Here is a 70,724-nt window from a genome sequence, read left to right on the forward strand (position 1 = left end):
ATGTTGAAGTTTTGAAATTTTTTTTAAACTATTAAGTAAAGAAATAAACAGGAAACCTTGAGAATCTGTTGTATGTGACTCCTCTTGGGATAGGAAGGCACCAGAAAGGACTCATTCAGGCAATGGAAATGGGAATTAAGTTTAAAAAAAAATATCAAGGATTACTGATTAATGTAATAAAGGAAAAGAGATTATACTCTGAGAAACACAGACTGCTGGGAGGGTAAATTACACAAATGCCATGAAACATTGCTTGGAGTTTTTTACTCCCACAAGGATTTTGAATTCATATGATCAGCATCACTTTCAAGGACTTTTTCCAATCAAAAACATGAAGAGGAGTAACTAGGATTAAAAAATACGAATTACCATTCACAACAAATTATTTTCAAATACAAATCATGAGCCTCTGATACACAATTTTAACAGGAGTGTGGCTGTTGGTAAGGCCAACACACAGGCTAACAACTAGTTTCGTGCTTAAAGCTACTTTTAAATCATAGAACCACAGAATGGTTTGGGTTGGAAGGGATGTTAAAACTCGTTCCAATCGCCTGCCGTGCACAGGGACACCTTCGATCAAGTTGCTCCAAGACCTTTCCCACCTGGCCTCGAATACTTCTAAGAATGGATATGAAGTGGCTCTAAGCAGAAACAGCCAGAGTCCTGCTGACAATTTGTACAAGCAAGAAAATCTGACCTGAAGAAGAACTATCAAGCCATAATGATGCTTTAAATCACTCTCATACAGACAGATGTTGGGAAAAAAAACAAGCATTCAAGGGTCATTATCAGGACTCTCAGATAAACACAGATCTCTGCTAAATATTGGGAGGGTGGCAGATGGAAAACATGAATGTTCATTCAAAATGGGACACAAAGATCAGTAGTTTACCCAGCCAGTCTGTGATAACAAAGGAAGGAAACTGAGAGTGGGTGACAAAGTAGAGCCTAAACTGAATAGTCAAAAAAAGAAATAAAGAAGTGATAAGGATTTGGGGTGGAAAAATACTGGAAAAAAATATCAAGGAAAGTATCAGGGAGGGGCAAGATAAAGTGATAGGAGAGATGACACTGAATTAATGAACCTGTTTGACCTCCCATTGAATAATGTGTGGTCTTTGTTAGAGCTCACTGTAGGGTTTCAGCGCTAAGCTGAAGAATGGGCACATTGGCAATACTGTATTTCAGCTGGATGTTGAGGCTTGCTTCCACAGCAGGGTTCAGCTGCTGTCAGTCCGGGTAATTTCTCTGCCAGAAGTAGAATTTCAATTAGTTTTTGGAAATTACCTAAAATAGAATTGAAAAATTCTTCCTGAGCAACTTGTTCTACGGAATGTGTCCCTGTAAGTGGGGGCTGGAATAAGTTGATCTTTGAGGTCCTACCCAATCTAAGTCATTCTGTGATTCTATGATTCTATCAAAGACAAAATCAGAAATTTATCGGCCCACTTTAGGTCGTTGAAGTTAAAGCTGGCTGGGTCCTTTGTAGACTGCAGAATCATGTTTGCTTTGCTCAAAGAAAGCACCATGTGAAAAGGTGCACGAGCAGCTGAGAGAACATGGGGCAGTGTGAACCATGGACCTCTTTAGCAAATGTTCTCATTCCAGCATGTTGGGGAATAACATCTATGACGAAGGGGTGCAAAATTAGTTCCTGACACAGTTCTGAATCCTGAGAGCTGCTCTGCATGTGAACACTTTCCATTAGGAGCAATTCAAATGCATATAGTTTTATTCATAGTAAAACTGCCTCTACGTCACACAGTGTAGTGTATTCTGAAATACAGTCTCATTTGGAATAAACACACCCACAAATTTATACCAATTTGGCTAATTTTGTTTTACTTGGGTTAAGTTTTAGATGAGTCATCAGTTCCATGAGGAGTGATCTGGGCTGAGCATTCAAAATGCCATGAAGAGAAAGTGCCTCAGAGCCAGCAGTTTCCTGTCTGCTTTTGAAATGAATACTCTGATAGAGGGGATTTCTGTGTTTTGATCATTTTGATCATCTATTGCCTCTGCCAGCAAATTACTTTGAACCTCTGATGCTTTGCTGCACAGCAGATGCCGTTCACAGCAGGGTGCAGTTCAGAATCCACCTAGGGAATGGAGCTCCAGTGAATGGCAGTTCTAAATGTTTCACTCTACAGAGCTGTGGCTTTGTTTTTTTATCTTTTTTTTTTTTTCATGTCGTGATTTATTGTTTCTACTTTCCAGTAAACTTAGTGCCTTTCATAGAAAGAATCTTTTCTTTTCCCTCCTAAGAGAAAGGAGATGCCGATGCTGACACACTGCATTTGTGTGCATTTTAACTCTGTCCTTCAGAGAATCCTCTTCACCGCTGAACAGTGAGAGCAGGAGGGTGGGACGTCAACCAGTCCTCCAGTTCTCTGCGAGAGGAATTGTGCTGTTTGGCTGGGTGGATTTTGTTACACAAGCAAAGAAACTTCACAGGAGCCTACTCCCAGGCTTCTGCAAACTGAGTGATATCACGCAGGAATAAGGAGATGAATCTGGTGATTCATCACCCAGACAAAAGTCAGCCTGTTTAACCTCTGTTGGTGAAGGCAAATGCTTGTGAGGAAGAAAGAGTAAGGGAAAGCTCCGCTGGTATTGGCTGCAGCTGGACCTCTTCTGCATACACCTTTCTAGCAAAGCAAACCAAGTTTACTGTGTTTCAGGTTTGTAACACAGTATGTAGACTGTACTCATGCTGCTATATCCCAAAGCTGCAGGACAGCTCAGAAGCCTATTTTAAAGTCACAGCTCTGACCCCTGTCCCAGATCAAAGCCAAGTAAATGGGCACAGCAAAGAGCCAGTCACACAAACCTTCCCATGTCATGAGCAAAGAGCCTTTGCAGCAAATGGCACATAAATCAAATTTGCAGAAACCAGGCAGCGCAAAGGTGCTCAACAAAACGGGACTTTTTAAACAATGAATCCTTTGTTAGGTCATTTTTTTCAACTGGGATATTCCGGTCCAGCCCTTTCCAGAAAGAGAAGGAAATTTTACAGACATTTTGATATTTTTTCTCAGCTTCTGAGGGACACGCTGAGCAACTCTGCTGACCACCCACCACACCTCCAACCCATCACTCTGTACCTGCAAACCATCTAATTAAACACTCACTGGCAGCATGGACATCTCCATGGTGCTCCAACAGTCACTGATCCAGCTGTACCATCAGGAAACAGATCCTCTGGGTGCTGCTCCAGAGACCCCTGCAAGGACACAGAAATGTTGGGGTATAATAGCCATGAAGATGCTCTGAGGTCTGGACCATCTCTGCTGTGGTGACAGACTGAGACACCTGGGAACGTTCAGCCTGGAGAAGGCTCTGAGAACAATTAAGAGCTTCTTCCAGGGCCTAAAGGGGCTCCAATAGAGCTGTAGAGGGACTTGGAGCATGGACCTGGACAGACAGAACAAAAGGGGAATGCTTTAAACATACAGAAGGCAGAGGTAGATTAGATATTAGGAAGAAATTCCTCCCTGTGTTGGTAGTGAGGCACTGGCACAGGTTGCCCAAAGAATCTAAGACTGTTCCATCCTGGAAGTGTTCGAGGCCAGGTTGGATGGGGCTTGGGGCAACCTGGGACAGTGGAAGATGTCTGTGCCTCTGGCAGGGGGTTGGATTGAGATGACATTTCAGGTTCATCCCAAATGAAACCATTCTGTGATTCTGTAACTATTTTCTTGGAAGTTTATCTTTTGCCCAAGTGATGACCGTGAAAGATTCACAAAATGCTTTAAACCAAATCTGATTATTTTCTTGAACTTTTTTCCTCATTCAGGAGACTTATTGTAATGAATAAAACATAACCAACGTTTACTGACCTGTTGCATCATTTTCCTTCCACTGCAGAGGATGAAACTGCAGTGAGGAGGACTTTGAGCACATCAAACGTATGCTTTACTACTAGTAAAGTACTGTAACTTTATCACTTAAAATAGGATTCAGGGGAAAATCCGCGCTAAAGCTCCCCCAAGAGCCGGGACCGGTCTATCCTTCCTTCCCGACACGCCCTGCGGGCGGGGCGTGCAGGGAGGCGGGATCAGTCCGTTTAGGAGTTGTTTAGGAGTTGCGGCTGGTGATCGGGAGTGGGAGTTGTAGTAGTCCGTGGGCAGGCAGAGCCCCAGCGCCGTTATGTCCCATTCGGTCGTCCTGCGTGGCCCTTCACCATGGGGTTTTCGTTTGGTAGGCGGTAAAGATTTCAGCGCCCCGCTGACCATCTCCAGGGTGAGCTCGGAAGGGGAGGGGGAGGGGAGCGGAGCGGAGCGGGGACCCGCCTCAGGTGATGGGCGGTGTGGCGGGTGGTACCCGGAGTCGGGCGGGCTTTACCCGGGCCGAGAGGGTAGCAGCGCCTGGGCTGTTTTGAACTCCAGATTATTCTGTATCCACTCAGTGCATTCAAATAAGTGCTTCCCTCTAAGCTTTGCACTGTTTCAGCTGCTTTTCCCAGTGTTACAGCATTCTCCATGCTTTATTTTTTTGGATGTTAGTTCATAAGTATCTGCTTTCAAAGTTTTTAGTGTTCACAGGGTTTGGATTCGTGCCCTTGACTGAGTTCACAGGCTGTTGGGATTTTAAATAAGGCATGAGTTAAGTCAGCAAGAAGTTTCTCCATGCAGGCTGCAGTGTTCTGGGGTCTCTGTGGGCTGGTAATAATTACTGTATAAGTGTACTCGCACTTGTGTTTGACCTTACAAATATACATTCTGGAAAATTCTTCGCTAAGGTGTTGCAGATAGCTTGAAATAGGCTTTGTGCGTAGATAAATGTGCAAACAAACCATCCCCCGTGCAGAAAGGATCGCGGCGAGGTGGTGTGATGGGTGAGGGTGCCGTATGTGAGCTGGGCACACTCCCGTGGGCACTAATGTTTCCATCGCCGTCTGGCTGCCCCGGGAAAGGGCTGGGTACCCTAAGCTGCTTTGCCTTCCCGGCATTTCGGGGTGTGTAGGATTGCCGAGCTCCTCTGGGCTGCTGAATTTCTGGAACAAACACTAAGTGCACTTGAAAGAAGCTGTAACCTAAAAATACTGTTGTAATGCACACAAGCTGTTTGCCGTGACAGAAAAGAGAAAACAGGTATTCTTAGTGTCAAAGAAATAATTATGGAAGAGAGCATATTTTAAGGAGATTTAGTTTGTCTTTGAATTCAAACATGTCTATTCCATGGCTTTGTTTTTACTTTGGACTGTCCCTTTCCAAGTGCTCCAGTGAGGGCTGTTTTGGAGGAGTAACAGGAGAGGGAAGGCCAGGGTGGTGCTGGCTGTGCAGTATGGGGGGCAGATGTCCACACGCAGCTGGGGGGCTGTGCTGTGAGAGGCAGCACTTTGCTTTTGGGGTTCAGCCTGAACCTCTTGGACATGGAGAGTTCTAGTTCTTCCTTGGTAACAGGGGATATATCAAAAATCACTTCCTGGCAATTGTAGAAATGTTCTTGTGGAAATGAACATCTGAACTTAGTGAAGGTAGCTAGTTTTCCTGTTACTTTGAAAAAAACACGGTTTAATATGAAACAAGAAAAACCTAAGTCTTTTTCTGATTCAGCAAACTTGGGAGGTGTGAGGAGGATAATTCTCCTCAGGCCAGTCTTGCTGTGGATCACTAGGAATTGCAACTCAAGAAGGAAATGTGGGGTGTTATTCCATTTGGCAGCCTTTTAAATTGGATCCTTTTAAAATTCTGCTCCCGCTGAAGAGTGGGCTGATGCTCTGATGTGCTGTACTAGGATGTAAATATAGATGTAGGTTGCTCTGCTTGGGCTCTAGTCTCTAAACACAAGAAAAGATCCCGCTTCCTTTGCAAATAGTACCTGAAAATGTTAAAGCTGGGGAAGAATTATCTTCTGGTACAGCTTCTCACCATGGAGAAGCAGGAAGCAGCTGCTGAAGAGCTCCCTACAGAGCCTGGGCTTTGCTTGGTGGTGAGTCTGTGCAACCCTGCTACTGTGCAGATCATGGCTGCTATATTCCATTTTATTCTATAATTGTCCAGGAAATCTTTTCTTTCTGGCTTGAAATGTGGGCAAGGGGGCTGGGGGCTTCTTGTCTCTAGGAATGAGAAGCCTCCATCCACTTTGCCCGCCCTGGCTCACAGCAAGGGGGAGATTCTTGCTAATTGTGGAGGCTTTTGGTTGATTTCTGCTTCCTTCAAGCTGCCTTTCTTCTTTAATTTCAATTTTATTTGTTTTATACTAAAATGCCATTAAATCACAGACATCTTTAGAAAAGGAGAAATTCTGCCTGGAGGAATGACCACACTTTTGGAATCCCACATCCAGCTGTGGGCCCAAGATGCCTACATTTCTGGGTGTGCTAGGCTGCCAGAGGGATGTGGGTTTGCTTTGTCCCACTGCTTGGCCCAAAGAGGGCTGAGGATCAGTGTGTCACAAGGTGTTTGGGCTGTATGGTTCTGCAAGCATCCTACCTGGACTGCTTATGTTGGGAAATCAGGTTGAGTTTGGGATTTGAGGCATCCAAGGCTATCCACGTTCAGTTCTGGGTGCTGGAGGCTGGAAATAATGAAATGAACTGCCAGGGTGAGCTGAGGAAGAGGCACAGTGGTGCAGGACAGAGAGGTATTGGGCAGGGAGCCAAGCTGAAGGTGGTCCACAAAAGTGTCTTATGGTAATATTGTCAAGAGATAAATGATAATATATGGATTTGATAGCATGGAATGTGACAACGACCCTATCCTGCTTTGGGATGGAACTTGCCTTGCTCACAAGGGTTTAGTTTGGCATTAGCCCCTGTGAGGTGGCTGTGTCTGTGCAGGTGCTGATGGTATTTTAGTCTGTCTCTTCCAGCTGTCTCAAATAGGCTCATTACATTAAGCAATGATCTTTTTTTCTTGGAAACAAGTCACTTCCCTCTGTGATTTGATAAGTCTTAAGTGACAAGGGGTAAAGATCTGATTGCTCTGCTGAGCAGCTGGTGCTAAGCTCTTCCCTTGAGAAGCCAGTGCTCCAGGTGGGGTGTCGAGTTCTCTAGTATTAAAGATAAATGCAAATCCAGAAGGGCATGCTTAGGACATCTTTCATGCAGTCACATGAAAAGTTAGGTGTGTTATATCCACTGTTTCTTCTTGTATATTCAGGAAGACCCATATTAGCAAGGCTGGAGTTTGCTGGGCTGGTTTTGGGGCACGCAGCCCCTGGACAGTGATACTGATGTGTTGTCAGCACAGTGCTGGGGAGGTATTTGTAGCCCCAGGCTACGCTCTGGCGGGGGGGAAACACAGTTTGTTTTATACCCACTGTTAGAGTGATCTAACACTAGGTGTAGGACATCACATCATTAATGGTTACACCTTCTTCTAGGGATATTTATAGGGGTAGGAAATTATCCAAAAGATCTGCTTTGAGTTGGCCTTAATGACTTGATAGAAAGTGGTTTTAAGACTTAATTCAATTTCTGGTAGCTGACAGCTGCTTTTCCTTCGTTGAGCAGACTAATACTGGGTGCTGTGTTTTCCCTCTGTGGGAAAGGGGGTTCCCTGTGGCTCTTACTCCAGTGACAACATTCCTTTTGACCAGCAGCCATGACTCAGGAACAGGAATGGAATAACTCACTTGGCTGTTTTCAATGTTGTACTTGTAACCACATCAGTGAGTGCTGTGGCTCTGTGTGGGATCACAGTTGACCTACCCCTTGCCTAGGATTAAAAGATAATCAGTCATTAGCATAACTAGAGGAGCTGAATGCATTTAATCACTTGAACGTGCTTGTCCTGCTCCTGCAGCAGCCGATGTTGTAATCTGCCCAATTCTGCCAGCGTTATTCCATGCACTTGCTGTTTTTGAAATCATGAATTACTTGGCTAAACAGATAATTGACAAATTGACCAATTTCAGTGGTTTTTGAATGAGATTTTAATGCAATTTTTCCTTTATCTGCTGGTCTCTAGTGGAGCAGCAACAATGCAATTTTCAGCTTTGGCTTGGAACTGTAACACAAGAAGGATGAGAAATAATTTGTCTGCAATCCGTTATCCAGGTATTGTTTGAGTTAAGATTGACTTTTAAACTTAAGCAGCATTTGCATTTGAACAGAGACGTGTCCTGTTAAAGGTTAGGATACTCAAGAAAGAATTCTGCTGAGGAAGGAATTCCATAAAAGTAATTTTGTTGACTCTGTCAGGGCAACTGGCGAATGCCCAAGTCTATGCTGTGATCCTGTGTGAATGCAGAGAGAACCCACTTGGTATAATATCTGGGGAGGCCTGTGAGGTTTGTTCTTGTGTGGGTGGGCATGGCTGAGTAGAAGGGGTTCCCCAGAGCTAGGGCTGGGAGTAACAGGTTTGGTTACCCCAGGAACTCCACATATGTTGGTGCAGAAGGCAAGAATCAGAGACAGCAGCAAAAGGAACAGGAATTTTATCTCCATTTGAGGCAAGTTAGGAGGACTTCGATTTCCCTAAGGTTTTTTTTTGTTTGTTTGTTTGTTTCACATAATTCTTAGGTATTTGATAGTTTATTAGATGGAAATGATGCACTTTCTGTTCAGAGCTCCCAAATGGACTGAAGAAGCCACTCTGTATTGCTGAATCCCAGAACTATGACCCCACCTGATTTCTGCTGACTTTTGGTGGTTTTGCTGCCTGTGTAGAGCTGAGTGATGAAAGCTGTCCCTCAGTTGGTTGCATAGTAATGTTATAGAATTTCAAGTGGGATGATTTTTTTTCAAGTGGAAGGAAATACTTTAGATAGTCAGTTTTTGTTGTTCTCATCATCCCTATAAACTTGGGGGCAAGTGGTCTGGATGGTTAAATGTGAAGCTGTGCTGGTACAGAACATTTAATCTGAGCTACAGGTAAGAACTAGCAGAAATATGTCACAAATATATTTGCTGCTGAAGTGTTTCTGTCGCTGAGGCTTTGTTTAATAACTGAAAGAGAAGAATAAATGCTTGTGCTGGTTCAGGAGACAGTAATGGTGGAATGAAAACTTAATTCTAATTACCGTAATTAAGCACACTGATAATCCCGAGTGAGAAAGCAAAGTGGAAAGAATGATTCACGTAGATCCGTTTAGGCAAAGTTTGACCTTGGGGCAAGTTAACAAAATAAATCTAGCACACCCATGAAAACACACCAGGCCTCTGCCAGGCTGAACAAAGCAGTATAAATTCAGTGTCCCAGGGTATTTGGGATTAGGAATTTGTGAGTTTGAAGTTTTTCTTCCTTCCCTCTTCTTTTTGTTTTAAATGGTAATGATGCCAGTTTTCCTTGAAGATTGAAAGATTGCCTGTTGGGACAGGTATTCAAAATTATTTTGTACAAGTGTGCACTTTAACCCACTTGATAAAGTGGGATTTAAGAGAATGGTTAGATAACAGGTTTACTAGAACAGCACTGTTGGTGTAAGAAGCATACAGGGGGAAATATGTGCAATTATTCTTTTTTTTCCTAAACTTTTTTTGCTGTGTAACACAACTGATGGTTATAATCCTGGTCCTCCTACAACTGGTTAAGTCTTTGAATTTTAATACAAGTATGCTGTTATGAATAGTGTGGAATTAATGCAGACCAATGCAATTTAATTTCATTTTTGGTAGTATGGGGATGAAATACATGTCATAGAAATACTGTATTGTTCCTTCTAGGATTTCCTGACTGAATTTGTTGTATGATTTCTGAGCTCTCAAAATGCCTTGACTTGTGCTTTTCAGATACCCAAACAGTTGGTAAAAGCATCTTTATTTTCTAAATCATCTGTAACCACAGGTGCTAAAGTGAAAGAAAACAATAGCTCTCTCAAGATCTAACAGTGTTGATCGAAAAGGTTGCAACAAACAGAAAAATACTCTTCTTGATTTGTTATTAGTGCCAGATATGTGCCAGAGCAAACCTCTTATCTCACAGAGCTTGTTCATGTAGTGGGCTTGTACACAAGGCCACTTGCCCCAGGCCCTGGTAGGTAAGGTTGTGTTTGCCCAGTTGTAAAGCTGGCTTGAGCAGAGCTGTTTCCCCGTAGAGCCATCCCTGTGATGGCAGAGGATGCAGGCAGTAGGCATGGGGACTTTGCCCTTTTTTGAATGCTATCCCAGCCTTCTGTGGCCAAGCTCCAGAACAGAAGGTAGAACACTGTGTTTCAAGAGAAAACTTCTCTTGGCACATATAATCTTGCTTACTAAATTAGACTGCACAGCTACAACACTAACCAACTTAGGTTAAGCAGTTGTCTCAGTGTACTTTATTTTAATGGCCTGCCATTGTCTGATATCAGCACTCAGTAAATCCTAGCGATGCTCCAGTGGCCAGATAAGAGATCTGCTGCTGGCTTTGGGATTATCCCAATCTGTTTCATAGCATCATAGTATCCAGTTGGCTGGGGAAGGAAGTTGCTGGAGGCTAACTGCCTTATAAGAGAGTGGAGAAGTGGATGGTAATCCTGGAAAAAGTAGTGGGGAATGTGGTTGGAAAAACGAATTTTTACAAGGTGATTGTATTTATTGAGATAGAATACCCTGGTGGGTGATTTAGCAAAAGGCATAGTGTGGAGGTGATACTTACAGTGCTGTCACTGAATCTTCTGTGGTGACTGAAGAGGCACTGAAAGGAGGGCTGTTCACTGGGCACTCTTTCTTTAAATTTGGCTTTTTCTTACTGGAACAATAGAGGGAGGCACCAGTATTGGACCTCTGGTATTTTTAAAAGGACAGTGCTGTATGGGGAGCTTAGAAAGATATCACAAATGAGACATATCCTAAGGCGATTAGGAAGAATAATATTCTTATTAGAAAAAGGGGGGAAGAGTACATTCTGGCTTCCAAGGGGAGCAAATCCCTGAAGGACACACCCTCCACAGGCATGCTGTGTGGGGAGGGGCTGCTCTCTGGGATCTTGAGAGCCTGGAGCTTCTCACCTGAGGCACGCGCTCTGCAAACACGCCCTTGTGCTCTGCTCTAGAATATCATTGCTGGGCAAGTGGTTTGTTTCTTTAAGTCCTTTCTGTTTATAAGCATTCTCAAGCGTCTTCATTTTTTGAGAGAGAGAAGCGAGGAAACAGCTGCTTCTTTTTGCAGAGGGGATAGACTCAGAGCATTGTTTTTTCTTTATTTAATTTTAGGAGAGCAGTAGATCTGGCAGGCATGCATGCTGCATTCTCAGAGCAGTGGCTGTGCTGTGTGTGCACAGCTGCCTTGGGCAGAGAACACCAGTGCTTCTGTCAGCATAAAAGGAGCTGTGAAAACACAAGTTCCAGTGACCTCCCCAGCACATGAACTGATTCTGCACATATTTCATGCTTAGTTCCTTCCTGCTGAAAATATGGCAGTGCTTAGGTGGTGGGTAGCACTGTGGGCTCTGCTTAACCATCTCATGAAAGTGCTCCTCACCAGCTTACTCCAGCCCTGCCATGGTCCCTGATGGCAGGTCCACTGCACTGGACCCATTCCTCTGAGTTGCTTTGATTGACTCACAGAAAACTTGGGGAAATGGCCTTAAGCTCAAGTAAGAAAGATTTAGATTAGAAATGAGGAAGCAATTATTTCTGTGAGGGTGGTGAGACATTGGTATGGAGAAGCTGTGGCTGCTCTATCCCTGGAAGTGTTCAAGACCAGGTGGGAGGGGGCTTGGAGCACACTGGTCTAGTGGAAGGTGTGTCTGGCCATGGCAGGGTGTTGGAGCAAGATTATCTTTAGGATCCCTTCCAACCAAAACCATCAGCTCTTCTGGATTGCATCCCAGGCCATGCCTCAGAACCTGCTGAGCACCAGGGATGGCACAAAGGAAGAGGCTGGATGGTGCTCCTGGAACAGGAAGATGCAGAGAGATGGCCCTCTCCCCTTTCTGCGGGACTGGCTTGTCTGTGTTGGGCAACTTCACCCCAAGTCTCCATTAGTTGGCTTTGGATTTATGTTGTTGGAAGATACTTTTGCATGCTGGGCAGCAGTAATCAGGAGTGTGAGTTAGCTGATGGCTGGAGGTTCACCTCAGTGCTGCTTTTGTGTTTCATAAAGTTATGTCTTTGGGAACTTGGAGCTTCCCGCAGGAGGTGGGGTTTTTGTCTGATTGAAAAATAAAAACCTTGAGGGGAATTATAATAAAAATACTTGTTTCTTTAAGCCTCGGTGGTTTTGGCTCTTGGTGCTTGTCCTGGGGTACAATGCAAAAATGTGTATTCTATCACCATCTGTTGAAATGTGGGAGGGGTGGTGATCCTTATCTCTGTGGGAGATATCCTCTACTGATGTGCCATCTGATAAAATCAGGGGGATGATCATCATTATCTTTTCACGACCCATCCTTCCTCCAGAAGATATATTCTCTTAATGGGCCATTAAGTCCTATTATGTGACTGATAAGATTACATCATCCCATTGGGAGATGCTCCAGCCAGGGGCAGGAGTCAAGCCTTTCCTACCTAAATAAAAAACTGGGGTTTGGGACGCGAAGACAGTCCTTTCCACTGGATCCCAGAGGAAAGTCGGACCTTTTCCACATCATTGGTGGACCTTCGGAGGAAAACTGCACCCTTCTACAGGAGCACTGCTTCAACAGAACCACATTTGTCATCCAGGAGGACTGCAGCCACCGTTTATACGGACTGCTACCAACACCCTGACTGACAAGGTGTCAGGTTGTATTCTGACTTTGTCGGTGGTTTTTCTTTTGTATTATTGCATGTATTTTATCTTTTCTCTTTTCTCCTATTAAATTGTACTACTGACTTGGAGTCTCGCACTGGTTTTGCTTTCAAACCAACACAGTGCTGTACATTTGACTGCTCTGAAAGTACATTGAGGTTGCTCTCACCCCATGACACAAGAAGAGGTCTTTGGGAGCTACATGGCCTCACAAGGAGCAAGACCCCACTGAGCTGCTGATGGCATGAGGACTTAGACCACCCCATCCACCCACAGAACTCCTCACCTGAAACACCAATGCTTGCGTGGGGCCCTGCTGTCCTGGTGGTTAGCAGGGTGTGAGGGACTGGGCTGACTACTTGCTGGTGTCTAATTGCCCTGCCCGAGCTCTTCGCAGGAGAAAAGGACACAAGCAGCCCAAATCCTGGCAGAGACCTAGCCTGGGCAAGATGAGGTGTGGAACATGCAGTGCACACCAGGTGCCATGGGACATAAACCCCCATTAGGCCCTGGTGTGTGAGCTGGGACTTGGCTTTACTCTGCCTGTAGTGAGTAGATAGCTCACACCACCCTGAGTTACAGATCCATTGATCTGGGCTTGGTCTGTGCTCATTCAGCATTGATTTTTGAAATGGTCTGTTCTTGGCAGAGATGGAGAACTTAAAAACTGAATAAAATCTTACCCCTGTTTTTCTTGATCCTCTCCTGTTGTCAAACATCAACTCCTTTGGAGGCCCCTTTCAAGAACACAGGGCTGCAGTGACTCGGTGCAGGTTTTCTTTGCAGTGTTTTTAACTTCATAATGTGTTTGATTACTCCATGATGTCACACACGCTGTGGTTTGCTCTGAGGGCTCTCTGGAGAGAGGCACAAGTGAGTGCCTCTGATACAAGCTGTATTCCAAAACCTCTGTGCACTACCACGCTCTAATGTCATGCAGTCACAGAATGCATGGGTGGGAAAAGATTTTTAAGACCATAGAGTCCCACTGTTAAACTAGCACTACGGAGGTCAGCACTAAACCGTGTCCAAAGCAAGTAGAACCTCTGCACTAGGATTCAGACACAGCACTGACCCATAATCAGACTTGTCAGGCTTTCTGTGAAGTGTTTGGTCTCTATGGCTTTGCACAGCTGTGGGTTAGGAGAACTTGCTCCACAGTACTTTAAATATTATTCACTAAAATGCAAACTTTGGACCTGTCAGACATTACAATAATGATTCCCAAACTGTAGAACACCAATGCTGTATCTCAAATTAATTTTTGGAGTGCAGCTTCGTTTCAAGCCCTCAGTCATCTCCACAGCTAGCATAAAATGAAAATATGAAAATACTGCTAAAAAAATTTGAAATAAAGCAGAAACTAAAAATAGGAAACAACTAGGAGTCCCATTTATAAACAGTTTATTTTTCAAGGAAGCTACAACATGGCTAAGATCAGTACAGGGGGAAAAAAATCCATCAGACATCTTGAATAGACAAGAGAAAAATACAGCTGTCCTGGGTCAAGCTGAATGTTAGTCTAAAAGCCTGCTGGCAGTCAGGGCTGTGGGATGAACACTGAGGGAAGCAGATAACAGCAGGCAACAGCGTGAAGGTGCTTCTTTGGAGTTCCTGGTTGAGCTTTAGGTTGACTTTCTGATGAGTCTGGCAGCTTCTGTCGCTGTAGAAAGACCCTAATGCCCTGTGAATGGATGCAGGGGTCCAAAAAACCCTAACAATGCCAGAGGAAAAATAATCCTGTCCTTTGAAATGTCTTGTGTCAGAGCTAATGTGTGTGGAGCTGAAGGCTATCTCCTGTTTTTTGTTCTGAGCTGAGTCATAGGGCAGCCCGTGAGCAGTTGGTATGGGTGGGTTTGTTAGAGTCAAACAGCCCAGCTGAAACTACTGAAGAGCAAATAGCAAATACTGATGTACTCTGACAATGCAACAAAAGCTGTGACTTGGGCTGCCATTCTACTTAAGTGTCAGTAGTGGTTTGGAGCTTCTCAAACACCTTCAGCTTCGTGCTTCAGTGGTGCAGTAGCTGTGGTCAGGCAGAGAGCAGTGCACCAGGCCTGTGTTATGCTGGGGGCTCTCTGCTTCTCAGCAGGGAAAGCTCTAGTGTAATCCACAAGGGTTGTTGGTGTAAGACTAAATCCTCTTTGAATTCCCTACAAAGATAGAAGAAATTATCCCTGTAAGTGTTGAAGGCCAGGTTGGATGGGACTTCTGTGTTGGAACAAGATTATCTTTAAGGTCCCTTCCAACACAAACCATTGTAGGATTATATGAAATCAAGATGAAAGCTGGGATGTGTGCATGCCTCATTCTAAAAAAAACACCTGTTTAATGATTGGCTGTGGTTGGGGGCCTTCTGGGCACTGCCCACTTGTCTGAAAAACTGTATTGGGTCTGTCTGGTTGCTGTCATGCAACGCTGTAAGCAAGGGGAGGTGGTGGGTAGAGCAGTGCTCCTGTTGTCTAGATTTCTCGTGGGTGAGGCAGAGACCCACCACCTAAGACAGGGAATTACATCTGTGTAAATCAAGAGTAAACAGAATCAAAACACCAGCTTGCTTTAATTCAGTGACACATGAATAACCAAGTCGGGCTTGTCATAACTTCTCAGTTGATAAAATGTGTTTGGTTAGCAGATGCTGTGAATAAACTGAAGGAGAAATTAGAGGGAAAATACATAGATAGTAAGAGTTTAACCAGACATGTTTATCTATTCTGGTATGCCTTGCGTCATTCTATATTATTGTAAAAGTTAAAACCACATTTAGGATGATGTAAATGAAATGGTAATTTCTAAAGAACCTCTTCTATGGACTACAAGATCGGTTTTGTTGTTGACTACAAACAGTACTTGGACCTGTCATTAGTTTCTCAGGAAAGAAGTTTTATAAGGTTCTGGCACTCCTGCAAAAACAGAAGGAAAGAATTGTGGAGGCTTAAAGAGCTGTGTGATTTTTATAGAATAGACTCATGGAATCCTTTGGGATGGAAAGGATCTTAAAGATCCTCGATTCCAGCTGTTACCTCACCATTGCCAAGGCTACCACTAAACCATGTTCCCAAGTGCCATATCTGCTGAATCCCTCTGGGGTTGGTGACTATGCAGGGCTAGAAAGAGATAAGTCATTTGGATGTCAGTCCAGAAAAAGTGATGTCAAATGCGACCTCTCCCCAGGCAGCAGTCAGAGGGGTGGTGCTTCTGTATGGGTAGTTAACCAGAGAGGAGGGTTTCATGTGCTACTTAAGGGATTGACTCTTGCAGCATCATGAAAAGTCCGCAAGACAAAGGACTGTGAAGCATCTCTCTGGAAAGGGGGTATTACATTTATTTCAAGCAAGAAACAAATGTGAAGAGGGGACCTGGTCACAGAGGGGCTGGAATTGACTGAAATTGCTTATTTCAGAGAATGTTGTTGTAGGGGGTTGCGCTTGGAGACTTAGGGCTTACCTGAGAGCTCTGATATCCAACCTCAGGTAAGTGCCATTGGTGTAGAGAAAAATATATATTCTCCAGAAAAAACTGTTCATTTACCTGCATCTTATTCCAAGAAAGTGGACTTCTTTTTTTAAAAAATCCCAGCATTCTTGTAAGTAACTCTTTTATTTTTCCCAGATTAACCCTGGTAGTAAAGCAGCCATGGCAGACTTGTGCCCAGGAGACATTATTCTGGCAATTAATGGGGAGAACACGGACAATATGACACATCTGGAAGCGCAAAACAAGATCAAAGCATGTGTGGACCAGCTGCTGCTCTCTGTGAACAGGTTGGTTCTCTCTGATGTGCTCCTGTGTCAGTTTTGCTCAGAGGACTTTTGGTTGACCCTGGAGCAGATGTCTGAGTAATTGTCCTGTGTTTTCAAAAACAGTAAAACAAAATGATTTTTAATGGTTCACTGATTTCAGTTCATTTATACACATGGATTATTATTTGTACCTTGTAAGCCTTGTCCAGCCTGTGACATGAGTTGAGTCTTTGAGGTTGTGTCAACTCAAGCAAGACTAGCATGGGAATCAGAATCTCCTTTGGACAAACCCTTCCACTTTGTTAATATCCACCCATCATTTTAAGCATCTGTTCAATGAAAAAATATTTGAAGTCCTGCCAAATTCACTTCTTAGGGTATTTCAAAGCAAGATGAAGGCATGAGTTTGGTATTGAGGCGTTTTTTGGTTTTGTGTTTTTTTTTAGTTGGGGTATGTTTTGTGTGTGTGTTGTGGGGTTTTTTGGTTTATTTGTGGAGTTTTTTCTTTGGTTGGTTTGGTTTTCTTGGTCTTTTTTTGATTTCTATTGGAATTAATTCTGTAGCAAAATCACAAATTACCCAGGCAAAATGAGCGCTATTTATATACAAATTATATCACAAATGGCTAGTACTATCTGTCATAAGTTTAAATAAGTGGATATAGTTTATCATTTCAGATTAAAGAGGCATTTCCTGATATAAAGGGCTGTCATTTACTGTTTATACTTTTCTTGGAAAACCATGTAGTTCTAACTGGAAGCCTGGGCAGTGGGGATGGAGTGCTGCCATAAATGGAGCAAACTCTCCATGATTCCTCATGGTTCCTCAGACAGGCATCTCTGAGCTGCCTGGCTAAAGAAAAGTCCTCTGAGCTCAACCTATAGTGTACAGATGATGTGGCCTCAGTATAACAAAAGAAAGAAAATAAGGAAAACAAGCAAAACCCCTTCACACAGGTGAAATTTCCCATAGCCGTGGAGGGCAGTTGGTTTGCTTTCCATCTTGAGCAGTTTTAGGGAGACTAGGTGATTTTATACCCCCAAGAGGATCCATGCCCAGGGCAGCACCAATTCCCTTCCCTTCCAGTGGCCTGACTGTCTGCAGGCTACTGGAGCTCTCCTTGGAAGAGGTGAAAATTCTTGTGTAGTGACAGGAAATTTTGATGAGCTCCTGGGGTGCTCTGGCAGCAAAGCACCTTCATTGAGAGTTAGAACCAAGTTTTGCTGAAAACAGCTTTCACCTGCAGCGTGGCAATGTTTATTCTCATCGATGAGGGTTTCTACTGTGTGAATTGATGGACTAAATTCTCACCTTTACACTTCATTTTAGCCACTAATATCAACTGCTGTTTGATTTTTGGTTCAGATTGGACCCTTGAATATCTCTGTGGAAGTGCATCTCCTAAGTGGTGATTCCTGCACAGGGCAGAGGTTGTGGTCACAGTGGTTTCACAGCAGTGTTGGTATGTGCCTTGCTGGGGTGAGGGATGATCTAGCTGCTTGCTTTCCCTGAGACGCAGAAATGTTCATTCATGACCTCAGGGTGATCTGGAAGATGCTGTGTGGAGGGTCTGTGGCTTCAGGTTGTTTTTTCCCAACTGTACCTACCAAGGTGTGGATATTTTTAACAGTGAGACCTTGTGGTGTGTCCAGAGGAGGTGAATTTTCTAACAGAGATGTTGCTGGTGGTGGGCCACAGCCTTTCAATGGTGCAGGGTTTGTGGATGGCATGGTCAGTCTTTGCTAAACAGTAGGATTGTAATGGTTTTGACAGGCCTTAAAGTCTTCATAAACACAGATTTTAAAGACTTTTTTATCTTATAGGCAAAAATAAATGCTCAGGGCTCTGCAAGGCAGGAACAAATGGTGAGGTGAGGAGCTGTTCAGCTTGGGGTGGCTCCTCTTGGGGAGCACACTGTTGAGTCGATTTGGTGGCTTCTCCAAGGGCAGAACTCACCTTGGCTGTGCCCAAAGATGGCAATGAGAGTGGCATTTCTCTTGTCAGGGAAAACTGAGTAGTTTGGTTTTTTTCTGCAGGAAGGACAGCAGCTCCAGTGATCAGCTATTAGATCTATTTTTAGTTTGGCCCAAAGTGGATGCACAGTGACTTAGTTCATGGATTTCTCTCCTTTCTCCCAAGTGACCTGTTGGATCCTGTTGCCCAGTTGTTAGTCATTGCAGGAAGCACATCTGGCATTCCTGCCTAGGTGTGAGTGGATCCCTGCTCTAGGATCTGCCTCCTGGAACATGGGGTGACCCGGTCCTGCTCAGGGAGCCATGTCCTAGAGCAATGATGAGGGGTTTTGTTGGTCTGTGTGCATGTCCAGCCATTGCTGTTTGTCACAGCTGCGGATCAACACCCTGGACCCTGGTCTGAGGCTGAGCTTCAAGAAAGCCCCGCCTATGGTGGTGTGGATTAGTACCTTTTCCCTTGGGCAGAGGATGCTCTTCAAGCAGCATTTTTTCTGTACACTGCCTTCAACAAAAAAGTTTGCAAGTCAGCACAAAAATATTTATTTTTAAATATGCTTGTCTGAAATACGTTTGAAATAACAAGCCTGTTTGTTGCATGTCTTGTGAAGACGCATGAAATTTGGTGTTAACTCTGCTTTGTCAAAGCAAGCTTCCTCCAGCCAGGCATGAGTGTGAAGGGGAGGGAAAGGAGCTGTGCAGTGTAGTGCTTCCATCCCCCTGGTGCCCTCTGGACTGCTTCATTACGTGCCCTTTCTCCATCAACCCTTGACATTATCTGTTACTGAGATAGAGAACAAGATGGATTTTGTTTTCAGACTCTGGTCAGTAAATGCCCTTACACTAGGAAGTTCAGTAGGAAAGAATGTGGGGAAAAGAAGGGGGAGTTACTGAGTGGCCTGACCAAGACCAAGTATCATTCATCAGACAGAGGCAGCCATGAAACTGAGCTGGAGCTGTGTTTTGCTGAAATCACTGTTTGAAAGGACCTTGGATGCAGGATGGGAGACCTCATGGCATCTCTATTCCTGCTGATAGAGACTGCCAGGAAACCCTTGGCAATGTCCAGCCCATCTGTGCCAGAGGGCCAGGGTGAGCCCCACAGTTTTTTCTGAACCTTTTGTCATCTGCCAGGGAGGGTGAAGGCTTCTGTTCTAGCTTTCCTGAAGAAACTGGCCCTATACCCACATTGGGAAAACTACTGGCAAGGGGATGTCACAGCTTTTTAAGCATGTTGGGCTCCATGGCTGTCCTGTGCCACTGGAGCCCACAGTCAGTGTTGGTATTTGTGAAGCTGCCCCTGCTCTCAGGCTGGACTAGCAGATACTTCCTTTTTTTCAAATCTCTTTGTCCTTTATCAGGGACAAATCTCTTGAAGGAGGTTTCTCTTCTTCACACCCTCTGTTTTCTAACTCCTTTCTTGGCCAGACCCTTGACCTCCCTGAAGTTAATGGGTGTTTTGTCCCCAGATTTTTTGGATCCTGCTTTACCCCAGCATGTGCAGTCTGTCTTTGGGCAGTGAGGCTGTAAAAGGCAAAGCAGCACAGTGGCCTTACTGTTCTGAAACAAAGTGGTTGAAAATCCTTATTGATTTACAATAGGAGTTGATGTATGCAACTGATGCCTATGTGGGCACTAATACAAGGTGTGAGGAATTATTTGGGCACCCCTGGAATAAGAGCTGGATGTTCAGGCTGTGGTTAATGGCTCCAAAATGGGGAGCCAGGAGTTCACATGGGCTTAGTGAGGCTGTAGGGAAGGCGGTGATGGTGCTGTTTAAGATTTAGCAGGATGGTTCAGGCTGCCCTGGTGATAAATAAGGCATCTTTCCAGCTGTTGAATCTCAAGCCAAGGTAGCACGAGATGTACTTTGCCTGCCTTAGTGCGGAAAGGGTCAGGCCAGTTACATGGCAGCTGGTTGAAGAAGATCTGGGGTGTTGAGCAGCCCCATGAACTATTACTCACAGACAGCTGGTAAAACTTGTTCTTTTTACTCAGAGTGAAGTTGCTTCCAAGTTACACAACAAATTCCTTAAGAGGCAAGAAGTGTGTTAGTGTGCTGTGCCAGGGGAGGTTTCAATTGGCTGTTAGGGAAAATTTCTTCGCTAAAAGGGTTTTCAAGCCCAGGGAACTCATATCCCTGGTGGGATTTAAAAGACATGTAGATGTGGCACTTGGGGACGTGGTTTAGTGGTGGGCTTGACAATGCTGGGGTAACAGTGGGGCTTGATGGTCTAAGAGGGCTTTTTCGACTTTCACACTTTTATGATTTCCTGTCCAATCCAGTTCCAGTCCTTTCTTTTGGTGACAGCACTGGGGCTGTTGTGCACAGGGCCAAGTGGATGCTGGATGACTGGGAGCATCTACCCGACCCCAGGTACAGCCAAGAACACCAGGGTGGTTGGACTGAATTTATTTCCTGACTGTGGTCAAAGAATAAATCTTCAAAGGTTTGGCTTTGATTCTTTCTATCTAAACTAAATCCTGGAAGCAGTGTCTTCCCCCTCAGTTTGGTATGTATGTCACTACAGAGTCTGCTTGGAGAATTGACTGTGAATTCTCTTTCTATTCCTGCTCTATGTCAAGAGATGGAGTTTCTCTGAAAGTTTCTGTGTGAGAAAGCCCAGTAATGAATCTACTGGCTATGTAGCCCCAAAAGTACCTGGAACCTCATACAGTTGATGTTCGTCCGATCTTCCCCAGTTCCTGGGGATTTTATTTGGGGTATGTTAGCTGTAAGCAGTACAGGCAAGCTGCTGGAAGCTGGGATGGATGACAATGTATGTTCTCAAGTTTCCAGTAAAAGTACAACTGAAAAAGTGAATCATAGCTTCCCCTCTCGAGCTCCTTGAAGACTAATATAGAGGAAAACTGGCAGCTTTCCAGAGCAATGCACAATGGCTTCAGCTGAGAAGAATGAAGGAGGAGAAACCCTGCAGCTTCTTCACATACTCTGAATGAGCTGGGTCCTCAACTCCCGTGCTGCTCACCTGCCTTGCAGAGGATTGATCCAACACCTTACGGTTATTGTTGTGAGGTTCACAATCCTGGGAAGTTTGAAGCATCGGCTGTAGGTGCTTCTAGGCCGAGTTCAGCTTCTAGAAGGCTAATGGCCATATCAGTGATAACAATCAGTTGTGAGCATAGTGATGCTGCTGTGGGAGATGAAGAACAGTCAGGAGATGGGCAGGACTCTGGAATCATCCCCCCAAAGGAAAGGGGTGAAATACAGCAAAGTGATCATTCCGTAAGTTTGTGGCTGCATGGTAACATATAGCAGTGACCTGTATCCAGGTTGCTACTTCTCCAAGTGATAAATATTAATTTTTAAGGGGATGGAGAAATTAGTAATTTGGTAAGACACAGGAATTCTTGCAACTTAAAAGCAGCTCTACAAACATTGAGAGTGAGACTTGTAGATCACTACCAGGTGAAAAAACATTCTAGTAAAATATGTGAGCATGTGCAAGTGATCTTTTGAGAATTACTCTGAGACTTTTAGAAAGCAAATGGTGGGATAAAAGGTGTCTGCAATTTTGGTTTTTTTAAAGTGATGTCCTGTTTATGGGTCCATTTCCTACGAAGCCCTGTGTGGAAGGCCTTGCACTAACCTAGGTCAAGTTATTTTTCTTGGGATTGTCCTAGATGCCATTAAGAGAGCAGAGTGGTGTAAGTACAGGGTAATGATTTTCACATAGTTGCCTTTAATCCTCTATAGCACATCTGAGAACACTTTTCCTGTCCTTGAGCTGTAAATTAAACAACTCCGGAACGTTTGAATGATGCCTGATTTGTTGCGTGTGATGTCTGAAAAATGTGTTGGGTTTCTGCTGTTGCTTAAACACAAAGCTCTGGCTGTTGGTAGGGTGAACCTCCTGCTGGGGGGGGGTCTCAGAGTGACTCTGCTGGCCCCCAAGTCCTCACTGCTCTAGGGCTTGTTCTGGGGTCTACAGGGAATCCCTGTGCTGCTGGCTCTGCTGGGGATGTGAGCATGAGATGTTCGTGGCAGCCAGGGTTGGGGCATGAGCTCCAAGCATCAGCCTCTCCTGCAGTAGCTGCCTGTAGCATTGTTCTCTCAGGCAGAGTAATCTCTTAATTATTTTGGATTGTTTCAGATTACATGGTATTTTGCTGTTCCCAGGGAAAAGTGAGGGTTTCCCTGTGTAAGCATAAATGCTCATCAAACTTACAACTTGACTTTCTTTTTGGTGAGGCTGGTGGTTCTCCCATTCACCTTAAAAAGTGCCAAGTGGAGACCAAATTGTGCTGTATCATCTTGTTTCAGTGTAGTTCAAGTGGAAGCTGGGGCTGACATGAGCCTGGCTTTGTTCAGACTGTTGCTGGAAGCTGTCAAAGTTGGTCTCTGTTATACCAAGAACTTCTAGTCACTCTGCAGAACTGATAGTGAAGTCTTGAGTTGAATCATTAAAGCATTAATAATGAATGGACTTCTCCATGTAAACTGAAGTTTGTCCATGTCTGTCATTAAGAGTAAATATAGCCATGATGACTTTTAGAAAGCAAAGGTTTATCTGCTTTCTGATAGAGAGAGTGTGATCTCTCTCAGGGGTATGGAGAAGTGAGAAGTGCTGGCAGTACTGGTGACTGAATGCCATACCTTCACGCAGAATGAATTTACTGCTATTGCTCTTACCTTCTGCAATTAGAATCACTTTCTGAAGCTCTGTTCTTATTTATTGGCAGGTTGAAGTCTTTGGGGATGCTTTAAGCTGTGTTTGGCATGTGGACTCCAGAGCTGAGTGGGGGGGAAAGTCATCATGGACCCTTCTCAGGGCACTGCAAGCTCTCATTGGGCTAGCTCAGTGCAGGCGAAAGCTCAGAAGTAATAACAGTGATCCCTGCTAATGTAATTAGGCATTTCCATTGTTGTGGGCCACCAGATTTGATTTTCAATGTGGAAGCAATGTACACAGCACCAGATCATGGCAAAAAGCAAGACAGAGTTGTTGGGAATGCTGATGTTCCTGGGAGAGGGACTGTTTCCTTTGTCCCAGTTGGAAAGACCAATTTATGAGTGAATTATCCTAGCCTAAAATCAAGTAACAACAGTAAAGATGAATTATCAGAACAAGAGATACCTAGCTATGAGAGTAATCACTCCCTGTTGGAAAAGCAGTAATGATAGTAGTGAGAAAAAAAAGCTGAAAGGCTCAAGGGCTGGATCCAAAGTGTATTCAAGTCAGTGGGATTCCCTGCATTTGGGAGGTTTTGGGTCAGACCCGAGATTTAGAAAGACAGCTTTGTATGTTGACTTGTGTAGCTGCAAAATACTAAAGATAAAAATCTCCTGGAGAATTCCTGGGTTAAAATTGTGCTCTTTGTTTTACAAACTTGGACTCTTCAGATAATTTAACTGAAAGTGGATGTGGTATATGGCAGGGGTGAGAATTCACAAAGGATGCTTGGATGTATTTGTGCCCATGGAATAAAACCTGTTTTGTGAAGTGCTGCATATATAGACTGTGATGATAAACAGAATAGTTTGCATGTTGAAAGCTTTATCTTGAACTTAATGGAGTTTCCATCTTCCAACTTAACTTTCTTGTATCCTGAAAAGTTTGTGCATGTAGCTGATAGACCTTGCCCAGGTCTCTGTGGCTCCCTCATACCCTAAGTGTTAGAGATTTATGCTGGAGATCACATTCCAGCCATGTCTCCAGATATCTTTGTGAGGAAAAAAAATGATCAGGCACATGGAAAATCTTTGGACAGTGACTATTCTGCTCTGCCTTGGCAGGACTAAGATGCATTTAGGAATGGAAACTGTATTTTTAGGGCTTTTTCTCTCTGACAACTGTTGAAACGGTCAAGATGATTCATACAAGGTGATGAAAGCCTTCTCCCTTAAAGATGTTTGTAGAATTCCTGATGCTGTACACAGGCCTGCCAGAGATTACGTGTATATATGTATATCTGTATATGCATGTAATCAGAATACTTTCTGGATTCAGGGCCAGAATAAAATGACAATGCCAGGAATATGCAAAACAGGAGCTACCAAGAGCCTGTCCTCTGATTTCTTGAACCAAAATAAGTTTGTCTCTTTAACCCCAAACTGAGGACCTTGTAGTTCAAGGATGGCTTTGAGCTTCATTTAATAGGTTTTAATAGGATGAAACTGTCATCTTCTCTATTTATCATTGTACTGTTTCTGAGGATAATTTTGGACAAATGCAAATATAATATAAACATGCCAGGGAATGCTATATATGTGGTTGGAATTTTTTTCTCTTGTTTATTTTTTTTTTTAAATGTGTTTCATTGCTTTTTTGTTCTAAGGAGCTTTCTTCTTTCTTTGGGATTTTTGTGGGTTTTGTTTTGGGGGGAAGAGTTTGGTTTGGGCTTTTTTGAAAAGCAATTTAAGTAGAATTTCCTTAATTTTCCACTGCAGAGCTGAAGGGAAGACCTGGTCACCCCCTGTCCTGGAAGATGGCAAGGCTCAAGCGTACCGGATTAACATTGAGCTGGACTCACAGGTATGGTATCTGCAGCCCTACACATCTGCTCTCCCAACTTGCTTTTGAGGAGAGGACATCTATGTTTGGAGCCTGGAAAGTCCTGTGCTCTGCTGGTGAACTGAAGAGTCTCCATGTGTGGTTTTAAAGTTCTGTGCAGGTCTGTCTGTGCTTTTCTTGGGCTGGTACAGCCCTGGTTCCCACAATGAGCCAGATCCTGAGCAGATCTGGCATAATCCCATCTGTGTCACTGCCTTCCACCCAAGCCAGGCTTTGCTGAACCGCATAAGGCAGTGACCAAGCTCAGAGTTAGTGTTATTTTAGATGGAGCTGTTGGGAGTCCTCTGACTGTCCAGTGCCTGGGTACAGCATGCCCAGGATCTGTCTGCATCTGCCTCAGCTGGTGTGCCTCTACCGTGGCTGCTTCCAAAATCTGCTGCACCCTCCCAATCCCATGACAGTGATTTACCTCCTCTCATGATGGTGGATTTTTTTTTTTTGGTCGTGAGAGTGGCAGGGCACGGGAGTTATAGTGTTCTCATCTTTTTCCTTTGGTTTTTGGGTTTTTTTTTCTCTCACCCCTCTCTGTTTTGAAACTTCTCTCTTCCTTCTGTCCTCAGCTCTGTTCCCTGGAGCCTTCTACCTATATCCTGCCCTGCCTTACTACCCTGTCTCCTGCAGCAGCCAGGTGGTGGATGGAGCTGAGTAGGTCTCCCCATCTTTCCTACCCATCTCTAATGGCTTGTTAGCAGGGTCAGAGGTGACTCTCATTCTCCTTTGGCTTCTTGATGGGAAGAGAAATGGGGTTTCTCTTCTCCCTCTCTGCTTATGAGGTACTGGTTTGCCAATTTTTGCATATGCTGGTCCATGTTGTGGAGATAACTGGTGAACAAGGAAGAGACCAGAGGGACAGATAGACAGAGGACAGCTCTTGCTGTGTGGCTCCCCCTTGAATGTGTGCTGAGGTGATAGACATGCTGCCAACTTTCCTAGGGCACCCGAGGTCATGGATGGCAGGACTTGAGCCTGCTGAAGCTTCTCATTGCTGTAGGTTGGCCACCCCTTCCAGGGCAGTGGTAGAGGCCCTGGGGCTGCCTGCAGCCTTCAGAACATCAAAGTATATCAGTTCAGGCTGACAGAATCCCCTGTGCTTGCTCCCAAAGCATGTGAGCGCTCTTTGGCTGATGCTGAGTGTTCAAATATTGGTCAGATGGTCTCCTTCTCCAGAAAGGTGATTTATGTCATATACTATTCCATTCTTTTTCTCCTGCCCTTGCAGAATGCCTGTGTGCAGGATCTGCTGTTTCAGCTCAGCTGCTCCTTTCCAGAGAGGCTTTTAGACTGTCCTGATGAGGGTTCCAGGGTGCCCCCTCAGCCCTCCCTTGGCTCAATTCAGAAGGAATACAAGAGCTGCAAGAGTGGAAGAGAGGGGATGATTCTACAAGGAATGGTATCTCCTTGAGTGAGGAATGGGGAGAAAGTACAGGCACCAGAGAGCCCACCGAGTGATCAGGCAAGGGTGAGATCCTCCAAACCCCATGAGAAATGGACCAGAGTGTGAGGCCATTGAGTCTGTTGGCCATTCCAGTGATGTAGAATTTGCAGATATTCTGCATTTCTGCCCAGGGACAGTGGGCAGGGGCACAGCACAACAGCAACACTGGTAGATCTGCCCTAGTATCGCACACCAGCCATACATGGGGCTGTCTGTCTTTCCTGCCCTGGCTTACAGCACAGGGTGATGTGTGAGCTTGCATTCTGGCCATGTTTGCTTCATTTATTAATTACAGCCATCTTTTCTGACTGTTATTTTTTCTTACTAGACTTTATCTATGAATAACATTAAATGAGGAACAAATGTGCTGCAGTTCCACTGCCAGATACGACTTTCCGAGGTTTAATGCAGATTGGATTTGAATCTGACTATTAATATATGTTACACATGGATCTTTAAAAAAATTAAGACGGTTTCATGGAGTATAATGAAGACAGTAGGGATGTACTAGTCTGAATCCAGACCTACACTGAAAAATATGTAAATCTGGGTCATGGGTGTGTAAGCAAATATGTTCGTGGTAGGGCACCAAGAGAGGTGTGTGAACAAGGGTGTACAAGTACAGGCAGCAGATTCCTGCTCTTGCTCTTTTTTTTTGGTGCCTGTATCTATGTGTTGTCTTCCTTAGTGGCTTTTTGGGTTTCGCAGAGAGGAGGTGAAGGTGGTTCCATGCACAACTCCAGGTTGCTGTGCTTGAACCAAGTTGTGTTGGTTGACTCTTCTCCCCAAACTGCTTGTGCCTCCAGCATGGTTCATGTTGACAGCCTGGAACAGATGCCAGCAGCTGTGCTAACCCAAGTGTTATCACTGATGTCCTCTGACCTGTGTGCAGCTGAGAGTGACCATCAGCAGCACTCAGAGAGACAGCACTGGATGCAGGTATCCAGTCCCTTGGGAGCACAGCTTCCAGGCATGGCTGGAGTCCTTGTGAAGCAATGCCAGGTGACCTAGGGCTGTCCTGTGGTGTGTTCATTCAGCCCCTCTAGCAAAGGCACTTACTAGATTGTGAGAAGGAAAAAAAAATCTTTGTAAAGTAGTAACTTGGCTCAGTATGTGCAAACCTTTAGGTGCACTTCCTTGCATCTGGAAAAAAGCAATCTGCTTTGAAACACAGGGAAAAATTTCTGCTGGAATTCTGCCCTCAAATCACAAAAAGAAGTCGGGGGTTTGGCCCTGAAAAAGGTTTTGAGAGTTTTACCCCAAGTGGCCTTTGCAGTAATGTGGAGCATATATCCTTTCTTCCTCCAGGTTTTACTCTATATGCTTTTTCGTCATACTGGGCAAAGATCTGTTGAAAATCTTGACTTATCACTACAGTAACCCTTGCTTGAAACATGTGAGCATAAGTAGAATGCCTCAGTCTGAGTGATTTGTAGGAAAATCTGTATTTCTATTATTACAATTTAGGTTTTTTTAGGTATAATCTTTGTCTTGAAGGCAGTGAAATTTGTAGTTATCTTTTGTACAAGAGAACTTGGAAGGTATGGAGTAGCTGGTGAGTTTTCCTCTCTTTCTAAATCTGCTGTGGTTTCTCAGCTGAGCTTTCTGGTAAACCCCTACTCAGAACCCAAGAATGTAATCAATCCTCCTTATTAAAACTTTGATTATTGCCATGACTGTGGGGAATAGCTGCCCTCAAACTGAAGAAGCTGGAACTGGAGAGCTGCTTTTTCACAATTAGCAGGAACAACACTGAACAGGATGAGTGAGTCAATTCTGGGAAATAATTTTTTTTTTTAAAAGCAGACTTTAGTTATCAGTTGGTTTCACTAGACAAGTCTGTCCTTAACAGCAAGACCTACCGAGGAGGCCACAAATGCAGTGACATTGAGACTTGCAACCTAAAGAAGGGGGCTACCTATCTGTTGGACCCAGAGATGGTGGAGGTGGCACCCATGGGGATGCTGGGGACAGCTTGGAGCTTTCTAGCCAGCAGTCAAGATTTCCATTATGCAGACATGACATCACCACCGTCACATATTGGAATCCCCAGTCTCACTTGGCATGGTGTTGGTGTCCTTGTGGGCACCAGCCTCAGCCACTCCTCCCCAGCAGACAGGGGGAGTGGGAGCACCCATCCATCAGTTTCTGGAGATCCTACTGTTTAGGGCTTCCTCTAGCATAAGCTTGCTAGTCAAAATACTGCCATGCAGTGCTAATCAAAAGAGAGGATGTTTGTTTTCTTCTTCATTCCCAAACTGCAGGAATTGGCAGTCGTCTGCCCCAGGTCAGCTGGAAACATGGGCTTTGGGCTCTGGGGACCCTGTCCGTGCTAGCTGGCAATAGATCAAGTATGTGGGTGGGAGAATAATTGCAGCAGAAATTAAATTGGCAGCATGTAGCCAAAGCTGGAATAGGATGCAAATCCTCCTAAACCTGAATGCTTGGCTGAAATATCTACGTGGGGTGAAAGGCTGGGTTTCCTCTGGCAGTGCAGACAAGAAGAGGCACTTCCCACAGTAGTCCATTGGGAATGGCATCCTGGTGCTACGGAGCTAGCAGAGCAGCCCCTGTGTCATTCTCAGGGGATGGATGAGGGAGGTGCGTCAGTGCGCTTGGTCCTCTCTTGTGCTGTGTCCTGAGCAGTGGCTTTCCCAGCCTGACCACCTGACTGAGAGGGTGAGCTTTGGGCTGTGAAGAGCCACAGCATCAGAGGTATTGCACAGGAGCAAGGAGAAGGCTGTTTCTGCTCATCACTTATGAATTATTTTTTCTCTTCTTGACACCCAGGTCTCAGTCGCGGAGATTTGTTGTTAGCTTGCTCTGACTAAAATCAGGTGCAAGGCATGTGGCTTGCTATGTGAAAATGCCAGCCAGAATGGGGTAAAGAGACAAATTGGGACAAACTTGTATCTACTGTAACTGTTTGAGCAGCCTACTCCAGGCAGTGAAGGAAACCAAGGTGGTGCTGGGTGTGAGCCAGGCCAGTGGAAATGTGAACATACCTTCATTTGCTCTTGTCAGAGGTGTTCAGGTGTGTATGGTTGCAGGACTGAGGACCTGCCACCTCTAATTGCACATGGTATCCACCCAGTGTGTGCTCTGCAGCATCATTCCTGGGAATTTTTCATACTTGCCCTGACTTCACAAGTAGTATCACTGCTAATCGTGCCTGCTCCTAATTGCATAAATAAAATCACCTGTGGGCTTCAGGGGAGTCTGAGCCTCTGGTGCCCCAGCTCTGGGCACCTGGTGGAGACAGCAGCAGTGTCCCTCACTAGAGCAGAGAGGGTAGTTTGCTGCTAACCGGTCTCTTAGCACTGATTTTAACACCTTTAAAAATTTCTTAAATATGTTCATATTTACTTTTTGCTAGATTATATATATTTTTTTTGACTAAGGGTGAATGTTTCCTTATTTAATTGAGTAATGAATTTAATTTAAGTTAACTTTAATTAAATGGAGTATTTGTTTTGAGTTCTGTGTGGGTTGCTGCCGAGCACGAAACTTTTATGTACTTCTTTGCAAAAGCCTGGCATAGGTCATGTTGAGTTCTGTGAGCTGAGGGTTAAAGCCTCCTTGCTGGAGAGGTGAAATTTCCTTTCTTAAGGCAACTGACCATCCTTCCTCCCCTGCTCGTGGGGCAGGATGGGCCATACCTGCTTCTGGGAAAGCCCTTGCTGAGACCTCTCAGCCAGCTGGGCACCAATGGCACTCTCCTGAAGGAAGGAGGGAAAATATCTGCCTCATGCTTTGGGGAAAACAAAGGATGAGCTAATGCCCTGGCACAAACCCGGGTTCCCTTCCATGGGAACTCACAGCTTGTTGTTTGAGGACTGATTTAATAGCAGAAACATGCTGAATCCTGACAGCCACTGTGGGTGCATTAGCTGTGAGCTCCAGGTGCTCAGGCAACATTTTGCATCCAGATATTGGGGTTTTACAGTACAAAAAAAAATGATCCAATTTACTGGGTGAAGAGGTTACACATACATAGTGTGTGCACTTGTATTTACTTTTGCCTGTGATATAACATTGCATGATTGGAAAGCAAAGGAGTTTTCTGAGTACCCTTCTAACATCTTGAAGCTGTACCTTTTATATGAAATTCTCTGTGTATGTCTTAGATAAATTAGCCTCTTTAAGTGAGTTTTGATAATCCTGGTATATGAAAGAGGCAAAAGTAATATTAAGATAAAGGAGGGAAGAATGGGAATGGAAACTTCAAAATAGTGTTTTCTTCTGTCCAGGTAAATTGAATAATTTGTTCTCATTGAAGGTACATAGGAGTTATACTGAAATGATAACAATGGGGGTTGGTTTAGGACAAAACAAAATGCTGTTGGAATGAGTGCTAACGCAGACGTATACTGTGTTATTTTACTAGATAACATCAGTTTCAGTAATGACTCTGTTAACACAGGTAAGGAAACTGCTGCTTGTGTACGCAGAAGTGCTGAGTGTTTGGAAGCACAGGTGTAGCTCAGTGTTTCTGTTCTTATCCATCGGGAAAAACAGCTTATCCCCTTTCGTTTTTCCTTGTGTCATACTTAAGAGGAATTAATTGCTCTTGGAGGTCAATTGAGTGACCTCCTGGGGTGAGAGCATGTGGAAAGAGCCATACCCAGTAGTGTGAAGAGGGATGCTGGAGGGATGCTCACTGTGGTCCCTCAGGATGATCAGGCTGAAGCTGCTTCTTTCTCTGAAGCAGCTCATGCCACACGGGGCTGGGAAAGACTGAGACATATTTCTGAATCGACCTGATTTTTTTTTTTTTTATAAATGAGGAAAACCAAAGGGTTGGGGCATTCCAGAATGAAAAATTATGTCATCCTGTTGCTTATGCTGTGTTTTCTTGTGTACCTTAAAATGGCTTTTACAGAAGGAGGTGTTCAGATAAGTCATGCTGATGAAGTAGGCACTTCTTGGTTTTAAGCATGTAGTATTTTTGTAGCCTGAAGCTTAGCTTGTTGCTAGTAAAGCTCTTAGTTTCAATTAGCTGCTGATAATGATTATGGAAAGTAAATCAGAAAGTGTGATATGGTAACACCTGAAATTGCAACAATTCCCCAACTGAGAGAGAGGACAATGACAGTAAGCTGGAAAACATGAAATCAGGGCATAGTCTGTTAGTGTTAAGCTCACCAGGTTTGTCCTATAAGCCAAACACTGGATGGTGAGTAAAGTGATTCAATGGAAGCATGGACAGAAATGGGAACAACAGCATCTTCCCTGAGAGAAAGGGGGCAGGCAGGATGGCGGGTGGACACTTGCTGTGATGGTTTCAATTTTTTTCCATCTGTAGTGGATATTACTTTCTGTCAGTGGAAAGTTAATCCAATAGCAGCCTGTGAATGGTGGAGGCATCCATCTGACACCTGCATTGAGCAATGCCCTCCTGTTCCTGAGGTTGGAAGGTGACCCTGAAACACTGGGATGTAGAAGGCCTTTGTAGGTTTAAACTGTTGCTGAGCACAGCTCTAGTGAGGTAGTCACCTGGCAGGAGATTGCTGCTGCTGGGCAAAGGAGAAAATTTCAAGGCTCTTCTCCCAAGACATACATACAAAGCTCTCCTCCGTTTGCTGGGTAAATTCCCCTTGCGCACTTAATGTTAGAAATGTGCTCTCTGCACTGCAGTAGGCAAGATAAATGCAAACATATTTAAATCTTGACAGTCTTAGGTAACTTTTTTCCATTGCTGTGGAAGTTTAAGAGACTGCTGGGGAGCCAGGTAGGTTAAGGGATTAAGTCCTGGTATTGCAGCTCAAGTCTCTCCTGTGCTCTTTAATTTGCATGAGGGTGCAGCTTCTCCCTGGAGCTGTGGGAGGAAACATCCATCAGAGCCTTCTGATGTCCATCCACATGGCTGCTCCAAGGTGGAGAAATATTAGTGCTCTTTGATTGTGAGAGATTTGTCCCTGGGCTAAATGTGTGCTGGCCTTGTGCTATACAGAGTCACAGAATGGTTTGGGTTGAAAGGTGTAACCTTGACTGGAACTGTGTCTGAGACAGAGACACAGCACTCTGTGATCCATGTGACAAAAAGCACTTTATTTGTTCTGACTTCACCTTAAATACTTTTTTTAATGTTTCTGGGCAAGCACTTGTGATTGGTTGAAAGTTCAGGCTGCTCAGCTCTCTGACCAATAGCTCCTGCAGCTTAGGCTGGGACTCATTGGGTCAAATCCTTGTTTGTTTTCAAATATGTCCTATCACTGTTCCCTGGAGGCCTGTCTATCAGGCCAGGCTGCTTCTCCTATATATGGCCAAAGTAACTGCCCAGTACAAGCCAGCTTGCACTGTGACAGAAAGGGACCTTAAAGCTCATCTAGTTGTATCCCCCTGCCTTTGGCAGGGACACCTTCCACTAGATCAGCTTGCTCCAAGCCCCATCCAACTTGGCCTTGAACACTTCCAGGGATGGGACAGCCACAGCTTTTCTGGACAGCCTGTGCCACGGCCTCACCACCTTCACAGGAAAGAATTTCTTCCTAATATCTCGTTTAAACCTGCCCTCTGTCGGTGTGAAGCCATTTCCCCTTGTCCTGTCACTACATGCCCTTGTACATCGTGTCCGGGGAATATGGGCAGGCTGGGGCTCCACGAGGCTCCAGCTTGAGTCATGTGTCATGCGAACATTTTCTGGAGTGTTTTTACAAAAAAGATCATCTGATTTTAAGAGTTTGGTCTTTTACTTAGAGAGATCTGAAAAACTCATTTGATATTTATCTGACAGCTGTGAAAGGAGTGTAATGAGAATGATGTGATGGATAAAGTTTTCCGTCAGACTGTGGTATACATTTATTACGATCTGGTTTAAACCCAGAAAAGCGAGGAAAGCTAAGTCTCTGTGTATAAACCGGAAGGAACTTTGAAGGTTCGAAACATACCCAAAAACGAGATGAAAATCAAACGAGGTTAAATGTTGGTGCCAAAAAATTGATTAATTTTTTTATTTAATAGTAAAAGAGGCAAAGAGAAAGAGATAGAAAAAGAAGTGTGCATGGGGGTGGGGGGGGAGAGAGAGTAATAGGGCTTAGGTGGAAGCATGTCCCCTATCCGAGGGTCCCAACAATGTCTTGTTGCTCCCTTCCGTGGGGTCTTAGTGGTGAGGGTCTCACATCACACCACCACATGCTGAAGAGTATAGAATTCAGTGGATTAATATATGCTTTGGGCCACATATATGCTTTGGGCTAGGTGGGAGCGCCCAGGTGCCTCCCTTGCAGGGGGCCAGTTTGATACTGTCCCTTGCAACGCTGAGGCTCTCTTGCATCATCTCTGGTGCAGGATCTGGGGACCCCTTTGGGGGGCCTTTGATGGGCCGTGCCACCCTCTCTGCTGTGGATAAGCTTTCCCCCGGGTGAAGGGCCCCTCTGCACATCAGAGAGTGGGCGTTCACTGCCTCTGACCAGAGGCCTTTCCAACACACACTCAAAGCCTCTCTCATCCCACCCATTGGTGAGAGGGTCTGTTCGAGCCTGGCAGCTGATAGCCCTGGGTGGTCTTCTCCCCGAAGGTGCTAAGCTTGTGCTTTGTGAATGTCCCCAGTTCCTGAGTTTTCTCTTATCTTCATCAGTGAACAGTGCAGGGCCTCACTCCAAAGACCTATTCAGTGTGGTGGTATTCTGTGCAGCTTTTGTAATACAATTCTAAAAGTCCTTCATGAAAATGTTTAAGTCAAAAACTATAGTATTTCAGTCTCTGACAATGTTGAAAGGGGAGCTTGGCAGAATATTTAAAATGTCTTGTAAAATAACCCACGCACTCAGGCCCGACCTTTTTTCCTTATCTCTTAATCTTCTGAGCTGAGCTAGGTAATGGGATCATACTTACTAGAGCTTTTGAAAGTTAGATTGAGCACTGCTTAGTCTGTAAAAGCAGCATATATGCAGAACATCTGAACTGTGCTTATAGGGAAATACGTGTTAAAATGAGTGTAGCTTTTAAAATTTATCCTTTCCTCCAAGCTTTGGGAGCAGCCTTTGTCATAAGGGTTCCCCTGGGACTTCTCCTGAGGCTTTTGTCAAAGAATCAATCCTTTTACTGTGGCTATTTGCCACAATGTAAATCACTTATTTGCATTGAAATGAAATCCATTAGGTCTGTCCCATACATCCCCCACTGTGAGGTAATAGTAAGATTTCTATTTCTGGGACCTTTGAACTGGTTCATCAGAGATGAAGCAGTATCTTTACTGTTGAAAACGTGATGGGAAGGAGAGGAGGGACCTGCAGCATTGCAGTTGTCTTCCCTGTGTAGAGGTTGAGTCTTGGCCTGAGGGTGTCAGGATGTACTGGGATATGTCTTCAGGTTTAATTGCTTGGCACATTTGCATGATAGAGGACTTGCAGTAATGAAAGCAGTATAACTCCATCCGCGGACAGCCCTCTGCCAGGAGAGGCCAGAATCAGTTGGGACTCAATTACTCAAGCTTGGAGCAAGGGAGAAGGAAGCCAAAGGAGGAGCTGAAGCAGACAGGCTTGTCCTGCTATTGCTGGATGATGGATGCAGATAACCAAACACAGTCACAAGAGGCACCTCTTCCGGGTGACTCTGTGGCTGAGGGATGCTTTATCTCCTGGTGCATAAATAACAATGCTTGTGTCTGTAATTCAGCATTTTGGCAGCAAGCATATACCTGACACCAGCCCATCACGATCTGGTTTTCAGAAGAGGGTGAATCTGAAGAACATCAAACAGAAAACTGCTTTGGACTGAGCCAAGCATGGGCTTCGGCTCTGTTTGAGTCTCATGTGGTGTGTGAGAACAGGACCAACACTCCCAAGATTAGGAAAATGTAAACAAGGTGCAGGCAATTCCTGTGGGGATGGGCACCCACATCGCAGGGACAGAGCTGTTGCTGGTCCTGTCTGGGCAAATCTCCTATCAAAATTGCACAGGTGGGCAGATGGAGGGTGGACTTGGGGCTTGGTGGCATAATTTAGGAGATATTTCCAGCTCTGCATCTGGTGAGTTTGCTCTCACTGAAAGTTTCTTAGATACACCGAAACCATCATTGCTCAAAGCCCTTTCAAATCATGCCATGGGTGGAGGGGCTTGCTTGGAGGTTCTAGGAGCCAATGTTGACCTATCAAATTAGCAATCTTCAGTTTTAATCTCTAGTAGTCTGGAAAAAGGGGACTAGTTATTTTGTTTGTACTTACGTTTTTTTACAAGTCTAATTAATAGCATACTGAAGTAAATGAACCTTAAATGCTTTAGATCAGAATATGAAATCTGATGTTCTCTAACTCTCTGTGGTCTCTAGAGCTAAGGACTTGCAGTTGAGGACATTTTGCAAAATGCATAAAAAGACAGCCAAGTGTGAGAAAACAAATTGGAGTTTCTGGTTTGTAGGCTAAAGGAATTCTCCTTGGTGAAAGTTCACAGGCCAGCTCTAAGAAGAGTTTGCAAACGCAGTTAGTTTAAGAAAAGCCATAAAAAACAGGAAGAAAATCCAGCAAAGAATAGCAAATTAGGCCCCAAAGGGTAGAAATTTGAACTGATCTTGAATTTGACAACTGGAAAGAAATCCATCTGGTTCTGGGTTTCTGAGGGTGAATGTGTGAGTGTTTGGCACAAAGCAAAGCCTTGCAGAGGTCTCACAGCCTTTGAGGAAGAAGAGACTGAACTCTGGCCTGGGAACAGCTTTTTGTGCTACAGGAAGAGCTTTGTGATCCCTATGGATGCTGCTGCTTCGCCTGTGGCTTTATAACATGGCTGAGCAGAGGAAACGTGAGCTGCCACCACCATGAACATCCTCTTCCCACAGGGACAGGGAGCTGGTGGCAACTGGGGATGCCAAGCGGTGCAGAAAGGGCTCTGTTTCTCCATTCCATCAAGGGCCTCCTTTTGGAGAGTGCCCAAGCAATAAGTTTTAGCTTTATGGCAACATTTGGTCTTGAGGTACAAATTGCCGAGCTTAATAGGGCCAAAAGGGCAATGCTTTGCAAACTACCTTGGATTTAAGCAAGTCAACGGAGATGGTAGTCTGGAGGTCCTTTGGTGGAAGAGGTTTCTATTCTGGAAACAGCTACCAGTCCTATGCTCCCCAGCAAAGGTCTGTACAGCACCAGTGTGCAGGAGCACATGAGGTCAGAGGAGAGGACCTAGCCCTCTCCTTCAACCACTCTGGACTGAGTGTGAATCTGAGTCATGAAGCCCAGATAATTAAAGGTAATGGCTTTTGAAAAGCATAGCTCTCAATGCTGCCAGCCATATGGACCATTGCTTTTATCCCAAAAAATGTTTACGATCCTTCTTTTCCTCTCTGCATTATGGTTGAGTGCTTTCTTTATTTCCCTTGAAACAATAATGTAAATCTGGGAATTGGGAACCCGTAGCCTTCTTTTATATATATATATGGTTTTGGTTTTGGGTTTTTTTTAAGAATATAAATTGGGGAACAGTTAAAATTATATTATTCCTGGCAGCAAAATTACCTTTTTAATAGTCAATTTGAAGTTATTATGTTGGAAGCAGTTTTCCCCATGAGTTTCTGCACATGTAGTGTGGAGGGAACTGTGCCAAGAGGGCTCTGGGCAGCTTCTGAAGCAAGGGAAGCTGCTGGGAGCTTGCTGAAGCCTGCAGGTTTTCAGCTGATGGAAGGAAAAAAAAGTCAAAGGCACCATCATTAATTTCTTAACTAAGCTTGGTTTTATCAATGGACGTTTTGCCTTAGGAAGAATTGAAGAATTGTAACTTTCAAGATATTTTTGTAGCAGGATCTGGTTTTTTACTTCTCTTAGCTGTTTCTTTTTGCAAGGTTCGTGAGTGCCAGTGCATTCTCCTGTGCACCAGGATAGACATTTGTTTCTAATTAGTATTTATTGGATTATTTTAGTCAAAAATAAGCTTTATATCAGAGCCTCACAATATACACTTTGTTACTAGTTCACAGGATGGTGTTTTCTTTCCCTGCTTGGTTTTTCATCAGCTTCAGTCTACTGAAAAGCTGGTGGAAGGCAGCTCTGTTGGGGAGCTGCCCTGGAACAAATTAAACCAGGTTAAACAATTTCCAGCCTCTTACACAGCATCTATGTCTTTCATCAGTCTGGGCATGTTTGTGACTCACATAGCTGGAAATAGCAGCCAACATATATCCATGGGCAGTGTCCAGCTTCCTGCTGCTTTTCCCAATAACTAGAGTTAGCTCCTCTCCCCATACTGAGTTTTTGCAGGTAAAGCCTGGCTCAGGTGACATTAGCAGTAGGTATTGCTTGGTTTATGGGTGTGAATGGGACTGACTAATATATAATTCCACCCATATATGTGGAATTCCATGTGTGTGGAGTAACACGTAGGTAATGTTTGACATTGGTAAAATAGTAAAATAATGTGGAAAATCTGTGGTTTAATGGCATCCTGAGGACATATGACAAAAAGATTTCCACAGTTTCCCTTGGGACTCAAAAAACAAATGGAAGTATGAATACCAAGCTAAACCCTTGACTGATACATTTCTCACACTGTAAATGACTGAGGAGAAAACCTCCCTAAATGAGTATGGATCTGTGTGGACAAGGGTAGTTGCAAGTGAAAATTCCAGGATTGGTCCCTTGGCCTCAGGTGTTGCCCAACCTGGACATAGAGCTGCCTAGCATGGATTTATCCTGTTTTGCTGATAGAAATGGAAGGGATGGCCCTGAAGTCAGGAGCACAGCAAGTGCCCTCAGAGTGATGGAATGTGGAATAAGCAGACTTACACAGCCTTTCTTTTAAAGAAACAGCCTTTAAATATAAAATATATAAATATAAAATAAATGCAGGAAAAATAAATGCAGAATCTTTGGCAGTGGCTCACCATGGAGAAACAGCAAATTCATTTGATTGGGGACCAAGGGGTGCTGTGTAGATTCAGCACAATTTAACTGCAGATCAAGCCTGAATTTTCCTTTTCCTGTTGCACATCCCTGTTTTCCATAGCACACATAAAATGTTACTACTGCAAACTGCATGTCCCAGCACAGCTTCTCCGTGTAAATCACACACTATAAATCTCAGGTTTTCTGCTTTCTTTCTCTTCCAGGACAGTGGCCCTGCCCAGAACAGGAGGTTGATGCCTCATGGATCTGGGGGCAGCCCCACGGACAGCAAACAGATGCTGAACATGCAGCATCATCAACCAACCCAGCTCTACACGAATAACAGCTCCGAGTTGGCACTTCCAGGCCATCTGAGTGGACTCCACATCACTCCTGCCCACAGGTAGGACCAGGGCAGAGCTTGCACTCTGCATCTGCTGCTGTTCCTGCAAACTAAGATTCAGGGAGTGCACAGAGGTTGTGGTGCTCCTCATGCTCCATAGATCACGGAATCTTAGACTCACTTCAGTTAGAAAGACCTTCAAGATCATCCTCTCTAGCCATTGACCTAACTCAGCCAAGTCCATCAGGGGCTGCACCCCTTTTCTATTGGTCAATTGTAGGTGGAAGGAGAAAAGTAACTAAGCAAATGAACAAAACAAAGCAAAAAGAAAAAGGTCTGGAGACACCAATTTCTGAACAAAATGGCGACATCTACATAGGTAGCAATTGCAACACTGATTTGAAGTTTGTGATGCTGAAGCAATGCTCAGGTATGCATCTTGGTGAAGGTATGTAACATTGACTGGTGCTGTGCCCAAGACAGAGACACAGCACTCTGTGATCCATGTGACAAAAAGCACTTTATTGTTCTGACTTCACCTTAAATACCTTTCTTAATGTTCCCAGGCAAGCACTTGTGATTGGTTGAAAGTTCAGGCTGCTCAGCTCTCTGACCAATAGCTCCTGCAGCTTAGGCTGGGACCCATTGGGTCAAATCCCTGTTTGTTTCCAAATCTGTCCTATCTCAGTTTCCTGGAGGCCTGTCTATCAGGCCAGGCTGCTTCTCCTATATATGGCCAAATTAACTGCCCAGTACAAGCCAGCTTGCACTGTGACAAAGGTGCTTGTTCTCCAGACATCTGTTAAGACCCTTCTATTGATGATGTGAGTAGGTAGATTAGTGGCCTCTGGGTATGGTCCCCCAGATGGGATTAATGCCATGGAAGACAAGAGGAGGAGGAGGGGTTTAAATTGGATATTAGCAAAAATTTCTTCACTGACAAGTTTGTCAAGCCCTGGCGCAGGCTGCCTGGGGCAATGGTGGAGTCACCACACTTGGAGAGACAACAGACATGTGGATATTTCTCTTGGGGACATGGTTTAGTGGTGGCCTTGGTAATGCTGAGGGAATGGTTTGGCTTGATGATCTTGGAGAGCTTTTCCATGGCCCTGTGAGTGTCCCAGGCAATAATATTTTGGTTTTTCAAAGTGTATCTCCAAGGCAGGATGGAGGGTGCTGCCTTCCTAGGAGCAGGGATCATCTTGCCACAGACTCAGGAGCCAACACTTACCCTGGAAGCTGGAGATACTGGCTGAAAAGATGAACGCTGGTAACTCTGAGATGTTTATAAGTGTAAGATCTGCTCAGTGCAGCTGTCTGGGAGGCTAAGAAATAAATAATGCTCCTAGGAAAGAAAAGGCTTTTGTGTAGCCAAGAACAGTTTGGGTGAATAACTCAGACTTTGAGACAAGCCAGTTTGGGGACTGGGATGCTTTCACATGGCTTACAAGGACCTTGATTTATGTTCCTCCAAACTGGCAGAATATCCTGCAAGAAAGTAATGTCTCTATTACATGCAAAGAGAATTTCTTTTTGGCTTGAGAACTCTGTGTCTGCATGAATCTGTATTTCAGTGATGCAGCAAACCAGCTTATTTCCTGTGCTGCTCTGGAAAGGTTATTGAATTTGTAAAGAGGAGAACTGCACAAAAAATACAAAACAAAATCTGGTGTTATCTGCAAATGAGCCTAAAGTATGACATTTACTTGAGTCTTTGAGTAGATTTGGGCAGGAGTGCATTTTCTTTGATGAGGTCGGGCTGGTGTCATGGTTTTACACACTGGCCAAACACCAGGCACCACAAAAGTCACTTGCTTATCCTCTCTTGCTTTCAGCTGGGTAGAGGAGAGGGGGGCAAAAATTAACGAAGGGTTCATGAGTTGAGGACTAGGAGGAAACACTCTAAGGACAAAAGAGGTTCAAATTTAAAGGTATAAAGTAAATTTATTATTAAATAAATAATTTAGTCAGAGGAGGATAATGAAAAGCAAAATAAGCATTTAAATCACCTTATTCCCCCCAGCCCCTCCCTTGTTCCCACTGACAGTGCAGGGCATGGAGGTTTTGATCAGTTTATCATTCGAGATCTTCTATTTGCTCAGGGAGAGAAGTCTATTCTCTGCTATGCTGTGAGTCCCACCCACAGGCAAACAGTGTTCCCAAAACTGCTGTGCCATGGGTCACTTGTCCACAGAGTACAGTCTTCTAAGGATAGGCTGCTTCAGTTTGGAAGCAAGGTCCCTCTGTCTCTGGAAGCAGCGGCCCTCTCTGTTCAGGTCTCCCACCATATCACAGCTTTCTCTAGCATACACCTGCTCTTCTGTGAAGACTTTTCCCATGGGCTGTGAGTGGATCTCTGCATCCCCCATGGACTTTCTGCATTACAGGGGGACAGTTTCTTTCATCATAGTCTTTACCTCAGCTTGCAGAGGAATCTTGGCTCCAACGCCTAGAGCACCTCCTCCCCCTCTTTGTTTTTCCACTGACCTTGGTACCATGATGTTTTTGCTCAAATGTCCTCGCTTCCTCCTCTTCTCTGACTAGAAGAAAAGCTGCTGCTCATAGATATCATTGCCAGCAGTTCCACTGATTCAAAGATTCTTGCAAGATCCCGCAGCACGGAGAGGTTGATTTTGTGTAGGTTCCGTGTCGGGGAGTCACTCGCCATGTTCCCGCTGCCAGCCAGGCAGCCCCGCCGCCATCGGGCAGGCAGTGGTGGCTGCCATGGCGCTGGTGCTATTTAACGCCCTTCTTCATTGCAGGGCAGTGGGAAGGAGAAGCTGCCGCTGCCGCCCCTGCCCTTCCACCCACAGCACGGCTGGCTGGGTGTGGCTGAGCAGGCAAGGCTGGCCACAGGCCATGCCGAGATGGTCGCAGCTGCAGCGCATTGCCATGCGCTGCACCTGGGATGGCCCTTAGGAGCAGTGCCTCACCATCCCTGGAAACAAACTGCTTGCACTGTTTTGATTTTCTTCTTAAATGTCATCACAGAGGTGTTGCCAGCCTCTCTCATTGGGCCAGCAGCATGTTCATCTTCAGAGCCATCAGAGATTGTTTTTGTCGGACATGGTGGAAGCCTCTAGGAGCTTCTCACAGAAGCTACCCTTTTGTCATCCCCCTCTCCTGTTACCAACAAACCAGGCTGTGCCAAATTAACACAACTTGCCAAAAACTGCCCTTTCCCAATGAAAATGTGTGAATTGATGTAGGAATGAACTGCAGCAGGGTAAAGAAGCACTTGGACAACAGATGTGGGATTTGGATTGGCTGGGAGTCATGGGGATGGATCTGTGGCTCTGCACCAGCATGGCTCAGCCTCACCACCCAGGCTGGACCTCACCTCCCGCAGGGAGCAGACCTGCTAGGGAGTCCCTACCAGAATATGGAGCTCTAGCCATTCTTTGAAAGTGACTTTTGTCTGGAGGTTTTTTTTCTTTTTCTTTCTTTCTTTCTTTGCAAGTGAATGCTATTTCTTTTGTTTATTTATTTAAGCAGACATGAATATAATACTGGTGGAGAAAATAATCCAGATGATGGCTAAAGTATGGGAAGCTGATGGAGTTCACGACTCTTGCCATTTTTGTTTGTTTTATAATGATCTGCTCTAAAAAAAGGAAGAGGAGCCACTTCCCCCAGAGCTGTGCTGTGTGTTGAGGCCTCTGAAGCACAACAGCACTTGGATTCAGCTCTTCTCAGCAGGACATTTAAGCATGTACCTGTAATATTTTTTATTCTAGACCATGTTTTTCATGTTTTGATGTATTGACTGGAATAATGGTTTAAATGGCTCTTTGTTGTCTATGCATCCCAAATGCTTCTCATACAGACCAGGAGTAGCTCCAGGCTCAAGGCTGGAGATGGGGGTTACTGGGCAGCCCCAGTGTCCCCCTCTCTGGTGAGGTGGTTTTCTCAGTTAAGGTGTGGTCTGTGTTTGTGATATACCTACAGTAACACCAGCTTCACAGGAGGCACTTGTGGGTGGTGAGGGGTTTTGCTCTCCTGCCTGGCACACACTTAAAAGGGGTGGGCGCATGCCCTGGCCCTACATAGTTAATGAAATGCATATTTTTCCCATTTTTTTCAATGAATTCCATAGGTGACAAAGCAATTTACAGCATTTGCAAGCAGCTGCCCTCTTTCCTGAAGACATCTGGTAACTGGGCCAGTCCTTGCTCTGTTGCTCAATTGGAGCCCAACAGGGAACAAGTTTAACTTCCTTGGTTCAGTAACTGTTCCTGGGCCAGACATACCTCCAGGCAGGGAAACACATGGGAACAGAGGTGCTTAATTGAATCTATGGGAATATGGAGATTTCAGTACCTCCCTGATGAGCTGACAGTAGCTGTTTCTGTTTGATTTGAGTCTTTCTTTCTTTGCTTTAAATCAGCATTGAACCCATGAAGTCTTTCCCACGGAACAGAAATGGGATTGATGTGGAGTCAGATGTCTACAAGATGCTTCAGGATTATGAAAAGCCTATTCCAGAGCCAAAGCAGTCTGGATCCTTCCGGTACTTACAGGGCATGTTGGAGGCCAGTGAGAATGGTAAGGAGGTTCGCACCGAAGCACCCTTCTGTGAGGAAACGACTAGGATGGCCGTTTTCAAATCAGTGTTTCACATAGTCCTGCTTACCAAATTTTGTGGCTCACTTGAGCACAGTGTGAAAGCTGGATTTGTAACCAGTGTGGCAGCTGTTTTCTGAGGTGGTTTATGAAATGTGATGGCCTTAAGCAGTTGTGTAAGATCACTGTTGGAGAACCTGGTCTGGTTAAGTAAATGGCATTTGCATAAGGACATGGGATGGTCCTCAGCAAGGCAGGAATAGAGATCAGGAGCTCTTGGCTCTCTTCTCAGATCTGTAACAGCTTTCTGCCAATGTAATTAATGCATTAAAATAGTAAGATTCCTAATCTATACATTTCAGCTTCTTTTTTTTTTTTTTTTTTTTTTTGCCTTTCAATGTTAAGTCTATTGCGGCTTTTATGTTTAAATTTTTAGGCTTTGCTCTACAGTCTTACAGGGCAAGACTCCTCTTTTTGCTTCCTTCCAAGGGCCCCATACTTCAGTCATGTGAATCCAGGAATGTATATTTTATGGGAAAATACCAGCTGCTGTAAATCTCATTATGGAGCTGTGAGAGGTAGCAAGCTGGGCTGTTGCACTTCAGTTTGTCTAAAATGTTGGAGAAGTCTGTTCTTTGACTAGAAGAATGTTGGTTCTTGCTTCACAAGAAGCAGAATTGCAGGTAACTTCTGGTCATCATGGAATTCTACCAGTATTGGTTTTCTCAGTGGGACTGAGCCATAGTTGCAAAGCATGAGATAGGATCAACCTCAGAAGCACTGGGTATATTATTATATTTTATATTGGTATTACAGCCCCTGGACTGGCAGAAAAACTGATATTAAATACAGGCCCTAGTTGGACCTTCAGGTCCTTCAAGACCTCCAAGAGCAAGGACAAATCTGCTGCTTCCCCAGTCTCCTGTGGAAGAAGCAAATGGGAAGTGACTGTTAATCCCAATTAGTAACATTGCTGCCTTCCTCCATTCTCTGTGCCAGGGAAAGGGAAAAAAAAATCAAGTTTTGCTGGTTTGCTCCTGCCTCCCCCTGCATCCTGCAGCCCTGAGCTGGCAGAAACCCAGTTCTAGGAGGAAGGGAGAAAGAAAAGGCTGTGGACTGGGGGAATGGGGAACAAAGAGGTGCCAGGACAAGTCCTTGAATCCTAGGACTGTCCAGCCAGTCCTGGATGTGTGCTCATCAGCATTCTCTTGGCACTAGCCCATCACCAGTGCAACACCGCGTGTTTGACTGGAGCCCGAGAGGCTGCTTTCAGGTACCAGCCAGTATGGGACAGGCTGGAGAAGTCACTGTCACCTGGATTCTACCATTCTCCCTCTCCCTTTCAGTAGTGTGGAGGGGATGTATGACAGCCTGCAGGCACAGCCTCATTTTTGCCTTGGTCATTCCAATGCTGTTTATTTCACAAGGAATGAGAAATTAGGTGAAAAGCATCTCTGCTTGACATGAAGCTCTCTGATGTTCCAGCACGCTTGCAATCCCAAGTGTTCCTGCTAGGTTTGTTTTACGGCTGCCACCCCTGCTCCTTTTTCCTTAAGCCTAAAATTACACATTTTGACCTGAGCCTGCTCTGCATTGTTCTTTTAAAGTCAAGCTCTTCTCTCCTAAGGAGCTGAGTGTCTTGGACAGCAATCTGTTTCATATGGAATGTATCTCTACTCACACCCTTAGGGAGCAATGCTTTGTGCTGAGGTGGAAGCTGGAGGAATGGCAGTTCCCACCTTCATAGGCACCCATGACCCAGGAAGGACAAGCACTAGCCATAACAGGGATGGCATGATTGAGGTTGTGCAGTTAAAGCATTTTGCTGCCCTGCAGAAAACCATAAATCACCATGAGACCGGGCTTGTAAATAAAAGGAAGTGATACACTGTTCAAGAAGATGGGAAGCAGCTTTTTCTGCAGGGTTCATTTTGCTGTAAAATCCCTTTCTTTTTTTTTTTCTTCTTTCTTTACTTTTTTAAGCAGCTTATCCAAGCACTCTGCATGAGAGGTGGTGACAGCTTAACTATTAAATGTTGGCAGATGAGCATGTCTAGTCAAAGCACATTGTGCCTCATGCTAGGGGAAGCCAGCAGCTTGAGCAGTTGTTTCAGTTTATTCCCAGCAAGGCAGAGGAAGGATTTAACAAGGGGCTTGGCTGGAGCTAGCTGAGTTCTGGGGGAATTCCTGGGGTGGAGTAACCCTGCTCTGCTCTTGGGCAGGCACTCTTGCATGTATGAAAGCTCTTGGCATTGCCAAACACTCTGTTGTGTTTTGGGGAGGTGGGGTCTGGTGGGAAGTTGGTCCTTTTGGTTTTACCCACTTGGCTGGAACTGCTGGCAGCGTTGGCCTCTGTGTCAGAGCCGTGGCTGGAGAGGGGGCTGTGGTGTGAAGACACCTGTGCACCCCAGGGGATGAGTCAGGTGTGCACTCCTTCCCATCTGGGCCTAAGACAATAAGCACACCTGAGACACACTAGACAGGGGAGCAGGGGTCTGTCCATGGAAGGAAGGTTTTCCAAGTAATGCCCTTCAGCATCTGTCTATCATGCGACCCTGCCCAGGATCTGTGGGCAACCAGCAGTGATGATGTGTCAGGCTCCAGATACCAGAAGTTCCCTTTAGGAAATGCAGGGATGTTTCTGGAGCTGTTGGAGGCACTTAGAGTGGATTTTGCTCTGAAGTTGCCAAAACTGGCACAGAGTATGTGCCTCTGTCAGAAATTGCTTGTGCCCTACTGAGACCTTCTGGGCATCAGAGCTTGGACCCTGGACTGAAACACCTTGGAAGCTCAGGGAGTGTGGCAAATTAGAACTCTGGAGAGCAACTTGTTCGTGCAAGAGCTCCTCTGCTGCTTTTCCAAACTGTGAGCCAACTGGTCCTTCTTCACAAGCTTTTCCTTTCTACGGCCTTAGGCAATCATGGAGAAACCATAGATCAATATATGCCATAGATCAATATGTTGTCAGCTGTGGAAAACCATGGCGTCAATACTGGAAACTTTTAAGTATCCCAGTGGTTGGCAACAAGCATGTTGATGTTGTCCAGAATCAGAGGGCAGATGATCTGTAGGGAGTGGGAGCAGCAACACTGAAAACTCTGCTATGATGTTTTTATAGTCAAAAAATCTTCATTGCTTTCCCATTGTTGGACCTTCATGAAAGGAGGCCTGGTGCCTCAGAAGACCTTATCTTCTATCACAGTATTTTGGTTTAGATTATTTGACTTTAAATGCATGCTCTAGGAAGAAAAGTGCAAGTGATTCTATAGTTTGGTTCAATTTGCCTCATTCTCTGAAATGCTTTCATCTACATCTCCTTAACAAATGGTGGATCTACCAAGTGTACCTGAAATGTTGATGTGATGGAACCTTTTTTTTGGGGGGGAGGGGGCTTTTCTGAGCTCTTCACTATTCATAATTCTTAACTCAGTAAGTAGTATTGCAGCCAAATTAAACTCTCATCTCTAGATCACAGCTGCTTTGCATTTTGACAAGGTCCGTATCTGTTGAGCTGGTGCTGTCCTGGAACTTCCAAGGAAGTTACAGGTCCTTTTATGACAGGCAGACTCATTTGAGTCCTTAAGGGAAAAGGGGGAAAAAAAAGGAAGAAGAAGAAAAAGAGAAAAAAAATAGCCCTGAGAGGCTGAGTTTTCAATTTCAATGTGTCTTTATAATTCTTGGCAGGTGAAAAACACAACAAACTGAGCAACCCCCAAAACATCAAGTCCCCAGTGCCAAAGCTTGGTGGTCCCATGTCTGGGCTGCAGATGCTTCCTGAGTGCACCCGCTGCAGGAATGGGATTGTGTAAGTGTTGTCGTCACCTGGTGCAGTGGGGACGATGACGGTGGGACATAACTGGGTTGGGTCTTGCCAGGCACATGGGCTAGAATTTATAGCAGAATACCTTGAATCGCTTTCTGGTTTTTTTTCTAACCATATCTAAACTTAAGCAATGCAGTTTGGATTGCCCCTTTTAAGGGAATCTTGCAAGGGATGATTTATGGGATGGTTTGTGCCCTGCTTATCATAGTAGCTGCCCAGGGACTATGAATAGCACCACAGCACCAAGCACTCCTTCACTGCCTTACAAGGGCTGGTGAGAGAAACACCTTGAGTGTTGAGAAGAGAGCTGTTTTGTTTGTTTATTGAAGAGTTACTCTGACTCTCTGATGGATGCTTATTTCAGAAAGTATAGGTGTTTTTCTGCTTTGTTCTGTTGTAATTTATGACCTATTGTAATTTATGCTCTGCTGTAATTTACATCCTGCTCAAGCCAAATTTGATGGCTGAGTGTGAGCTGTGCAAATCTCTGTGACTGTGTTCTTGCTGATGCTGTGAGTTGAGGGTCTCTGCTCCACAAATCATAGTGCCTGCAAGTGCACAGCCCCAGTCCTTGCAGGATGCTAGCTCCTGATTTTCAGATCCAGGCTAAATGTAGATATTACAGGCTCTGTTTTGCATCAAGCTGTGGAGCGGTGCTGCTGGGTGTGGAGTATCCCTTAATGCAGAAGCATAGTGAAGCCATGCTTGGAATGAGGTGGCAGCTGTGGGTGGGCTGAGAACTCCTGATAACACCCTTAGATGTCCCTGCATACTGTTTTCTTCCACTTACTCTGTTTTACTTGAGCAACAGGAAAAGTTATTCATGCTTGTTGTTTCTCCACCTCACTTGAGTTTTCCTGATCTCTCCCAGGGGCACCATCGTCAAGGCTCGGGACAAACTCTACCACCCTGAGTGCTTCATGTGTGATGACTGTGGCCTCAACCTGAAGCAGAGAGGGTATTTCTTCATTGAGGAGCAGCTGTACTGCGAGACACATGCCAAGGAGAGGGTTAAGCCCCCTGAAGGATACGATGTGGTAGCTGTTTATCCAAATGCTAAAGTTGAACTCGTCTAAGCCTGGGCTGCTCTGGAGAGGTCAGGTGGCCACTCACCTGCATCCTCCTGCTGGCTGCAAGCAGTGGGGCTGTAATCAACCCTGATTACCAAAGCCCAAGTTAAAATGCCTTTTCCTAGATAAAACCATTTACACTTGGGATCTCCGGGGAATGATGTTGAAAGCATTCAAACATGTTTTGCCCTTTTTTTTGATACTCTGCTTTTTGCTCTATTGGGTTATTAGTCTGTCCTGTAATCTTATCCAAGATCTGTGTAAATATTGATTCATTCTCTGTTCTCTTCTATATAAAATCTCTAAAACCTCTATTCCTTTTTTTCCTTTTTTTTTTTTTTTTGGTGTCCTCCTTCTATTGAAGATGTTTTAGAAGATGTTTTAAAAGCTAAAAAAAATAAGGCACTTTAACAAAAGTAGCTGTCTCTTATGTCTGACCCTAATCTCCTGTCCTGTAGTTGCCCCAGTGATTGAAAACCATCCCCTTAGAGTCAGGACAATACCAGTGGGTGCCTTGCTCAGCTGCATCCCAGCAGATGTGCCAAGGAAGGGTGGTCTCTTAAAACAGTAATTATCGTGAAACTCTCTGGACTAGGACAGTGCAGTTTGAGGCTGACAAGGTCTGATTCAACTTCCCAAGAGATCTCCACACTGAGTGTGTGATGAGGCTTTTTTCTTCCTTCTTCTACTCCTAATTCAGTTGTTCTATCCTCTAATCACTCAAGCACACCTTGAAAGGGCACTGTAGTAGTCTGGAGCACCTTTTGATTATCCCCACCTCCTACATTTCTGCCCACAGCTGCCTTTGCTTTTGCCATTGTGACTATTCCCTAGTTTTTGCTAAAATTTTGCAGTCCTTTATTTCTAGGTCCTCAGATTGCTACTATCTGGGTCTGCCTCCAGCAGGGAGGGGGTGATAAAATCCCTCCAGGCGCTTAGGGAATAACTGGAGCTTGGGTGAGCCCCAGGTCCCAGGGCAGCAGGATTGTATTTATACCCATCTCCCAAGGCTGTGCTTTCAGCCAGGTTCATCATCCACTTTATTTGACAGGGAAAATATTTTCTGGATCTTGAAATGTTTCTTTGTTAAAAAATGTAGGTTTTTTCATGTTAGTACTTAGAGGAAGGAGAGAGAGAGTTGAGTTGCTCAGCTCCTGGGTTCTGCTGAGCAAAGTAATGGGAGCTGTGTCTTTGATACTATGAGATTACTTCAGCCTCACACTTCTTCCTCCTTACTTTGAGAGAGGAAGGATGTAGAAGTGAAAAAGAAATGTTTGCGCTTGCTCTCCTTACATGGAAAAGGAAAACAAGAAATGGGGTGATGGGCAAAGCACCCTTCCCCTCATGGCTCTCCATAAGAGGGAAAAGAGGGGATTGGAGGAGGGTTGGGAGCATGATCTTAGTTGGGGCTGAGTAGGTAGTTTCTTCTTACAGATTCTGAACCCCAGAAGGGATCTTAGGGTGTTACCGGTCTCCATCTAGACTGCTTTCATGCAGTGCCTTACAGAGATGCATCAGCTCCTGCCCCCATGCCTTGCAGCCTCCCAGAAGCCCTGGGCACTCTCCAGCTGGGTACCACAGAGTTGCTTGCTGTGTGCATTCTTGCTAGCAGCAGGACATCCACCTCTCCCTCATTCTGTCATCAGGATTTTTAATTAATGAAGTACAAGAAACATGGACATTTTTATCACAGTGCTGAAGCATGTTCTTCTTGTATTTGCATGGCCTTGCTTGGTCAGTTGGACCTTCTGAAGGGCAACATTTGAGACAAAGGTAAATGAGAAGATATGGTAATCAGGTGGGAAGCATACTGCCCTAGTTTGCAGGGCTCTGCTTGGAGCTCCTTAGGTCGCCCTTGTCAGAAACATTTATTCTGAATTCCTCTGTTTTCCTTATACATTGCTGGTTTGAGCTCTGGTGCTTGCAGCTTGAGAGTTCAGGCTTCACCCAAATCGAGGACTGAATACAGCTTGGCTGCGTGATGGAAGACTCACAACATGAGTGGCACAGGATCCCTTTCCCTGTTTTCCAGGCAGACAGCTGGAGCTGCCAGTGGTGCTGTTTGTCACTTCTTGGGGCTCTTGTCCCCATTTGTCTCTACCTGCATGGAGGCCATGTCCTGCAGGATGCCAAGAATCTGCAACCCTGATACAGGAAACACCAATAGTTCATAAGTTGGTTTATTGCCCTCATTTTAAACACCCAGCTGAGCGGGCTGCTTCCAGGGCACCCTTGGTGGTCTTGCTTGCCTGCCACACCAGTGCAGCCCTGGGAATGCTGGGCATGGAGCTGTTCTTTTAATTTGGTCCCAAGTTCCCTCAAATCAATATTTTCACATGGCATCTCATTATACCCTTTCTTAGGAGTAATCAATTCACCTGATCCCCTGCAGAGCTTGGAGCTGCCTCACAGGCCAATCCCAGGGCACATGGTTTCCTGGCTTCAGGCCACCCTGTTCTTGTTGTGAAGCTTGCAGGAGCAGCCACAAGTGAGTGTCACCTTCCCTGTCACCAGATAATGCTGTAAAATGTGGGAAGGGTGCTGTTTGTATGAAAGAAAAAATAAAAATGTATTATGGGTTTTGTCTCACATCACTTGGCCTTTGCGTAGTCCTTATGTGTGGGGATCCCCTGGCATCCAGGTGAGAAGCACACTGGATAAACTTCAAAAAGCATCTTGGAGATATGAATTGCATCTGTATGTGAATTGCAAGTGTGGATTGCTTTTCGCATTGAGAGCTTGTTTGAAGTTTGACCTGTGTTTTTGGCGGAGTTAGTGGTGGGGGGGGTTTAACTTGAGACCTTCCTGGGATCCCACATCCTATCAGGTGTGGAGGTGGTGGGAAAGGCCACTGTGTCTCTGCCTGTTACGTGATCCCCCATTGGTGCCTGGCTCCTCTCCAGCAGTGTGATCTAGTTCACAATACTGTGATTGTCCAGAGCTTTGCTGCATCTGCCGCTGTACAAGACTGATAAATCAGTGGTTTTGGTGATGTTTAATCAGCCAGAGTGACACACAAAGGGAACGTTCTTCCACCTGATGTCCCAGGCTGACATCAGACTGAGATCCACAGATCTGCAGTGCTGGGGATATTACTGCTGTCATTGCTGGAGTGATCTGGGCCTTCTTCCCAAGAAGTTATTGCTGAGCCTTGGAGTACAGAAGCCGAATGGGTGGTGGGAGTGTGGGGGACTGGGAGGCGAGGGCAGGCTGGGGTTAGCAACTGTGTCAGAGGAATGGTTGCTTCTGTAGCTCAGTCTCGATGGGTCTGGTTTTAATAGTTGATTGGGATTCAAATCACTGGTGTATAGGAAACTTAGAAGGGGTGTGAGTTAAGTGCCTCCAATATTTAACCTAAAAGGTTTTATTTGGCAAGTGTTCATATATGGAAATTGTTGTCTGTCTGTGCCTAAAACATTTAAAAGACAAAACCTCTGAGGATCTGCATGTGGCAGAAAAGATTTCCCTAGTGTGGGTCTCTGTAACTCTGTGTCTAATTAGTGCACAAATTCAAATAATTAATATGGTTATGACTTTCCAATTAGTGGTTTTTCTGTTCATCCTTGAATACACACATGTTGGATGTGTTTCTCTGGTTTAGCCACCACTATACCCGGCCCCCTCCTGCCCTGGGCGTTGATGCTGGGGGCTTCAAGCCCTTGGAGTGATCCCCACTGTGAGACTGAGGGGTACAGAGAGCCTGGACAGCACTGGGGCCCCGCTAGACCCTCTGCTGCCCACACAGCTACTCTAAGCAGCCCAACACCAGGAGCCTCCTCTCTTCTTTAGAAAAAAAGAGGCGCAAGCTCCACTGTGATGAAGCGCAGCATTTATTAACTAAATGAGGTGGGACCAGCGCCAGACTGATTCAAGTTTTAATTGTTTAACTTTTTCCATATATCATTATTAAAGTTTTCTACTTAGCCAGGCGTTATTTCCACCACCACACCTCTGTTCTGCTACAGCTTTTGTTTGGAGTCATTTAACTTTGCTTTTGTTACTGCCGGTCTGCCCCAGGGACTCAAATCTCAGCTTGTCCAGGATAAATGTCCTGCCATAGAAGGGAGATTGAGGGAAAGAGGCTTTCTCATGTATGAAAGAAGCTATTTTAATTACTTTAGTGAGGAAGAAAATCTTCCTCATATGCACATATAGTAAAACCCAGAAAACTGTTCCTGATTCTAGAGAAACTTACCTGCTAGTTTGTTTGTGTTTCTCCCCAGCAAACACTCTCAGAGCTCTTCCAGCCAGGACTAGCTTTTCCACCAGGACATTTAAATATTCTGAATTTTTAGGTAGTCCTAAAACAGTTGGTTGTGCAGGGAGCCCAGTAGAGAGGGCCTGAGCTGAGGCCAGTACTGCTTTCAAGGCAGTTAATGTGCACAAGGTCACACTTCACAAAGATACTGCTCAAGCCTGGTTCAGGCTTTCAGCTTTATTAATGAAAATAACTATTTTCTGAAGAAACACCTTCGTTCTCCACTCCTAAACCTGAAGGGTTCCAGGAGGCCAGTGATGAGTGTGTCCTCCCCAAACTGACGGACTCGGAGGAGATACAAGCTGCTGGCACTGTGGGATTATGGGTTGGGAGGGCTTGGGCTCACCAGTGGGACATGGACACCATCACTGGAAAACCCAGCTGGAGGGGCTCTTGGGAGACACTCGCACGTTGCCCCTCCGCAGGCAGCACCAGCCACCCATGACTCTCCCAAGAGGTGTCTAATCTGTCCTTGGAATGGAGAATTCCAGCTCCCCAGGCAACATGCATCAGGGATTTTCCCAACATCTAGGGGAGTGCAGGGGATGTAAAGGAGGGCAGTGGATGCATGATGTGGAGGAGAATGTATGGGATCAGTAGGGAAGATAGTGGTAAATGGGTATGCCTGGGATGCAGGGGACTATAAAGGACGTGGGAAATAGATGAGGGGCAGAGGACCTGTCTGGGTACAGGGCCATGGGGCAAGGCAGAGCTCCATCTGGGTGCTGTGCTGTCTCCTGCTCTATCTAGTGATAAAAACTGAAATATCCAGCAGCTTCGAGCAGGATGGGACAAGAGCCACTTCTATGAGGAGTCTCGGCATGGTGGGGAGGTTCCCGACTGAGAATCCACACAGAGAGAAGTGCTTCGGGAAACTTCTGGCAGTGATCTCTCCAGGGGAGATCGTTTTACATCGTAGTGATGGGCTTGATCATCTTATCTCTTCTCTAGCAAGACCTATGGCAATTCCTTACTTTGATGCAGCCCTGACTTACATCACTGAGCTCTGACCCAAAGGCTGGGGGCCAGGGAATCAGAACTTGTTTGATGCACCTGTTCCTGCTGCAGAGGTAAGCGCGTTCTGGTCCCAGCCAGGGCCAAAGCTTCCTGGCTGGAGCAACATCACACCAGGCAAAATTACTGAAGTCCTTTGTGAGTGGGTGACAGCCTTGGGAAAGCTGACTACACTTGAGTAGGTCGGCTCTGGGAGGGTTTATCCCAAATCTTCACACACTTGCTAAAGACAGATACCCTTATTCCATCTCTTTTACAGGATTCCTGCCACAAATAAGATGAAAAATCATTCACACCAAATGCTTGTCTGTTGGGCTCTGCATAGGAGGAGAGAAGTTCATTCACACTACCAGGAACTGAAAAGTGATGGCCATAATGCCCCTAAGAGCTCGAAGTCCCACAAGTTGGATTCAAGTGGGCATCAGGCAAGTCTTGGCACTGCTCCAAGGGGTACTTGTGCTATATTGCTGAGAGAACAGAAAGGCTGAGATGAGTCAAAAGTCTTTTTAAAGGCTGCCAAAGATAACTTTTTCTCAGATGCTCTTGGTCCATGGGGATGTGACCCTGATGGATGTGATCACTCCAGGGCGGGCAGCAGGTAGGCAGGAGGGCAAGGCCAGGGCTTTGGCCAGAGCAGGGCTGTACCACACTCTAGAAGGGTGGCATGAGAGCTCCAGCGTGTGGCACAGAGCCCCTCAGAGGACACACTGCAGTCTCACATACAAAATGGGTCTTGCTTTGCCCTGTTGATAAGCAAGTTTCCATGTGATCCAAATGCTGTGCAATCCACAGAACTCTAAATTGTCATGTGCTTTCTTAATTCCCAGCTGTCAAGATGGCTACTGGGAGGATGGTACAGCTTTCCCACCACAGCAGAGGATCCCTTCAAAGGAGCTTTGCCCTAGCAGAAAGAGCAGAGCTGCTGTGGGCAGTACCACCCCACTCTGGAGCAGAGCAGGAGCTCTGATGTCAGCAGTGTCAGTGTCATACTGAGTGAGGGTAATGTGCCTGCACATGAGCAGGAGCTGGGCTCCTCCACAGCTGGGGGTATCTTGTGGCATCCAGCAGCCATTGGTACAGCTTCCTGCTTCCACAAGAACTAAGTGCCTGCACTAGAGGTGGTGTCTCAGCCATTCAGAAATTTGTTCCATCTCCCTGTATAATGAAGTACTCCTCCTTTGCTCTGCCGGCTCCTTGGTGTCTGATTTCAGTTTAAAGGAATCTACTTGACCTCATTTCCCACACATTGCTCTTCATCTAATAGCTGAAAGTGTGTTTTATAAGGCTGTGGTAAAATCATAGAATTGTATTGGTGAAAAAAAGCCCCCAGCACTACCAAGCCCACCATGTCACCAAGTGCTGTATCTTCATGCATGTTAAAGTCCTCCAGGGATGGTGACTCCACCACTGCCCGTGTCAGTGTCATGAACAAATTTTCTCTAATATCCACCCTAACCTTCTCCTGGTACAACATGAGGCCATTTCCTCTCATCCTATTGCTTGTTCCTTGGGAGAAGAGACCAACCCCCACCTCACTACCTCCTCTCTTCAGGGAGCTGTAGAGACCAAGAAGGTCCCCACTGAGCCTCCCATACTCCAGAACCCCTCCTGCTCCCTCAGCTGTTCCTCATCAGAATCATGCTCCAGCTCCTTCCCCAACTATGTTGCCTTTCTCTGGACACATGCACTGACCTCTTTAAGAAGGATCAGTTGCAAGAACTAGGACCGGCCCTTCCCCTACAGTGAATTTGCTCCACAACAGTCCAAGCCATTCACTGGCCACTGTTTCCATGTGATTTTCATAATCCCCATGCATCTCTGATGTTGGATCACAAGTGGGTTTTGCAAGCTGGGGAGCACCCAGCAGAAATTCTGGGCTATGGTGATTGCAGCAAGAGCTTGTGATGCTGTGGCTAGAACACAAGAGATTTCTATAACTGCTAATTTATGCAGGTTCACAATATAAGAGAAAACCCTGTGGCGTTCTCATGTCAGACATGAAATTTTGGAATGTTAAGCATGCATCTGCAAAACAGATAAACCTAAGCGCATCATCTACCACTTACTGAGTCTGTGTCTACTACTTACTTTTGATATGCTAAATTTGCAGCCTAACCACTGCACTGTTATTTTGGAGCTCTGCAAATTAGTCCCCTGTAAAAAATTACTGTTGACTGAATAATTACTAAGAATGCATTAACATTAATGCTTAAGACAATACACTCCACATCCTTAATTTCCTCCTGGGAGCAGGCATGCATTGCATTTCTTTACTATGGTTCTTGCACAGCCTCAGGGCAGGGCAGGTGGAGGGCTGCTGCCTGCTGCTGCCTGGGAACCCCTGATCCGTCCCAACTGGCCCCCACCCTTCTCTTATCACTGAGGACAGCTTAGGCTCCTCAGTTGCCGAGGCCCGGCATAAGGATGTCCTCTCCAAACAGGAGATACCTGAATCTTCCCATGACATGAGTTCATCCCACATCTGAAGCAGCAGCAGATCGCTGCCTGGCCAGATGAATGTTGCCTTATGCTTCTCCTCCGCAAGCACCGCCGAGCCACCGCTCCCACTCCATGCTTCCTTCCCACATTGCCACGTCGGCCTCTGTGATCTCTGCTGGAGCGATGCTTTCCAGCTCGCCCTAGCACACCGCCAGCAAGGGCATCCTCGTCTGGGTACAGCCTGACACAGGCACCCTGCTTACACCTCCAGGGACCCATCTTGTCCGAGCAGGGCAAGCACTGTGCTTGTTTTAGACACCACCGGGTTTCTGAGTGCTCCCCGAGTTATTTTAGAAGACAGCGTTGTTCAGATTTCTGAAATGGCTTTGAAAGCTATCCACGTATCCGGCTGTGGGCAAAGCCAGAGTCACGTGTAGAGCACGAATAGTAAATGGATAGGAGATGGGAATATAAAAAGCTCCTCTCGGGGCCAGAGCTGCTACAGGCTCCCTGAGCAGACATTGCTGACCTCGTCTGTTGCCCAGAGTAAACGCTGTTGGGAAAAAGCACTGGGCTGTATTATGGATGGGATTTCAGGGGCTGTGAGAACGTTTGATTCCTAAAGCTGTGTCTGGTCCTTGTTTTCCTCTGTGCCAGTGTGTAGCAGAGCTCCCGTTACTGACGTCGCTACCTTTCGTCCCATGATCCAGGGAGACCACGCCGGCGCTGGCAGCCCCGCCAGCTCCCAGCTGATGGCTCGTTGTTCCAGTTCCCTGTCCATTACTTGTTCTCGTGATGACTGACTGTGCTCCGCCCCGCGGGAATGGTGCGATGCTGTGCCTCCATCTTGCAGCAGCAATAGAGAGCATAGCCTGTTTTGGGTCTCCGAAGGGAGGAATTCAGGGCTCAGGGAAGGCTGGGGGCGGCGAAGCCATTGCGGCGCTCCCATCAGGCGCTGATCTCGCACCGATAGTTGCTGCCAAGGCAGCCGCCCAGTCCCACCCTGCCAGTACCGCTATCACCCGGTCTACTCCGGCTGCGGCTACCCAGGCAAATAAATGGAAAAAAACAGGACACGCCTCCTAAGGAAAGCTCCGTAGCCGGCGGCGGAGCAGAAGCGGTGCCCAAGGGCAGGCTCCAGGGATGCCGCGGACGCGGGGTCCGCAGAGCCTGAAGCTGGCGCGATCTCCCCCCGTACCGCCGGGCCAGAACGCACCGCCCCCCCGGGGGCTGGGCCGGGCGGGGGCGGAGTCACCCACACCGCCTCCGCGGAACGCGAGGCCCCGCGGGAGACCCGCGGAGTGTCGCGGTCGTCATGCATGACTACGATGCGGCCACCGCCTTCTTGGGCGAATGGGGACGCTTCCAGCGCCTCGTTTTCTTTCTACTCAGTGCCAGCATCATTCCCAATGGTTTCAATGGGATGTCGGTCGTGTTCCTGGCCGGCGCGCCCGAGCACCGGTGCATCGTGCCCGGCGGGGCCAACCTGAGCGACGAGTGGCGCAACGCCAGCATCCCGCTGGAGCTGCGGGGCGGGCAGGAGGCGCCGAGCCGCTGCCGCCGCTACCGCCTGGCCGCGCTCGCCAACTTCTCGGCGCTGGGGCTGCGACCCGGCTCCGACGTGGAGCTGGAGGCGCTGGAGCAGGAGCCGTGCCTGGACGGCTGGGAGTACAGCCGCGATGTCTATCACTCTACAATCGTCACCGAGGTGCGCGGCCGCGGTGACACTTCCTACCCCGGGCCGTGCCGGGGCCGGGGCCTGTCATTCTGTCTGGGGAAGGGCGAACAGGAAGCAGGGTGAAGTGCCTGTGGGAAGGGGTCCGGGTGGGCACGATGCTGCGAGGAGCGGGAGGGATGCGAGAGGTAAAGGTTGACGAAGGAGATGCGTGCCCTCGCCATTCCAGCTGTGTTTTCCAGCTTGTTCTACTCCGAGACAGGTTTTTGACTCCGAGGGGGAGTCAGAGGCTGAAAAGCCCGGTAGTGTCCTCCTGCCACACGCTGACCATTCCGGTAAATTTTCTGTGTAATGGAATTGCTCGTCCTCAGTGTAGCGTTGAATGGGGGCATGGACACGTTCAGGTAAAGACACACCTAGCCTGTCTGGGGCTAGAGCAGAATGGGCCCTCGTTGGCCCCGCACCCTGGAATGCCAGTGGCTTCCGTGGCCGTCAGCGCTGGAATTGGTGAGAGGCAGGTGCCATGGTCACTTCTGCGGGAACCTGACCCGGCTGCGTCCAGGCTGTCCGGTCGGTTTGTAAGGCTCTTCAGTGGCATAATTTGTACAGTGTCATGTGGGAACATCAGCGGTTCCGGGTAATGTAAGCACTTGTTTGGGTCTTCTGGCTGTGCCATGGTGTGGTGGCAGGGACGTGCTGTTCTGTAACGCTGACACGGAGTGTGGAGCTCCGTTAGAGAAGGAAAATTATTCCTCTGAAACTGCAGGAGTGCCGCTGCTCTTCTTCGTTATGTAAGGGAATAATGGGCTCACCCTCATGCCATGGCAACTGGCAGGCTCCGTGGTCCTTCAGCTGCCCGTGCCCCAAGTAGCCAAGGGTCACCCTCCTCATGCACTGATGGCTCACCCTCAGGGTGCATGAGGGGCAGTGGGTGTGGAACCCTCCTCACAAGTCCCTGTGACTCAGCAGCAATATCTGCCACCAAAAAAATCATCGAAGGATGGCACAGCCAGGAAAGGTTTCGATGATGAGGCTAGGAGTCTGTGCCCTTAAGACACAGGAGGAGGGTCTTGCTAGGAGTGTGCAGACATAGGCTCAGCCACATGCCAGGCAGGCAGGATGTGGGCAGATGTCAGCCTCATGTCACCTGCTCAAAGAGAAGTCACTGGCACACATGACACTTGCCATTTGTGCTGGCACTCGTACTCAGTTGCTGGAGATCCCTTACAATATAAAATCAAGGCAGGGGTTCATGGGAAGCTTGCCCTGCTCCTGGCCATAGGCGAACTGAAGAAGCAGCCTAGCTGCTGTCCACATGCCCAGCTGGGATAGTTGCTGCCCACATAATCCACAGGCTGGCATGGCTGCATGGCAGGTGCCGGGTGGCCACCATTGGCACAGACAATGCCACTCTCACTGCCAGACCAAGGTCAGTTTATCCTGCTGTGTCTATGAACTTGTAATCTCTGTTTTGGAGTCAGTGCTTCTTCTGGAAGAGGCAGTAAATGAAGCAAAAGGAGGAGAAATGTGATTCTTCTTAATGAACAGTACATAATTTATGTTGGCAGATGCCAAACGAGCATTCTGTGCAGGATTTAGATGGGACATAGCAGTGGGGCTTGCTATGGGGCCTGGGGTGTGCCAGAGAGGCAGTAGTGCATTCAGAGATGGAAAAGATGTAAAAGAATGTAAGCCAGATGGAAAAGAAGGATACTTACGTTGTTTCGAAATTGTCATGGACATCTGGAAAAAATGCAGAATTTGGTTTCAAAACAAGGAAAACAGACACTGATTAAATGCTGGATAGAGGCAGTTTAGACAAATTTGAGATGCTTAATTTTGTACCCAACATTTTTCTCTGTATTAGGAAAGACAAGCCAGGACATGCCATCAGAAGAGCTCAGTGAAGAAACAGCTTCAGTTCAAGAACTGAGTTGAAGAACAGAACTTGATGGTACAGGATTAAGTGCTGGAGACCTCATTTGATTTGTTCAGTTGCAATAAATCCTGTTATTAGTGCTGCTTGAAGGGAAGTGGAAGATGCCAGCTCAGCACCGTGTTAGTTGGTCTGTGAGGACATGCTAAATACTGGGAACAGAGAATCCCACACTGAGTCATTTTCATTGTCTTAAAATGGAGATGATGGGGAAAAGTGAATGTGTGCACAGGCGATTTTTGGGCCAGGTTCATGTAAGAAAGGGGCTGTAAGTGTAATGGTGAGCAAGTGGAAATGTGAGTCATTGTGGGGTCAAGAGTGATCTCTTTGCTAAGATGAAGGGGCTGCAGGGTTTCCTTTTCCTGTTGGCAGACTCCTGGGGTCTGTTATATTGGTATTCTTTTCTGGAACTTAATCTACTTTTCTTTGATTTACAGATAATGATGCTCAGATCAAACATGAATTAGAGGCTCAAGGACAAGCACTGATTTTGCCCTTAGGAGTAGGCATTAGGATCCACTTGGTTTCCTTGAGACAGGCTGTCACCCAGCACTGCTCCCTGGGGACACACTGAGCTGCTCTCCACCACTGGGCCATGGCATGTCCAGACACCACTTTGAGGCCCCTGCAAAGGGCGAGTGAGTGCCAGAGTCTCTGCTGGGGCTACTGGTCTGTCACCTGTGTCATCCTGCTCAGTCTCTGTCCCAGCCCTGACACTGATGTTAGTGAAGGCAGAAACCAGAAGCTTTTGGGACTGGCAGAAGCAAGAGACTGGATAGGAATTGCTGTGGTTTGAAGGTATCTGAATATCTTTTCTGTTCTGTTATGGTTTTTTCTATCAGTGGAGAGCAGCCCTGCCCAGCCCTGGAAGCCCTGTGCTTGAGCATGGAGGTGCTTGTGCTTGTCACTTGTGCACTGAGCAGAGCTGGTCTCAATTGCTGGTTCCAGGGGAGGAGGATGGGGCTATCTGTGAATAATTAACACTTCTTGAGTTATTCATCATCAGCTTTATTCTTGGAAACAAGTTCACATTTTCCCTGGTTTGCAGCCACACCCATTTACCCAGGCTCCACTATTATTTTCTCCTCTAATATGAATGGGTTGTACTCAGGATGTTAATTAGTGATTTCTAGCTGGCAGGAGGGATGCTTTGGGCACTCAGGGCACCTTCTCCAGAAATTTCAGTTTTTCAGAAAGCTCGTCCATCTATAGTGTTCCTACCAGCAGCACCTAGCAGAACTGGCTCTTCCAGTAGCTGGGAGCTTGTCGGAAAGGGTTCTGGGGATTCGACAGGAATAAAGTGATTTAGTAACAGTGTTCATGAGCAGCTCCTATTCCTAGCATTCAGAGGCCTTGCTTGGGCTCTTACATGAACTTTGCTCCCCAGTCTGCTTTTCCAGGGACATTAGATAATTACTTATTTTCTGGTTAATGTATAATTAGTCCGGTAGAGACAGTTTGGAAGTTCTAGCTGTAGGCAGTCCAGCTGTGGCTGGGCTGTAGCTCCTGTAGCCATGGTGTGCTTGGTGCTGTCTGTGAGGGAGGTAGCCTCTGAGGAAGGGGTAATTTCCCTCTCCCCTCTGACCCCAGAGGGGGTCAGCCCTCTGGGGAAGCTGCATTTCACTTTTCCATATACTCTGAAGCACTAGTGAAACCTTACCATGTTGATATGTGTTTGATCACTGTGCAGTGCCATGGCATGAGCCTCAGTCAAAGTGAGTGCCTGTGAGGGGGATGGGAGGCTGGAATTTGGGAGATGAGGTGTAGCTGTAGAGTAGGGATGTATTGCTCAGGTGCCATGTGATATTTGAGCTAAAATAGGTGGATTGTTCACTCAGCAGCTTCAGGTATACTTAAAGTCAGATGGATTTGATGTGTTTGTGTGTTTTCTGGTCAAAATTTTGCAGTGAGTTCCTGTAAACAGTAACCCTTCTTTGGAGAGCCAGCTGCTGTGTGCTGATGCTATTTACACATCCCCTAGATCTGAAAGACTTGACCCTGTGAGAATAGGTCAAGTTCTTTCACATTCACCCAAATTCAAAAACTCATCCAGTGAATTTTTGCTGGGTGTGCAGTATGTTGTGGAAGAAAGTGGAGCAACACTTGGATAGGAGGCATTTGGCACCAAGGAGGTAATGCAGTTTCATGGACAAGTTATTATTTAGCTGGGTTTATCTTACAGCCAAAGTGCCTTTGGCACCATGGAGACATTTTGAAAACACTGATCCTTAACCTTGAGCAACTCAAGTCTGAAGGTCTGGCAGCAAGTGCTGTGCTAGTGGCCCCAGACTAGGGTGCTCAGTACCCAGATAATTAACAATAGTTTGTATGAGCTGCGAATTCTACCATGATGTTAGGCAACAGCTTTACAGAGTGGGGAAAGGAAGGTGCAGCAGGATCTGGTAAAAGACCTCTGCAGTGTACTTTGAATGCCATGTTTTTTATAGCTGTATTTTGCTTGGAGTAAATATTGGACTTGATTTCTACCGACCTTCTTTACAGAAATCTGTTTTCCTTCACAGGCGAAGCAGATTCCTGCACCTGTTTTTCACAACTAGCATCCTTGAAAGTACCAGAGCCCCACTGACCCACATGCTAACCTCCACCTTCTCAAAACACAGTACAGATAAATGCCGATGTGTGTCCAGACAGGCCCACACTTCAACACAGCAGGGACAAGAAAATACCTTACAGAAAATTCTGCCAGAGAGTTTTTTTGTTCTTAATCAGATATAAGTCTTGGAGGCACATTTTAGTCCACAAGTCTCCTTGTTCCTGCACTGAAGATATGTGTGTTCCTCGGGAAGAGACATGGGCTGTGTTTTTAACCTCAACATTTTTGTCGTGTAGCTGGTGTTACTTTGCAGGCTGAGCAAAGGGCAGAGGTACTTGACATGCTGCTGTTGGCAGCATACTTCTGTTTTGTCTGAAAATAGGCATTAATTGCATCTCTTTCCTAAATTACAGTCCAAAGCAAACTGCATCAAACCACACCACCTTCCCCCTTGTTTTGGGGTTTACGTTCCTGTTCTGCAGCAGCAGTGAAGCTCATCCACCAATCCACTGGTGATTTATTTTTGTCAGGGCTTGTGGTGCCATCAGGCAGCACCTGAGTATCTCTGTAATACAAGAGTTGCTCCTTGTTGCCTGCAGCTGAGTGAGGAGCCTGAGCAGCTCTGATGGCAGGTTTCTACTCTATCACCAAGGCTTTGCCAGTGCTTGGCCCATCCATTCTCTGAGCAAAGGGTGACTGCTGATGCAGGCGATGGCCTCGCTCTCTGATAGCATGGCTAATTATTAAAATTATGCCATACTTTAATCTGTGATCTAACTAGCTTACCATTGTGGTAGAATTATCTGATCTGAGAGTGACATGTTTGAAGCCTCTCCCTAAGTACTCCTGGCAGGCATGCCTTAACCAGGAGATTAGTCACCAGGAAGGGAGCAAGCGTTGGCAGAGTGGTGGACAGAGGCTCATGATGCCATTTTTATTTTTTTAAATCCTGTCTGAGATTATGAGTAGTTTTAGGTGGAACTTTCCATACTGGCTCCTGTCCTAAGTCTGCAGCCCCAGCCAGCTGCAGTCATGAGGCTGTGAGGGATCGGTGGCAAGTCATTGGTGGAGGTTGTGGGGTGGAACAGAATTAGGTAACATGTCAGTGCAAGAAAAGAGATTTCATTCTGTGCATCTTCTTACATATGTTTTGTCAGCCCCAGAAGTTATAGATATGCAGCAGGTTTTGTGCTGGCAGAGGTAAACTGGAAGCTGTCCTTAGCTGGGGTGGCTCTTTACTGTTCTCCATTGCTCTGGTTCACTGATGGAAGTATCTTGGACCATGGGGAGCCAGGTCCAGGGGTCTGCTGGCTACATTATGGGAGGATTGTACTGGAAACAGGTCCAGGGCAGGCCCTGAGCTGCACACATGGGCTCCCATCAGGTTTGGCATTGCTGGCTGCTCACCCCCTTCAGAGGTAATGGGGCTGTGTCAAGACAGCTGCTGGTGTTTTGCTCTTGTGGAGTTGCCTGGGGAGGCAATCATTTTCTCTTCTTACTCCTGTGCTTTAAGCAGGGTGTTCCAACAGTGACCTTGACCAAGAAAATAGTGCCAGTATGGGTGGAAGTGTGGATATGGGGAAACAAAATTCCATTGCAAGGAAATTGTGTCTCCAACCAGCAGCCCCTGTGATGGACGAGGCTCTGCACAGCATTGTGGCTGTGTCTGAGCACAGGTCTTTCTCTTGCAGTGGAACCTGGTGTGTGAGGACAACTGGAAAGCCCCATTGACCACCTCTCTCTTCTTTGTGGGGGTCCTCATCGGCTCCTTCATCTCAGGGCAGCTGTCAGACAGGTAATGCCATGGGCAGAGCACAGCAGACCTGGGGCATTTGTTTTTAAAAGACAAAAGGAGTGAAATCTCCAGTACTCTGAATTCTGATCAAAATTATGTAACTGGCCTGACTTCTTCACAAATCCCATCTTGGTCTACCCCAGGTGAAGGATTTCTGTCTCTTCGGCCCATCGGAGCCCAGGGACTGATCTCCACAAGGAGCCCATGTCGCTGCTTTGCAAGATGATGCAGTGGGTTTCCCTTCACAACCCACTTCCAATTTGTTTCACAACCGACTTCCCATTTATTTCTTTATCCAGCCTTTTTAGTAGTTTAAAAGATGCTGGGTTTTGTTGCACATTAGCTGATAATCCCTTGTTAGAGCTGCAAGATAGAAACTTGCCCTTTGAATGGAATCTGCATAGGAGAGATGGTTTAGTGGAAATAGAGTGAGGACATATGAGAGGAAAAAAACGATAATCTGAAAATTATAGCAATTGTCATAGCATCTCACTAAGTAGATATAAATGTAAAAAAATCATTACAGGCATTTGATAATTGTCTCAGCAGTGCTCAGGTTTTGGCCTTATAAGTGTTGACTGCAGAATATATATTCGCTCTGCAAGTCTCTGCTTCCCCCTCCATACAGCCCTCAGCTCCATGTCCAAAATCATATGGTGGGATCTTTGATCCTGCTTTGACTGCTGTCTGGGAATGAGGTTGTCATAAGGTAGCAATGTTCCTCTGGGTGCTTAGTGAAGGGGTTTCAAAACTCACTGGAAGTCTTAATCCTAAAACCTCCAGCATTAAATTCCATGTGATCTGAATTTAATCACCTGACTCCTGCCCCAGTGCAGAAGTCAGTTGGTGTTACTGTTTGAAAGGGAGATGAGATAATCACTAAATCCCAGTGCTGCCATTTGCCCAGTGGGAGCATTTGAGGAAGTGTGTGTGCCTTGCTGCATGTGGCAGCACAGCTACTGAGAGCCCCCCTCGTGCCTTCCCGCATGAGTTGCCTTGGGGATTATTTGGGGGTTTTGTCAGTAAAGGGTTATGATCTGAGCCTGTAGCTAAGCAATTTCCCCATGACTACTACAGAAGCCTTTCCCAAGTGAAGGGTTGCTGCAGGCAGCAGGCAATGCAGCCCATGCAGCATCTCTGCCTACAGGTATGAAAACCTGTGTGTGAGTTTGTCCTGCCTCTTCAGGACAACATGCCATGTAATCCTAATGCAGAGAAACAGGTGAGAGAAAGGGTGTAGTATATCTGGCAACTCAGACTGAAACCAGTTGACAAAGCTATTTAGCACACTCGATGCATAATGATGTTGCAAAGTATAGATGCCAGTAGCCTAAAAGCCATCAGTTCCTAATTTTTGGGTGTGTGGCTTGCAGTCTGCATGTGTCTCCCTATTGTACTGTTGCCTAGTCTTCTTAATCTATGTCTAGTTGCTCTCTGAAGTTTCTGCTCATAGCTTTTCTTCTCTGTTTGTCTCATGGGTCTTGGAAATTTTAATATTTTTTAGTGCATATGAAAATAATAAAATTCTTTAAGATGAACAGAACTTCAGGTTGTGCTAAGATGCATCACTTGAGATTGGGTATTTGTTCTCCATTGTACCCTCTTACATAGCCCCCACCATAAATACATGCTGTTTCATAATAATTTTTTCTTTAACAAAGGTTTGGCAGGAAGAATATCCTTTTTTTGACAATGGCGGTGCAGACTGGCTTCAGCTTCCTGCAGATCTTTTCTACCAGCTGGGAGATGTTCACAGTGCTCTTTCTCATTGTGGGGATGGGACAGATCTCTAACTACGTGGTGGCCTTCATTTTGGGTATGAATATGTTTACATTAGATTAAATGTTTGCTTAATGTACTGTTACTTTTTCCCTCTGAACCTGGATCATTTAATTAGGCAGTGGTAAATCTTCACTAGGTAAAATTCCTACTTTAGGCCAGTATGGATTTTTTTTGCTCTGCAACTGTTCAAGCCTGTACTTTCTCTAGGTTTAAAGAAAAAGAAGAGAGCAGGAAGAGTATAAATAAATATCCATTTCATTCCTCTTTGAAGAAGACATTCAAGGCAGTGTTCAGGGCTTAGCAGCAGCAGGTCTGAGATAGAGAAGGCATTTGGGTTCATCTCTGCCTTCCTCTGCACCCTTTGCAGAGAGGTCAGTGCATACCTGAGTGCAAAGCCTTGGAGCAAACCAGCAATTTCCAGGCACGATGAGTGTCGGGGGGACCAGAGCAGAGGATCTGAGTGGCTGCCAAAGCCACATTAGCCATAAAGTCATTGCTCTCAGTGTTGAGATCAGTGATAAAGTCCTAAGGTTTGGAAGGTAAGGTTTACTTTCTTTTCTATGGGAAGTGTAGGAAGAAAGACCCAGCAGCTGCATGGCTGCAGTTGCTGCCTGGGGACCCTGCAGGGAACAGGGGACCCTATGGGGAAGGGGGTCCCACAGAGGCTCCCACTGGATAAGGGGGTTTCAGGAAAGGCATCTTCATGGGCAAATTATGGGAATGAGTAATGCAGGTCTCAGGGGGGAAACTGGGATTTGCAAGGGCTGTCTTTAAAGTGTGCACTTATTTATTTATGTTAGTTTTTAAATCCCTAGTGTCAACATTACAATTTGTAGATTGTAATGTGAGCTAGATTAAAACTGTACATGACTAGTTAATGCTGGTCTTTCCTACCCCATGAGGTTTAACAGGGAAAAAATAGTTCAGAAGAGCATAGTGTGAAGTCAGTGCTACGAAGAGGATACAGCATTGTGTCCCCAAGCAGCCACAGTCACTGCTGCTTGTGGCACAGGGAGGATTAAGGTCAAGATGTCAGCAGGGAGATCCCTTGTTACCATCATCATTGTAACTGTTGCTGCCATGGCTTTCACCATTGCCACTGTCCTGGTAGTTTAATTCTTGTGTGGAGCTGATGGAGCAGGAGCAAATGCCTGCCATGGGAAGGCTGGGAGATACAGCACTGGGTAAAGCTGAAAATCCTTGTGGAAACATATGGGTGTTGTGTAGCACAGAGGTGCAGGTTCTGATCAGGCAGGAATTTAGCTCCCAACTCCCCTGGGAATGTGGAGCACAGCTGGATGTGAATTGGCATGCTGCCTTCGTGCTCAGCAGAAGCAAAGCTGGAAGGGAGGGCCAGGAACATCCCACTGTGCGAGTGGTCCTACTGTTGAGAGAGGGGACTGGGTCTCCCCTGTTATCATTAGGCTTAATTGGTTAGCTGTTATTTGATGACCCTTGCCCCATTGTATTGTCTCTTCTGCCATCTTCTGCTCTGTAGAATTGCCACAGCAGCAATGGCTCCTAGGGAGCAGAGAGGCAGATTTGTGGGGCACTTGCCAACAGTGCTGGCCATTCCTCGGCAGCCTTGATGCTGGTTCTAAGGGCAGGACTAATCTGAACTAACTTAGATGTTAGCTTCCTTATTTAAGTGAGCTGTCAGCTGACCATCATGGGTAAAGGAGGGAGGTACTTACAGAGGGTGGTCCACCCCACCCTACACTCCATAGCCAGCCTCTCTCCATAAGCACTGTGACTTCTGCCTGTGGCAAGGCAAACCCAGGAGCTTCCAGTAAGTTGCACATGATAGACGTACTGAATAGGAGAACATACCCATAAAAAGAAAAGTAACTCCTTAAGAAAGCCCATCCTGATTACAGGATGTGCTGGAAATGCTCCTCTTGTTTCATCCAAGAACAGGCAGGGCTGACCTGTGCTTTGGAGGGTAGCAGTGACACTAGCACCTATAAAGGTCCTGTTGACCCTGGCTGTGCTGCAGCCCTGGCACCCTCCATCCCCAAGTGCAGTGGGTTTTTTTCCAAGTTCAGTGCAGGTTTCTCTTGTCATTCAAACTTCCAATATCCAAACCTCTATTGCCTCCCCATGTGTAACTCAGACCCTGTTTCAGCATCCTTAGCCACCCAGGCTCATGCTGCCCTTTGCACTATTGCCCACCTTCATGGAAACAGTTCCCTCCTGAGCTGTTGGTGAATTTCTGGAGTCAATGTTAGGGTTTTTTCAACCACATGCTTTGAAATTTTTCTCTTAGCTTTAGGTCTCAGTTGTTCTCTATGCTCAAAACTGTTGTGTTCAGGTTCTGGACTGTAAAGCACTACAAAGGTTTGTGAAGGTATGTTGGTATTGTCCAAGAACTGTTACTCCATGGCTAGGAGAATGAGGGAAGATGTTGGAGTCAGTAAGTCAGGAGTTTCTCTGAATCCTTCAGGGAGAGATCAGAATGCAGGGATTGAGTTGAAACTTTTAAATGGATTGAAGTATATTAGGCCTCTTACATATAAGGTAGAAGTGTAGACTTAAAAAAAAAGAAGTAAGTAAATGGAATAAGTTTTAAGTGCTTTTAGTGAGCAAAAGCTCTTAGATGCCTAAGAAGTAGTACATGTTCTAGTGAAAGTTAAAAAACATGCTAGTGTTTCTTTAGTGGCTCCAAGAACTTAACTTTAGACATAATAAAGTTAAAGTTAAGAATATTGCTTACATTTTTCAGTTAGAACAAGATAGGCCATGAACGTAATTTACACGTAGCTTGGCGTGTTAAGAAACTAGAATTCTAATAGCTTAAGAAGCAGTGGTCCGAGTCTGGTCCGATTCTACGTCTTAGTTTACTCATAAGTTTCTATAAAAGAAGAGGCTTGGAAAGAGCCATTGCTTTTAGCCATTGCTTTTATGCCACGGCTTTTGCTCTGCTTTTGCTTGGCTGCGCTGTAACCAACACCCGAGAAGAAGATAGGAGCTGCCCGGCTCCTCTGGCCCTGCTGGGACCACGGGGAGCTTCTGCTTCTGTTTGGGACTTTGAGCTAGAACCTGGAATGGACTTTGTTAGTTTTGACTCTGCATTTGAGACTGATGTGCTTCTGCAATAAATAACTTTACAGCAACTATTAGCCGCTTTGCTTTTTACAAAAAAAGAAGAAGTAGCCCGACAGTGTGGGTGCACAGGAGGCACCCGGAGGTCCTTCCGAAACCTCACAGGAAGAGGAAAGGCAAGAGAGACCTCATCTCTTACTGGCTTTGAATTGACACAAATGATAATGTAACATTTAACAGGCTAAAACCAATGTTTCAAGTGTCAGACCTCTGCCAAGAAAGCCCCTCTAAACAAGAGCAAGTCAAAAGGAAGATGGTGTCATTTATCCCCACACACTCATTTTAGCCCAGCAACTTCTTATTTTCAGGTTTTTTTACTGTGACTTGATATAGTTACTCCAGGTTTCTGAAATGAGAATTCATGTAACTATCAAATAGGATTTTCCAGTCTTGGGTATTTTTCCATCTTCTCTGCAATAATAAATATTGAAGTTCTTGCCATGATACACAGCTCAAGTACACTCTCCACACTTTGTGACCCTCCTGTTTGCTCAGTGTCATTTGTGTTTTAATTGAGTCCAGATCAAACTCTGGCAGTTATGGATCTTGCAGTGCTCCTAATGTGGAGGAGAGCTCTGTAGACCAGGGACTGATAACTCAAGGAGAAATGAGGTGGACCTAAGGGCTTTGCTGGATTCTATTAAGCAGTGGCTAGGTGTTTTATTGTAAAAGAATTTAGGTGCTGTTGAAGGCTTAGAACTGTCTCAGTTTTTATTACTCAATATTAGGTCGCTGCAGGGTGCAATGGCTGTAGGATGCTTTCCCTGACTGCTGCCTGGCTACTGGAACAGTAACATTACTAGAGGATGGCATCTTCCCTGGTTCTGTCCTTCAGCCTGTGATGTGCCGATCCAACATTCCAGCCTTTCTTCTGTTCCAAAAAATGGGTGGGAAATTTGTTTCCACCTCACCTCACATCTGTAAATTCACATCCTTCCATCCCATGTCAGTCTGCTGTGCTCAGACCTTTGCTCTTCCATAAGTACCCAGCAGTGAATTGCATCTTATATCCGGCTGGGTTGAGAGAGCAGGATGTGTTCTAGGTGAGCATGTGGGGAAGGCTCCTGGAAGTTTGCCGGCCATCCCCCATGCCTGTCCTTATCTGTGTCTGCCAATTAATCTGCATTAATCAAAGCAAACAGAAGTAACTTCTTTATCTGAAGGTTCCCAATACTCCCAGCAGCTTTTCTGTAAAGGCGGGTCTGTTCTGTGCTGCTCTTTTCTAAGATTGTGTAGCTTATTTTTTTGTTTGTAAATGCAATAAAGTATTTAGTTATGCTTGAAAACAAAGAGTTAAAATGCTAATCCAACCTCCCTTGTTTTAAACAGGCACAGAAATTCTTGGCAAATCAGTTCGTATTCTATTCTCTACGTTAGGAGTTTGCATATTTTTTGCAATTGGCTACATGTTGCTGCCACTGTTTGCTTACTTCATCAGAGACTGGCGGATGCTGCTGCTGGCGCTCACTGTCCCGGGGCTGTTCTGCATCCCGCTCTGGTGGTGAGTCAATGCCAAGGCCACACTTCCCACCTCCCCTCCTGCCTGATGCTCTTTGTGCTAGGTGATGGGTAATGGCAGAGGGTCAGGGAGGAGGGTCACTCTTCTATTCACCATGTGACAAGGCTTTGCCTTGAGGGGACATTTTTTGTTTGGATTTTTCTTGCCAATTTTAAGTCGGCTAATACCTAGAGAGCCTCATTGGTGCTGTCTGTGTATTTGAAGCCCTACTCTTTTTAGCTGGACAGAAGCACTGAAGAAGGGCAGATAACCCTATTTGGTTGCTGCCTTGGACATCTGATGTTTTCTGAAGGGAAAAGTGTTTGAAAATAGGAAAGGAAAAGCAAAGTATCACTCACACTCTTAAAATAAGGATAATTCACAACAGGAAGAGTTCTTTCATATTATTCAGGGAACTCCTTTCTTCTTGCTGTCTTGAAAAAGTTATATCTGTAAGGGAGCAATTAGCATCTTTATAAGAGTTTAGTGATTTAACACACTCTTCTATAGTCTAGAAGACCTCCAGAATATCCCAGTGTTGTTAGAAGTATCTACTGATGGTTTGTTAGTTAGTTGGGGCTTTTTTAACCTTAGCCTTCAAACCAAACCTTTAAAATGGTTTTCAGCTCCACTTCTGCTGTCATTGGATTTTAAAGACAGTCTGATTCTGTTTAAGGGTCAATTTGCTTATTTCACTTGAAGTGTTTCAAACTCCTTCATCACAGCAGCATTTCCCTCTGCACCAAGCAGCTGTTTTCTGGGGAGGCTGGTTTTGGATGG

The 70,724-nt window shown here is 45.7% G+C and overlaps 2 protein-coding genes across 3 annotated transcripts in view; both read left to right on the plus strand.

The window, feature by feature from the left end:
- The first annotated feature begins 4,049 nt into the window (after positions 1–4,049).
- PDLIM4 (PDZ and LIM domain 4) lies at positions 4,050–48,205 on the plus strand. Of its 2 annotated transcripts, none has more exons than XM_014891571.2 (7): positions 4,050–4,245; positions 16,214–16,365; positions 24,727–24,811; positions 38,317–38,495; positions 42,823–42,980; positions 46,683–46,803; positions 47,693–48,205. In XM_014891571.2, exons 1-7 carry the CDS (start codon positions 4,153–4,155, stop codon positions 47,895–47,897), a joined length of 993 nt encoding a protein of 330 aa, XP_014747057.1. In that variant the 5' UTR covers positions 4,050–4,152; the 3' UTR covers positions 47,898–48,205. The 2 variants fall into 2 exon arrangements, with proteins under 2 accessions (XP_014747057.1, XP_088029894.1); XM_088173768.1 differs by having other exon boundaries at positions 4,053–4,203.
- An 8,554-nt stretch (positions 48,206–56,759) lies between these two features.
- Positions 56,760–70,724, plus strand: part of SLC22A4 (solute carrier family 22 member 4) — a 24,784-nt gene continuing 10,819 nt past the window's right edge. Inside the window, exons 1-4 of the mRNA XM_014891570.2 lie at positions 56,760–57,310; positions 63,459–63,562; positions 65,224–65,378; positions 69,776–69,947. Coding sequence (XP_014747056.1) covers positions 56,918–57,310; positions 63,459–63,562; positions 65,224–65,378; positions 69,776–69,947 — 824 coding nt within the window. The 5' untranslated portion in view covers positions 56,760–56,917. The remainder of the gene's footprint in view (positions 57,311–63,458; positions 63,563–65,223; positions 65,379–69,775; positions 69,948–70,724) is intronic.

Source organism: Sturnus vulgaris, chromosome 15, assembly GCF_052056855.1.
Source record: "Sturnus vulgaris isolate bStuVul1 chromosome 15, bStuVul1.hap1, whole genome shotgun sequence".
Lineage (NCBI taxonomy): Eukaryota > Metazoa > Chordata > Aves > Passeriformes > Sturnidae > Sturnus > Sturnus vulgaris.

Coding starts and splice junctions, on each gene's coding strand:
- PDLIM4 (XM_014891571.2), top strand. CDS start 4,153: ATGTCCCATTCGGTCGTCCTGCGTGGCCCTTCACCATGGGGTTTTCGT. Junction 38,496..42,822: donor CACATCACTCCTGCCCACAG/GTAGGACCAGGG, acceptor GCTTTAAATCAG/CATTGAACCCATGAAGTCTT. Junction 46,804..47,692: donor CGCTGCAGGAATGGGATTGT/GTAAGTGTTGTC, acceptor GATCTCTCCCAG/GGGCACCATCGTCAAGGCTC.